The sequence below is a fragment of the Clarias gariepinus genome, chromosome 20 (genome assembly GCF_024256425.1).
Source record: "Clarias gariepinus isolate MV-2021 ecotype Netherlands chromosome 20, CGAR_prim_01v2, whole genome shotgun sequence".
Lineage (NCBI taxonomy): Eukaryota > Metazoa > Chordata > Actinopteri > Siluriformes > Clariidae > Clarias > Clarias gariepinus.
In genome coordinates, this window is record NC_071119.1 from 9,668,058 (window position 1) to 9,740,146 (window position 72,089).

The following is a 72,089-nucleotide window of genomic DNA, read 5'->3' on the forward strand; positions in this document are numbered from 1 at the left end:
CTCGCCGGCACGGTGTGCGCGTGGTGTGCGCGGCGAGTTTAGAGGAGTGTGTGTTAGCGGTTGGTGATGTGGTGGGACATGAAAACATCGTCTCTGCTTCCCGAATGAACACTGCTGTTGTTGTGTTTGTCAATAGCGTAGATAAAGCGATTAAAATTGTCCAAAATGGAATCAGTGTTAATAACGAGCACATACTGGTCTCTCCCCTGAGCTCCCCAGCTAAGAAAGTAGTTCTGTCTAATGTTCCCCCTTTTATATCTGACAGTGTGATAGCAGCAGAACTGTCCAGATACGGACGCCTGGTCTCCCCATAAAGAAAATCCCCCTTGGCTGTAAATCCCCTCTGATAAAACACCTGGTATCTTTCAGGAGAGTTGTTTTTATGATTTTTAAAGAGGGTGTTGAAGAGCTAAACGTCATTTTCAAATTCAGAGTTGAAAACTTTGATTATAACATATTCGCCTCCTCAGACACCGATATAAAATGTTTTAAATGTGGTGCAATGGGACATCTTGTCCGTGCCTGTCCTGAAAGACAGAATGATCCTGATGCTCCTGTGCGACCGGGTCAAGACTCCACCGTGCCGGCCGTGGCCGTTCCCCCCGCGACCACGGCTTGGCCGCCCACTGAGGGATCCGGAAATGCTGCCGAACCAGTGCCCAAAGTAAATGAATCCCAAGCCCAGCCTGCGATCCAAGAGTCAGCTGAAACAACATCGACACCAAAAGCAACATGCTCGACTAAACCGGACGGAGGGGAACCCAACGTGACCCAACCGGTACCGGCGAGGCCGAGCACGACTGATAAGTTCACAAAGGGCTCGGGTGCAGCGCTGGAGCTACCTGTCCTTTCGGTGATGGGTACAAGGGCAAAGAGCCGCCAACTGGAAGCAGCAGCCACTGCACTGTCACAGGGGGACGAGGCGGACATAGAGATGGAAGAGGAGCCCCTCTTCAAGACACCCAAAAGGAAAAAAGACCGCAAGGGAGAAGGGAAAAAACTCCCCAAAAAAGACACCGAAACAGAATCAGACAGTGACGGTTACATATCGGACTCTGTGCTGATCCTTACTCCTGAGGAAGAAAGAATGCCAGTGGTTTACAGCGAGGAGTCCATACACAGCTTCTTAGAAAAGACAAAAGGAGGCTCAAAAATCAAACTGGAAGATCACTTCCCAAACAAGAGACAGTTCATTCACGACGTCAAATACTACAAAAAACACAAAGCTTTTATTGACCGGGAAATATTCAGAATAAAGAAATGGATCACTAAAACAAACAAAGACCTCGCTGAGGAGGACTTCTTAGAGTGATTTTACCTCTCTGCTGGACACTGGTATGTTTTCTTTCTTATATATAAGACTGTTTTTTTTATCTACAGTGGTGTGAAAAACTATTTGCCCCCTTCCTGATTTCTTATTCTTTTGCATGTTTGTCACACAAAATGTTTCTGATCATCAAACACATTTAACTATTAGTCAAAGATAACAAAGGTAAACACAAAATGCAGTTTTTAAATGATGATTTTTATTATTTAGGGAAAAAAAAAATCCAAACCTACATGGCCCTGTGTGAAAAAGTAATTGCCCCCTGAACCTAATAACTGGTTGGGCCACCCTAAGCAGCAATAACTGCAATCAAGTGTTTGCGATAACTTGCAACGAGTCTTTTACAGCGCTCTGGAGGAATTTTGGCCCACTCATCTTTCCAGAATTGTTGTAATTCAGCTTTATTTGAGGGTTTTCTAGCATGAACCGCCTTTTTAAGGTCGTGCCACAACATCTCAATAGGATTCAGGTCAGGACTTTGACTAGGCCACTCCAAAGTCTTCATTTTGTTTTTCTTCAGCCATTCAGAGGTGGATTTGCTGGTGTGTTTTGGGTCATTGTCCTGCTGCAGCACCCAAGATCGCTTTAGCTTGAGTTGCAGAACAGATGGCCGGACATTCTCCTTCGGGATTTTTTGGTAGACAGTAGAATTCATGGTTCCATCTATCACAGCAAGCCTTCCAGGTCCTGAAGCAGCAAAACAACCCCAGACCATCACACTACCACCACCATATTTTACTGTTGGTATGATGTTCTTTTTCTGAAATGCTGTGTTACTTTTATGCCAGATGTAACGGGACACGCACCTTCCAAAAAGTTAAACTTTTGTCTCGTCGGTCCACAAGGTATTTTCCCAAAAGTCTTGGCAATCATTGAGATGTTTTTTAGCAAAATTGAGACGAGCCTTAATGTTCTTTTTGCTTAAAAGTGGTTTGCGCCTTGGAAATCTGCCATGCAGGCCGTTTTTGCCCAGTCTCTTTCTTATGGTGGAGTCGTGAACACTGACCTTAATTGAGGCAAGTGAGGCCTGCAGTTCTTTAGATGTTGTCCTGGGGTCTTTTGTGGCCTCTCGGATGAGTTGTCTCTGCGCTCTTGGGGTAATTTTGGTCGGCCGGCCACTCCTGGGAAGGTTCACCACTGTTCCATGTTTTTGCCATTTGTGGATAATGGCTCTCACTGTGGTTCGCTGGAGTCCCAAAGCTTTAGAAATGGCTTTATAACCTTTACCAGACTGATAGATCTCAATAACTTTTGTTCTCATTTGTTCCTGAATTTCTTTGGATCTTGGCATGATGTCTAGCTTTTGAGGTGCTTTTGGTCTACTTCTCTGTGTCAGTTAGCTCCTATTTAAGTGATTTCTTGATTGAAACAGGCGTGGCAGTAATCAGGCCTGGGGGTGACTACAGAAATTGAACTCAGGTGTGATAAACCACAGTTAAGTAATTTTTTAACAAGGGGGGCAATCACTTTTTCACACAGGGCCATGTAGACTTGGAGTTTTTTTTCTCCCTTAATAACGTAAACCTTCATTTAAAAACTGCATTTTGTGTTCAATCATGTTATCTTTGACTAATAGTTAACGGTTTTTGATGAGCAGAAACATTTAAGTGTGACAAACATGCAAAAGAATAAGAAATCAGGAAGGGGGCAAATAGTTTTTCACACCACTGTATACACCTTTTAATGAATGGAATAAACATTGCGAGCTTAAATATTAACGGGGCAAGAACATATGAAAAAAGAGCAAAACTTTACGAACTATTAAAACAGAAACACATCGATGTGGCTCTACTGCAAGAGACACACAGCGACTCCAAAAACTCTGCGGACTGGTCAAAAGAGTGGTACGGGCTCGCAATTCTGAGCCACAATACACCACTGTGTGCCGGAGTCGCACTGCTCTTTGCTCGCAATTTTATACCGAACTCTTATACAGTAGAAGAATTTTTAAATGGGAGGCTTTTAAAAGTGAGAACTTTTTATGAGAATGAAGTCCTTGTTTTTATTTGTGTGTACACTCCCATCAAGGCAGTAGAGAGGATGATGTTTTTAGACAAACTAAACAACGTCATTAATGACTGTAATTCTGCTGATATTTTAATTCTGGGTGGGGATTTTAACTGTACAACCGACAATCTGGACAGAAACCATAAAGAACCTCACATGGCCTCCCGTAAACGCATGTGGGAGATGATGGAGGCCCAGGACTTAAGTGATATATGGAGAAACTTAAACACAAAACAAAGACAGTACACCTGGGCCCATTCCGTAGATAACACACTTTCTCTGGCTAGACTCGATCGATTTTATTGTTTTAAACATCAACTGTCTTATTTTACGAAATGTTTTATTACCCCAGTGGGCATCTCTGACCATAGCATGGTGCAGTGCACAGTCAGTAGGAAAAACCTAAAACCTAAGAGTGCCTACTGGCATTTTAATACTGTACTTTTAGAAGACGCCAATTTTATTGAGTCTTTTACTTATTTATGGACCAGTCTGAAATCACAAAAAGCTGATTTTAGCTCTCTACAGCAATGGTGGGACTTAGCTAAAGCACAAACAAAAGTTTTCTGTCAACAGTACACCCTTAATGTCACAAAAGACATTGTTAGATCAATGAGAGCTCTAGAGACCGAAATAGTGGAACTCCAGAGTTTGGAGACCACAGGAGATCGAGGAAATATTGAAACCCTCAAAAACAAAAAAGCCGTAATGAACGACCTGCTGGGCACTGCAGCACAGGGGGCGCTGGTCCGCTCACGTTTTAAACATGCTACGGAAGTGGATGCTCCTTTCAAGTTCTTCTTTGGTCTGGAACAAAAAAATGGACAGAAAAGAATCATACATGCTGTGCGATCAGAATCAGGGGATCTCGTATCAGAGCCCACTGAAATTCGCAAGCAGACAAACAGCTTCTACTCGAAGCTGTATAGTACTGAGTGGTCAGAAGCACATGCAATGGAGGAGACCTTTTTAAAAAATCTGCCCAAATTGTCAGAACAAACGGCCACAGACATGGCAACAGAACTGACGCTGGCAGAGATTCAGGAGGCTCTCCAAGGTCTGAAGAACGGGCGGGCGCCAGGTATAGACGGTCTCCCTGTAGAGTTCTACAAAACTTTTTGGTCAGTAATAGGACAGGATGTAGTAGAGGTGTTGCAGGACAGCGTGAAAGGAGGAAAGCTCCCGGTGAGCTGCAGGAGGGCTGTCCTGACCTTACTGCCAAAAAAGGGAGACCTGACGCACCTGGGAAACTGGCGCCCGGTATCACTGCTGTGCACTGACTACAAACTACTCTCAAAAGCATTAGCCTCAAGACTGACAAAGGTACTGGAGCAGATCATTCATCACGACCAGACGTACTGCGTGCCTGGTAGGTCTATCTTTGATAACATACATTTAATTCGCGATATTTTGGATGTCTCTAGACTTTTGGATTTAAAGACTGGTCTTATTTTTCTGGACCAGGAAAAGGCTTTTGACCGGGTTGAACACGAATATTTGTGAAAGGTGCTGGAAAGCTTTGGGTTCAACCCAGGTTTCACAGCCATGATCAAAACATTGTATAGTGACATTGAGAGTGTACTGAAGGTTAATGGTGGTTTATGTGCTCCTTTTAAAGTACACAGAGGTATTAGACAGGGCTGCTCTCTATCAGGCATGCTATATTCCTTGGCAATCGAACCTCTTTTATGCAAACTGAGAGATCAGCTTTCTGGTTTTAATATACCTCATTTTAATATTTTAACCTGTCTTTCAGCTTATGCCGACGATCTAGCTGTAATGGTGAACACACAGACAGATGTGACTTTTTTTAACTGACGTTTTAAAAGATTTTAAGATTTTATCATCGGCTAAAATCAACTGGAACAAAAGCGAAGCCATTTTAGTAGGAGAATGGGGAGGCGAGCAGCCCACACTACCAGGGGGTTTAACATGGAAAAAGAGCGGTTTTAAATACTTGGGTGTCTACCTGGGTAGTTCTGAGTTTTTAAACAAAAACTGGGAGGGGATTGTTGAAGGCATGAAAGGCAGACTGAGCAGATGGAAGTGGTTGTCCCCAAAAATGTCCTACAGAGGACGAGTGCTGGTCATCAACAACCTAGCAGCATCGTCCCTGTGGCACAAACTGGCATGTTTGGACCCTCCACCAAACCTGCTAGCAAGCATACAGGCCCTACTGGTAGACTTCTTCTGGGACAAACTGCACTGGATTCCACAAAGCCTGCTTCACCTGCCTAAAGAGGAAGGAGGTCAGGGCCTGGTGCAGCTAGCCAGCAGAACTGCAGCCTTCCGTCTGCAGTTCATCCAGAGACTCCTTACTGGAGCCAGTGACGAAGGATGGAGAGCAGCAGCCTTCACACTCCTACGCACAGTGGGAGGATTTGGACTGGACAGATCTCTGTTTTTAATGGACCCCACAGCACTGGACACGACTGGATTACCAGTTTTTTATCAAAGACTTTTTAAAATTTGGAACTTTTTTAAAAAACAAGCAAAAGGAAACAGAACCTTACACTGGCTGCTGGAGGAGCCCCTAGTTTGTGGAGGACATCTAGACATCTCTAGCGAAACCACCCCAGCACTATCCAAGACGCTGGTCTCCGCAGGGATCGTGACACTCCGGCAGCTGGTAAACATCACTGGAACAGACCTGTCTCGAGCAGAGGACTTGGCAGCACACATGGGACTCCGGTCTCAACGAGTCGCCAACCAACTCCTACATCGATGGCGAACCACCCTAACGTCAGAGGAACGAGTTAAGCTGATGGAATATACAAGAAACGAGACCAGCTCTACAGAAGAGGAACCCTTTCCACAGCTGACCATAACTCCGGACCTAGAGGGATACGGCGGCCCCCTCCTGGAGCACAAGGGTGAGGACGAGATGAACTTTGAGACAGTGTCTGGTAAGGTTCTGTACAAAGCTTGTGTGAAGGTTTTAAACAAGAAAAAACTGAATGGGAGGGTGGACACCCCATGGCGCACTGAACTGGGTTTTAATAATGATATTAAACCAGAGTGGAGAGCACTGTATAAACCACCATTAACCAAAAAGTTTGCTGACCTCCAATGGAGGATTTTACACGGAATTGTCTCTGTGAACTCTTTTATCTCTATTTTAAATCCAGAAATAACACAAGAATGCCCCTTTTGTTCACAGAGAGAAACTGTTTTTCATGCTTTTATACATTGTTCCAGATTGTCGCCCTTGTTTAACCTTTTAAAATGCATTTTTTTATCACTGCATGTAGATTTTAATCACCAGTTTTTTATTCTTGGTTTTAAATATGTCCGGAGAAAGAGTTTTAAATGCCAGCTTATTAATTTTACCATTGGTCAAGCCAAAATGGCAATATACATAAGCAGAAAAAATAAGTTGGCACAAAGCACAGACTGTGACCCCCAAAAGATCTTCTCCAGACTTGTTAAATCGAGAATTTTAATTGATTTCAATTTCTACAAGAACATGAAGGACATAGACATGTTTAAAACAATATGGTGTTGTGGAGAGACCCTGTGTTCAGTAGAAGATGATGAACTAATCTTTACACCAAACTTAAACTGAAAAAAGAAACAACAACAAAAAACACAATAACTATGTATGTTTAAAAGAATAAGTACAATGTCTAAAAAATGTCTTATTTATTTATTTATTTATTTACTCATTTTTAATCAATCTATCCTCATTCTATTTTAATACAACAAAAATTGTAAAATAAAGGATCGTAAAAGTCAAAGTCTCTCTCTCTCTCTCTCTCTCTCTCTCTCTCTCTCTCTCTCACTCACATTCACACACACTCGCATGTGTAAATCAAATTAAACTGTCCTCACATAAACAGTGTAGTATAGATCCAAGGACACTTACAGTACTAAAGAAAGTAGACGGCCTGAGATGCCGGTCGGTTATAATCTGCTCCTGCGTCTGAGCCTTCCTCTTAGTTTAGTCCTTATAATCACACTTCTCTGTTTAGGGAAAATAAAAACATTTTCCTTTTTTTATTGTACTTTTAATCAGCTTATCTGGTTACTTGGCATTTATTATATTTTTATTTTTTGAAGATGAAGGTGATATATGATGTGAAAATGCTCCAAAAACACTAAAGCATGTAAAAATATTACTCTAAAAATAGCACTCTGGTGGAGCTCCTCTATTGCAGGTCTTCCAATTTGTGTACAAACAAAACAAGTGGAGAAAAGTTTTTTTTAACAGAAACAATATTTATTTTTTTCATATTTATTAGTTGTTAATTCATGTTAACAGCCTCAGTGTTCAGTTATAAAGAGTTAAAACACAACTAAGAGTAGAAGGTTGGGTTAGCCATTAGTCGCTAGCTGCTAACCTGCCCATCTTTAGCTTGTAAGAAACAGACGGACCAGAGAGCGTATTATTATATTATATATCAATAAACAGGTGTAATTGAGGATGATGTTACAAAGATAAAAAAATAATAAATCTGTAAATACGCTTTTATCCACATACAGTTAATCTATTTTTACTAGATTTATCCAGCTTCAGGATGCAATACAAGCTACAAATGTCTAAGAGGAGGGAAGGATTATTATTATTATTAGTAGTAGTAGTATTCTCTATATTATTACATATTTTAATTCACACATTACTGAGTAAGCATAACTTAATCATTTATTTCGAGCTCTTAGGTGTTACATAAGGCCCTTACACGACCTGTGTAGTGCATGTATAGGGGGTCCAGCTCTGAGTACACGCTAATATGAATGGAGTTAATTCGTACAGGTCCTTCTTAAAAAATTAGCATTTTGTGATAAAGTTCATTATTTTCTGTAATGTACTGATAAACATTAGACTTTTATATATTTTAGATTCATTACACACAACTAAAGTAGTTCAAGCCTTTTAATTATTTTAATATTGATGATTTTGGCATACAGCTCATAAAAACCCAAAATTCCAAAAAATTTGCATATCATGAAAAGGTTCTCTAAACGAGCTATTAACCTAATCATCTGAATCAACTAATTACCTCTAAACACCTGCAAAAGATTCCTGAGGCTTTTAAAAACTCCCAGCCTGGTTCATTACTCAAAACCGCAATCATGGGTAAGACTGCCGACCTGACTGCTGTCCAGAAGGCCATCATTGACACCCTCAAGCAAGAGGGTAAGACACAGAAAGAAATTTCTGAACGAATAGGCTGTTCCCAGAGTGCTGTATCAAGGCACCTCAGTGGGAAGTCTGTGGAAAGGAAAAAGTGTGGCAGAAAACGCTGCACAACGAGAAGAGGTGACCTGACCCTGAGGAAGATTGTGCAGAAGGACTGGTTCCAGACCTTGGGGGACCTGCGGAAGAAGTGGACTGAGTCTGGAGTAGAAACATCCAGAGCCACCGTGTACAGGCGTGTGCAGGAAATGGGCTACAGGTGCCGCATTCCCCAGGTCAAGCCATTTTTGAACCAGAAACAGCGGCAGAAGCGCCTGACCTGGGCTACAGAGAAGCAGCACTGGACTGTTGCTCAGTGGTCCAAAGTACTTTTTTCGGATGAAAGCAAATTTTGCATGTCGTTCGGAAATCAAGGTGCCAGAGTCTGGAGGAAGACTGGGGAGAGGGAAATGCCAAAATGCCTGAAGTCCAGTGTCAAGTACCCACAGTCAGTGATGGTCTGGGGTGCCATGTCAGCTGCTGGTGTTGGTCCACTGTGTTTGATCAAGGGCAGGGTCACTGCAGCTAGCTATCAGGAGATTTTGGAGCACTTCATGCTTCCATCTGCTGAAAAGCTTTATGGAGATGTAGATTTCATTTTTCAGCACAACCTGGCACCTGCTCACAGTGCCAAAACCACTGGTAAATGGTTTACTGACCATGGTATTACTGTGATCAATTGGCCTGCCAACTCTCCTGACCTGAACCCCATAGAGAATCTGTGGGATATTGTGAAGAGAAAGTTGAGAGACGCAAGACCCAACACTCTGGATGAGCTTAAGGCCGCTATCGAAGCATCCTGGGCCTCCATAACACCTCAGCAGTGCCACGGGCTGATCGCCTCCATACCACGCCGCATTGAAGCAGTCGTTTCTGCAAAAGGATTCCTGACCAAGTATTGAGTGCATAACTGAACATAATTATTTGAAGGTTGACTTTTTTTGTATTAAAAACACTTTTCTTTTATTGGTCGGATGAAATATGCTAATTTTCTGAGATAGGAATTTTGGGTTTTCATGAGCTGTATGCCAAAATCATCAACATTAAAACAATTAAAAGGCTTGAACTACTTCAGTTGTGTGTAATGAATCTGAAATATATGAAAGTCTAATGTTTATCAGTACATTACAGAAAATAATGAACTTTATCACAATATGCTAATTTTTTGAGAAGGACCTGTAGAGTCTGTGTGATGTGAAAGCTGTGTCGTGATCAGACAGAATCTCTTTTGGACTCCGACATGGGAGATGCCTCGGTGGAGTGAACCATATTATTACATGCTGAGATTTTGTGAAGAGGCATCTGGGTATATCATTGTGTAACTCACTAAGACTAGCACAAAGCTCTGCCCATGTGCAATTTATTCTAACAGACATTTGATTAAAATGACAATTCCTTTAAATGGAACCTCACTAAGCAGAAAAGGACACAATGGTGCTTTAGGGCTTGTTAAAGGATTCCCCAGTTGGCATTAGTGACAGGTTTTCATAAATAAAAATTTAATATAAGACTGGTGTTTTAACCACCCTAGTGCCCCCCAATTTGGCTATGAAGTAAAGTGGAGCCTTGGTTTACAAATGCTCCAGAGTACGACCAAATCGGTTTACGACCAAAAAATTTGCTTGTAGTTATGTGTGTTCACACACACACTCCTCTCGCCTTTACACACACACACTCCTCCATCTCTCGCCTTTACACACAGACACACACACACACACACACACACACACACACACACACACACACACACACACACACTTTCTCTTTCTCTCTCTAATGGAAACACTGCTCTGTCCCAATTCTTTTTAAAGGTAAAGTGCAGGTTCATTTGTTTTATATTTACTTTACATCAGTGATTTCTTCTGTCCTTTTACTTTAGCTTTACACACACACACACACACACACACACACAGCACCTGCACTGATAAACGGAAACACTTTCTGTCAGGATTTATTTTAAAAAAAATTTAAAGGTAAAGTGCAGTTTAATTTGTTTTATTTTTACTTTATATCTTGTATTGATTATTTTTATGTATTTTTTTGTGCTGTGGAACGAATAATTTGAGTTTCCATTATTTCTTATGGGAAATTTTGCTTTGATTTACGAGTGTTTTAAAATACGAGCCCACTTAAAATGGAAAGGAAGCAATGTTTGGGGCTTTTTATTTAAAAAAATAACCCCCGAAGTTTTAATCTTTAAAGAGGAAAATATTGTTTAGCACATTTGGTGACGCTGCGGTACATCATGCAAAAACCTTTAAAGGCCACATGTTTTTTAATGTAAGATTAAATCATGCATTTTCTGTTGTTATGACCCTCGACTTCTCCATTAGTTTGAGAATCAGTAATGATGTAGATGTCCTTGAGAATTAAAGGACAAAGAAAACATTTATTTGTGTGTCAGATGCTGGAGCACTGCAGATCATTTATTGATACTTTGTGTGTGTGTGTGTGTGCAGTGTGTGCAGTGTGCCTCTGTGCATGTGTGTGCGTGTATGTTTAGAGTGCTTACTCCTTTTATGAACACGACTCTGAAACTTCTGCTTTTCTGATATTTTGACGTAACTAGTCAGAAACTTCTCCTGTCACTTGTAATTGAACGTGTTCCACGCTAACACTACGGCTCTACATTCTGATAGGCTGCTGTGTCACGGTGCACACGTGAGTCACTTGTAGTTGGATCAACAGAAAATTCACATAAAATGAACAGATAGCCGAAACACTATTCAAGCAAAAGTAATGCACAACTGTGTTACTAGTTACTAAAAACTTTTACACTGTTAATAGGTTTAAAACATATATTAGTATAATAGAGACAGAAGTGCCTCAGACAGTATTAGTCATTGTCAGTGTTGGGGGACGTTATTTTTTACAGTAACTAATTACATCACAAAATTATCGTCATTAAAAAGTTATCAGTTACGTTACAGTGTTACTTTCTGACCATCTTTTCACCTACGCGGTTAAAGCAAGCTCATGTGTCAGTCTCATGTTGATAAGAATATTAAAACATGAAAAAAATAATATAAACAGGATATAAACAAACAAGGGAAACTGTAAATGCATATAACAGACATTAGCACACCAATGTGGTTCCATTATCTTAAAAGGATCCTATGAATCTACACACAACCTAATTTTAGTTGAGCAGAAGTATTGGAACAGTTTAAATATATTGTAGCATGAGCGGGGTTTCGAGTGGCAACCATCATGCTTTGTGGGAGGGGTTGTTATGTGTTCACCCTGTTGGGGAAAGGTGTTTGGGGTAGTGGCTTCGGCCAGGATGTGTGTGTGTGTGTTAGATGTCTGTTGTAATTACTGTGGATGTGTGTTTAGCGACATTGAATGTGCTGTTTATGGTTTTTGGTGCTGGTGCTGAATAAAGTACTCCCAGCCATTTGAATTGGGCAGCAAGGAAGCTCACTTGTCTCTCCAAGTTCCTTCTTAGCGGTGAAAAACGCTACAATATTGAAGTATGTACTTAGAGAATAAACATTAGAGGAACTGCAGCTCTGCTTCACAAACCTGAGGGTCTATCAAGATGCCTGCAAAGACACGTATTAATTCAATTCAATTCAATTTTATTTGTATAGCGCTTTTAGCAATTTTTATTGCCGCAAAGCAGCTTTACACAGTCAAAAGAATTATTTAAGTTTGTATGAAATGTGAATTTGTATGAATCAAAATGGTCAGTTTGTCCCTGGTGAGCAAGCCGAGGGCGACAGTGGCAAGGAAAAACTCCCTGAGATGGTAATAGGAAGAAACCTTGAGAGGAACCAGACTCAACAGGGAACCCATCCTCATTTGGGTGAAACAGAAAGCAGTAAATCATCTGCATTTATACAGTGTGTAGGGTGGCAGGCAGTTCAGCTATAATAGCTGATGTTAATTGATGTTAATATGGAGTCCAGGTAGTTATTGAAGACCCAGGTAGACTTGTAAGAAGATCCAGTCCTGAACTATCGAACTGTCAAGTCCCCAGAAAAACAGTTGCCAACACCAGTCAAGGCCAGAACCGTCTTCTAGGTAAACTTATTAAAATGGTAAATATTGTAGCGGTTAAAAGCTTTTTTAATATTTATTTGTGATCAACTGCATGATGTTTATGGTTAATCTGTAACTGCAAATCAATGACTCATTTTTAATCGTATGTTTTAAACGTTTCTTAAAGGGATCTCCAGTACTGTACAAAGGTCAAAGTCACACACAAGTAACTGATGTAGAGCTTCAAAATATCTTTCTTCTTCTCTCTAATTGTTATTTACAACTAATATAAAATTGTGTATGAATATTATAGAGCCAGACTGGTGTGATAATGTGTGTTATACTCATAAAATTTTTTCCCATTGTTTGTTTATATCCTGATTTGGCTGTCAAGACAGAAGACAGAAATGTTTTAAGGAAAGTTTTGAAGTTCAGATGTGGAAATCTCTCAGACTGGCCTAAAATTCAAAGAGTGTTTAATAGTGTTTATTCTTAGAGAATGTAACAGGAAATTAAACGCGTAACAGAAGTCACTAGACTGTGTGAGTACAGAGAGGATGAGTACAGAGGTACAGCTGTGCAGGAAAATTAAAGTGGACTTGCTGTTTGTTTTCTATGAGGCTTTCAAGTTTTATATTGTTTCCATTTCCTCCACTAGATGGAGCCACTGAGGGCTTATGCAGCTCATCCAATTAATGACACACCTGGTTCTCATCACCTGCCTTATTGTCTGGGTTTATGAGTCCGGTTGTCTCTCCAGTTTTAGGAACTTATACTGTGTATATCTTGTGAGTTTTTTTTTTTTTTTTTTTTTACTATATATATATATATATATATATATATATATATATATAATTATTTTATTTATTATTTATTTTTTTAATAAATAGACTTAATAAATAGAGGTTTTTGTGTATTTTCCTTCATATATTATTATTAATAATTAATATATTAGATAATATTAATTTATTAGATATTATCTAATATTTATATATTAGATAGAAAGCAAATGTAAAGTTCATTGTGAAATCCAAAAAAATTATTAGTTTATCTTGATTTATGAAAATCAAGATAAAATTCTCCAAAATAACGAGTATTCACTTACAACTAGTGAAGTCCTGAACGAGTCAGTGACATAACCCTGTGACATACCGTCATAGTATCTAATAGGGTATATAGGGTTTATAAAAATGGCGTATTTAAATAATTTATGTATTTGTAATGTCCGGCCTCCGAAACACTGAATAGCGAATCTGTTTGTTTTACTTGGAAACTTTAAGGAGGAAATGCAGAACAAACCAGGTTTAAAAAAAAGCTAAAAGTGAGGTACAATGTTTACCAAGATCCATTAAATGGATGTGATCAGCCCTGCTGTGGTTCTCTCACATGGCTCTCTACACTCAGTACGCTCAGTCCAGAGGCTCCGCACTCCTGCTTAACATTTATGTCTGTATTTTAAACACTGAGGACGCAGCAGTAGTTACTTGTGTGAAAAATGTAAATGCATCAGCTGTGTATCCAGTAACAGTAACACTGCAGAGAACAGAGAGGATTCAGGGCCACAGCTCTGAGCAGTACAGCTCCAGTCGTCTTTAAGCTTCTCACTGCATATCATACTGTGTGTGACTGTGTATGTGACTAATAAAATTAGAATTTGATTTGTTTTAGAGCCTTAGAGGCAGACCGAAGACAGCAGGAAGCTCGTATGAGTTTAATTAGCAAAGTTTATTTATGTCATACTGTCATCACACTGTTTCACACCGACTGTATCAGTAGATCCACATCATCATCATCTATAGTGAATTCAGGGCTACTGAAACCCGAGGTCAGACCACAAAGCGTCTATAGCGACTGTGCATATGACATGCAGAAGTAACACCTGTTGAATTATAGTCTGGAGAAAACTTTACTACAAAATAAACATAAAATGGAAATATTTAAGTGAAATATGTGATGTATGTTATGGTTCTTACCCGACCCAACAATACAGACGTGTTGAAGACAGCTGTTACAGCACCTTGTTCTTCAGTGACGCCTCAGCAGTGACACAGACTGATCACCGCTGTGCCATGACACACTGATGTAGGAATTTGTGCTAAAGGGGTCCTGAGAGTGTAAATTAAGATATTAATCTAATGTGTGTGTGTGTGTGTGTGTGTGTGTGTGTGTGTGTGTGTGCCCTGTGATTGATTGGCACCCCGTCCATGGTGTACCCGGCCTAGTGCCCCGAGTCCCCTGGTATGGGCTCCAGGCCTCCTGTGACCCTGGATAAGCACTAGAGATAATGATGGAGTGAGAGTGTTTATTGTTTTATAGATAAATTATTTTATGTTATTTCTTATTATTGTCTTTTTTTATAGCCTGTGTATAGTGTCTGGAGCTGTTTATATCGTTTTGACTCTACACCACTACAGCACAAAACTCATGTCTCTTGTACACAAATTGCTCATGAATATTTTAAGTTTTGTATCATTATTTTTTGTCGTCATCACAGTGCTATAAGAGCGTAAATGTCCTTTTTTTGTCTTCAGTGGTCTCCAAAAACCCTTTGAACACATTTAAACCACTCAGAGCCGCTGTGTCGCACAGGAAACATCTTCACTGATCACATGAAAGAAAGAAGTGATGCGATTGAATCATCACAACAGAAGAAAATTAGCTTTACTCAAAACGTGCAAGTTTATGATTCTAAAATAAAGTTATAATAGAAGTTTTAAATTAAATGGTTTGTTTGTCAGAGATGAATAATTTGGCAAAATTAATAAAAGTCTGAGAAATGTTGTTTATCGTGTTCTGCTGTTAAACTTTTCATGTCGTTCCATCAAGTGAGAAACAATCAGATTAAGTCTTTACACATCTAATATTTATTTATTGAATGGATTATCAGGGTTTACCCCCCACCCCCATTACAGTTAAAAACTCATTCTGATCGGCTGGATCGGGTCAGACTGTTCTGACTGAAGTGTTTAACATGATGTAGTTTTATTTGGATCAGGACATTATTATGATTATTAGTGGAATATTAATACAGTGGAACCTTGGATTACGAGCATAACGATTACGATTACGAGCATTACGATTCATTCCGGAAGTGGGCTCGTATTCTACTCGTATAAACACTCGTAAACCAAAACTATACTACTACTACTACTCCTATAGGAAATAATGGAAATTCAAATAATTTGTTTTACAGCCCCCAAAAATAAGTACATAAAAATAATTAACACAAAATATAAAGTAAAAATAAAACAAATTAACCTGCACTTTACCTTTAAAAAAAGTAAAAAACAAATCCCGACAGATAAGTGTTTTTGTTCATGCGCGCAGGCACTGTGTGTGTGTGTGTGTGTGTGTGTGTGTGTGTGTGTTTCTCACACACGTAATTTGACACCGGGCCATTTCACACTCTCTCTCTGGCCTTTAGTGTCTTTGTGTGTGTCTGTGTGGGTGTGTGTGTGTGTGTGTGTGTGTGTGTGTGTGTGTGTGTGTGTGTGTGTGTGTGAAGCAGAGAGGGGGTGCTTCACACACACACAGTAAAGGCGAGAGACAGAGAGTGTGTGTGTAAACCAAATTACGCGCACGCGCACACATAACGTACACACTCAGCAGCACAAGAGAGAGAAACACACACACACAAAATGCACACAAATAACGCACACACAATAAAGAAGAGAGAGAGAGTGTGTGACCTGACACGATGTCACATTACATGAGTGCACACACATAAGCTCACACAGGCTGAAACAGAGAGGCTGAGGGAGAAAATGGATTTTTAACCTCTAATGACATTTTCTTTCGCTTTACACCTGCGCACACACGTGTGTTGTACACACGTGCTTACAAATACAAAATAAAATAAGTTTTACACACACATGGGGTCACAGTGTTATAATAAACAGTACACGGGCACACAGTGGCTCAGTTGTGATTACGATATGCTCTGCGTCAAAATAAGAAACACATGCGTAATACATGATACTCAGTGCTCGTAAACCAAGACACCTCGTTTTTCAAGTCAAAATTTATTAAAAATCTTTGCTTGTCTTGCGGTACACTCGCAAACTGCATTACTCGTAATCCGAGGTTCCACTGTGTCCATGTGAACACATGACAGATAACTACTAATATGACCATGTACATGTGTTCAGGGTCAGTGAGTTTACTCTGGTTAAACATACAAAACAAAAAAAAAGAAAAGAAAACGTCTCTGTGATCACTGATCATTAGGAGGAGACACTGCATGGAGCAGGTGGTCCAGACTGACTGCAGTGTGTGAAATGCTGCTGTGTGTTCTCCTGCTGACTGCCATCACAGTGCTGTGGATCAATTACCACATCCTGAAGATAGAAAACCAGTCACTGACCAGTAAGTGCAACCTGACTAAAGAGAGAGACCAGTTACAGACCTGTATTTGTAACCTGACTATAGTGAGAGACCAGTTACAGACCTGTAACAACAACCTGAATAAAGCCAAAGACCAGTTACAGAGGGAGATAGCTGAACTCCAGAAGTTTTTAAATCTTGGTGAGTAAAACTTCACTGCACTGTTACACGATTATTAATGAACATAATTGTAAACATTCATAATTACATTTATTGAACATTTATTAATTTATTAATTGAACATCATTAAAAAAGTCTATTCCTGTTATCACTTCTCCATACTGTAGCAGCTAGTCTGTGCTTTTGTTGTTGTTTTGTTGCTCTCATGACACTAGGAAATCAGAAAACAGAAATTTATCTATGGAGTTAAAAATACTGACTTACAAATATACTGTAAATATAATAATATTGAGGCAAAAATAATGTTGTTTTTCTCCCTTTTAAAAAAATAAAATCCATGATTGAGTTCAGGATGGAAATATTCCAACTCCAGTTTTTACATCACCATTAATGAGCAGAAGACCTGGACTGAGAGCAGAAAGAACTGCACAGAGACAGGAGCAGACCTGGTGATCATAAACAGCAGAGAGGAACAGGTGTGTGTGTGCGTGTGTCTGTGTGCGTGTGTCTATGTGCGTGTGTCTGTGTGTGTCATTTATTCTTACATTTTTACTACAAACAGGAATTCGTCAATAAACTGCGAGCTGGTGGACAAGCTTGGATTGGTCTGAGTAACAGAGAGAACAAGTGGGTGGACGATACAACACTGATCACTGGGTAAGAAATCACTGAACTAATAATTTACTTCTGATACAGTTACTGACTCTTCATTAGTCTGAGAAACACAGCAGATCCTCTGATTCTCTCCTTCAGGTTCTGGGGAGATAAAGAACCAAACAGTGCTGCAGGAGATCGTTGTGTTATAATTGGTAAAACAAATGATGCTGTGAACAACTGGGGTGATGTTCTCTGTAATAAAGAGTATAATTGGATCTGTGAGAAGACCTTCTTTAACTGAACTGCTGTATGTGAATGAAAAGCAGTAAATTGAATGTACATGTGTATCTGTGTGTGTGAGTGTGTTGTGTCTGTAAAATCCTCATTACTGTTAATAACTCTGTAACCATCACGGTGTCATCTGTTTATCTTTCAGAGATTATTTTTCATTCAGGTTTGTTTATGAAACGCTACAGATTCTACAGTAGTGACGTGTACAAACACCAGAGCTGTGGGCTTTCATTTGGGATTTAACTGCATTTGGACGACTTTACAGTCATGTGTGTGTCAACATGGCCGCCAGATTAACTTAGTCTAATCTAATTTAGGTGTTGCACCATTAATAAATTAATATAAATAAAGATAACTAAAGCTTTCTGTTATACAGTCGACCTCGTGAAGTCGCGGTTCAGAGTTCACAGCCTCGGTAGTTCTCAGATTTTTCCGTTAGAATCGAACTAATAAATGTTCATGAAAACCCCCAGAAATATCATCCACCATCTTTTTTTTTTTTGACAATATATAATTTTTCATGCGCTTTAACTCTAAACTATTAAGAACCATATAATTTACAAATTTTGTAACATAAATATTAATGTCAATTCAGCTAAATTTTCATATAAAATATAATACTGTATAATTTTTTTGTAATAACATAAAGCAACTGTAGAGGAAAATGTGGCTTGGGATGGTGAATTATTACCGTATTTACCCTCCAGTAATTATACCAAAAAAAACATTGTATACAGAGAAAAACACACTTGCATGAATTACAGTACATATAAATGGGTAACATCTGTATTTTACATTCTAGCACTGCGGGAGACACAAAAGTACAGTACTGTACAGTATACAGGTTTACATTTTATTTTAATGGTAATGTAATAGGCTGAGTTTAAAATGTAATTAAAATGGTTAGGGGCTCAAAACTCTAGATATAGATATAGGCATTTACAGGCCTTTTTTATGTGTGTATGTGTGTATATAAATATATATTATTTTTTTTATTTGCAGGTGCTCTAAGAACGTAACTCCTGCGAATTTCAGGGGTCACCTGTATGTTTTTGCCTGTAGCACTGATTCTGCACATACACACAGCATTCAGGCCACAGACACCACATCTCCCTTAAGAGACAGCAAATAATATAATATTTCTTTACTAAAGTCCAAATGAATTTAAATATAATCAATAAATTGAATTTTCTGTTTATATTTCATGTCTCAAGTGTCCATTTTTCTGAGTGGAATTTTAAGCTTTTATTATAGACTGTGAATATGATTGTAAATAATATAATGATATGATGTGAAACTGATCCTACTTTTCCTGAGAAATGAACTAAAATCATTTCAGTGTAATCTCTCATACAGAGTCAGACTTTTAGATGTAAACAGTGAATAGGAGTGAATTATAGACAGATGAGAGTGATGCACTGGGAGATCAGTTATTAGAAGGTGAAACAGTGATGTGCTGCTTTATAAATGAATGCTGTGTATTAAACTCACTTCAGTAAAACGTTTTTAACAGCAGACGAGCAGCTTCACATGAAGCCCAGGTGAAGATTGAGATTTAGATCGTCCTCGAGTTGTGAACGGTGATTAAAAACTCTGAGATGACACGAGGAAGAAGTCTTGAGAAGGGACAGGCACAGAAGAGGAGATGATCTATGGGTTGTGTGTGACGCTGGTGATGGTGCGGTTATAAATCAGTACAGTATGCAGGAGTAGAAGAGTGAAGACTAACAGTACTCAGTGTGTTGACATGGTGTTCAGTTAGAGTGTGAATGAGCACAGGACAGGCTTTATGATCACAGCAGCAGGTCTTGTGTACAGATCTACAGTATCCAGGTGAGATTATCCTCAACTTCCTCATCATAAACCTGATTATTGTTTAGAAACTACAACACTTGTATGGAAGTATATTAGTGCCAAAACTCCTCAAAGCAAAATAGCAGGTTGAATTACATGAACTGAAAAAAACGTGTTGCAATAAATATGTTTGAATTTTTCTGCATTGCAATTTAATCTGAATTGAAAAAAATCCTTAGAGCATTTACAATGTTTGAAATTTTTGCCACTGCAATTTATTGTGTTTGTATATTTCAAGTGAAAATGTAATCCAAGCATTTAAAATTCAATGCAAAAATATTCAAGTTACTAAATTGCAGTTCAAAAATATTTTCAAGTGTTAAAAATACAATCTTCATTACTTTTCAATCTTACAAATTCAGGTAACAAAATTCAGGTTGTAAAAATTCAGGTCACAAAATTCAAGTCGCTAAAATGCAGGTCTTTACATCCGGGATATCACAGGCAGAGCAGTGGAGAGCCGATTGCTGCTGTCCGTGCCGCAGTGTACTTTAAAGTGTGCTTGCTGCTCCCTGTGCAGTCTACTTCTCAGAAACTACTTACCGATCGGAACGCAGCTCTCTTAACTAACAGGCCGGGTTGCCAGTTGCACAATAAAGGGTGTAATGTGTTAAAATTACTCCTCTGCCGTAAACGCTATATTCAAAGCAAAGCCAGCGCTGTTTCATTCACACGCGAGAGCGATGGGTTTCCCGCCCCTGAGCTCGGTAATGTTCAGTCTGTGGAAAAATTCAGTACAGCAGCAGAAACAAATTTAGGAAGCAGTCAAACAGCATGAGTTCAGCGGGTGACACCAGAGTAACTGCAGAAGTCTGACTCTGTGCAAATAAACTGATAGGGACAATTCAAGACAAAGAATAAGGACAGATATATAGGATATATAGATAGATAGATAGATAGATAGATACTTTATTGATCCCGATGGAAATCCCAGATATCCAACAGCAATAGAGACAGTAACAGTAAGACAGGTTATAGACTCCACACTGTATATCTTACAGTCAGTATACAGTCAGTACACACAGGGTAATGTGGGAACTGACCAGAGTTACTAGTGCAATGATGGACAAAAACTATATATAAAAGTATATAAAGATAATAAATTTAAATTACAATAAAAAATAGAAATGGGGTTAATTGCAGTGCAGCCAATGGTGTACAATGTTATATGTGACAAAGTCACAGTGCGACAGGTATTAATGAGGCGCCGTATAGGGCTTAAATCAAACTTCACTCATACACACATATGAAACAGTCACACATACATATACAGGCCCGTAGCCAGCCTAGTGCAAGAGGGGGTTCTTTTTTTTTTTAAAGTGGACCTTTTTTCTCAGTATTTTGTATTTGAGTATTTATTTATTATGTATTTCATTTTGAGGTTTAAATACTGCATTTTAGTGACATGTGCTGGATTAGCTTGTCTGCCGGTATCATAATGTGCATGCTTTTGAAAAATTTTACCAATAATTATCTAATAATAATAATATACAAATATTACGGGAAAAGACGATCAGTTAATGTACTTACAAGACTGTGGGATGAATAGAAATTATTTTTTGTGGGCTTATTTTATTTATTTAACAGTATTTCATGATATACCACGTATAGACACTGGACAGCATCGCCGATGGTTAATAGAATAATTTAATAAATTTACTAATTTAATATAATTATTTATTAATTCAAAATAAAATGTAAATAAATCCTATATGACTTTATACTTAATATTAAACTGAAACGTTGTAATTGCGTTGCATAAAATAATTTATATAATTTATTTATATTATATTTTAATCAGACTGACATTAAACCGTACTATCCACACTTTACGTTTTTCTTAATTACAAAGTTTTTGTGTTTACCTTTATTTATAAGCAATATGAATTTAACAAAGTGTAAACATCATGTACAGTATGTTGTTTCTGCTGCTGAGGAAATTAATCCCCTCTTGTTACTGAATGTGACTGTACTGTACATTACCGAGCTCAGGGGCGGGAAACCCACCGCTCTTGCGTGTGAATGAAACAGCGCTGGCTTTGCTTTGAATATAGCGTTTACGGCAGAGGAGTAATTTTAACACATATACACTTTATTGTGCAACTGGCAACCCGGCCTGTAAGTTAAGAGGGCTGCGTTCCGATCGGTAAGTAGTTTCTGAGAAGTAGACTGCACAGGGAGCAGGAAGCACACTTTAAAGTACACTGCGGCACGGACAGCAGCAATCGGCTCTCCACTGCTCTTCCTGTGATATCCCGGATGTAAAGACCTGCATTTTAGCGACTTGAATTTTGTTACCTGAATTTTTGCAACCTGAATTTTATTACCTGAATTTTGTTACCTGAATTTGTAAGATTGAAAAGTAATGAAGATTGTATTTTTAACACTTGAAAATATTTTTGAACTGCAATTTAGTAACTTGAATATTTTTGCATTGAATTTTAAATGCTTGGATTACATTTTCACTTGAAATATACAACCACAATAAATTGCAGTGGCAAAAATTTCAAACATTGTAAATGATCTAAAGATTTTTTTTAATTCAGATCAAATTGCAATGCAGAAAAATTCAAACATATTTATTGCAACACATTTTTTTCAGTTCATGTAATTCAACCTGCTATTTTGCTTTGAGGAATTTTGGCACTAATATACTTCCATACACTTGGATCTATATCTGAAGATTCGTTACAAAAGTTATTACTGTATTTTTATTCAAGATTTCGGGAATTAAGATATTGCAAAATATTAATCTATATGTGGTTAAAGGTTTATTAAATAAATAAATAATTAAATAAATAAATAAATAAATAATCTACTGAGCTCTAAGTTTCATTTGAAAGTAGTGAATGGCAGCTCTAAGCCCAAAGCTCATTGTGCTTCATGTTCTTCTCATTCCCAGTGTCTCCTACAGGGTGTGTGAGACAGGAGTGTCATTTATAACACTGTAATTCAGGCTCTTCTAAATACAGGATTCTGGGGAAAGGATCTGCTGCTTGTGCATACACACAGTCAGGAAATCCCTGCTTAGGCATGATCTCAGTCCAGACTGAGGGGGCTTCAGATGTACACTTTGTAGTGGACTCAGTATGGGTTGCCCCAGTGAATTAGAGAACATCATGACTGAATGTTTCCTGCTCAGATGCTAATAAGACTAGATTTTCATGCTCCATGCTGAATTAATGTCTTTATATTAATGGTTGGTGGTTTAATGTTATAGCTGACTGGTGTACATTAATAGTTGTATTATAATATAATGAGTTTTGATGATAAATGTGACCAAAATTGTCATTTCTACCTCTAGTGTCTTATGTTAACTACAGCATTCACTTACAAGAAACTGTAATTTGCTACTAATTACTATTTGCGCATGTAAGCAAAAAATTCCAAAGGCATACATGGCTTAATCTTCAATTTTTCCTGACTTTCTCATTTTCGCATTGAGGTTACAGATGTTACTAAAGATAAAATCCAGTCTATAATTGCTGGTTGCATATTAATCCTCACCAGAAATTGACCAGCTTACAGGATTTAGTTTATACTAAACTTCTGACTTTTTAAAATTTTGGTCTATGTTTCATGATTTGTTTACATTTCCTACACTACTATTCAACTCTTTACTTACAGTGCCACCAGTAAAGTAGATTAGTGTTTTTTTTTCTTACATAAAGAGGGCAATGAAGCGGCATTTTACTAGTTTTTAAATTTACTTTTCACTATTCTGATCATCTTGCTTAAACTCTTATGTGTACACTCTAAAGTTCCAAGTTTCAGTGTTTATACATATACAACATTCATCACCCTCTTTGTAATGTAAGAAATCATGAAACAAGACTTCAAAAAGTCAGATTTTTTGTTGAGTGGATTTTATCTTTATAACATCTCTTACCTCAGTGCTAGCTCTTACTACAGGTGGAAGAGTCAGGAAAGCCTAATGCTAAAGAGTGTATAACTTTGGAATGTCATTAGTAGAAAATTACAATTTCTGGTAGGTGAATGCTGTAGTTAACTTAAGAAACTAGAGGTATGACAATTTTGATCACATTTATGATCAAAACAACTATTAATGTTCACCAGTCAGCTATAACATTAAACCACCTGACTGACATTAAGTTGTGGTAAGAAAGTTGGATGAAATAAAAAGAAGACAAAGAAAATATTTTTATTTATTTTATACAGTTTATGACTCATGGTGTCCTTGTAAAAGTCTCAGTGGACAACAATCCCAGCAGATAGTAATCCAAGCTAAGACTCAATCCTGGCACTTTAAGGTTCTACAGCAGCAATGCTACCCACTGTACTACTGTACATGCTGACACAGCAGACCTCCTCTTTTTTTCTGTTTGAGTCCCGGACAGTTCCAGGGTACCTGGGTCAGTGTTTGGATGAGTCTCTTTGTGCAGCTTCTCTCAAGAATAGTGTGTTCTTTTCTCATAGAACATTCATATCTGATATGAACACGTCTTTGTTTTGATCAAGCAATGCTTAACAATGATATCCAGACTGCTTTGTATTTATTTAACCATGATCAGTGTTTTTAGTTTAGATGATGCAAACCTTACTGAGACTACAAATATATTAATCAACCCTTTATATAAACAAGACGAAAAACAAAAAAGTATTTCCTTTTGGCTCTGTACCGTGTAACAAAACACTTAGTGTCTGTCCGAGTGTTCTTCGTCTGCGTTAAACTTTCTACATCTTCATGTAATCCAATGCTTTAAAGTCTTGACATTTTTCTTGACATTTTTTTTTCTTGACAACAACATTACGGACTCAGAAACCTCAAAAAATAAAACATAAAGACAAAATAATGTTTTTTTGTGCTGTGCAGAAATTGCATCTATTACACTCACCTAAAGGATTATTGGGAACACCTGTTCAATTTGTCATTAATGCAATTATCTAATCAACCAATCACATGGCAGTTGCTTTAATGCATTTAGGGGTGTGGTCCTGGTCAAGACAATCTCCTGAACTCCAAACTGAATGTCAGAATGTCAGAATGGGAAAGAAAGGTGATTTAAGCAATTTTGAGTGAGGCATGGTTGTTGGTGCCAGACGGCCGGTCTGAGTATTTCACAATCTGCTCAGTTACTGGGATTTTCACGCACAACCATTTCTAGGATTTACAAAGAATGGTGTGAAAAGGGAAAAACATCCGGTATGCGGCAGGACTGTGGGTATGGTATGGTCAGGACTGGTCTGATGAGTCTCGATTTCTGTTAACACATTCAAATGGTAGAGTCAGAATTTGGCGTAAACAGAATGAGAACATGGATCCATCATGCCTTGTTACCACTGTGCAGGCTGATGGTGGTGGTGTAATGGTGTGGGGGATGTTTTCTTGGCACACTTTAGGCCCCTTAGTGCCAATTGGGCATCGTTTAAATGCCACGGGCTACCTGAGCATTGTTTCTGACTATGTCCGTCCCTTTATGATCACCATGTACCCATCCTCTGATCCCCGCAACCACGGGGGGGCGCAATCCAGTGTCTTCTTGTGCCAGTCCCAAGTCTGGATAAATGCAGAGGGTTGTGTCAGGAAGGGCATCCGACGTAAAACATTTGCCAAATCAATGATGCGAATCAAGAATTTAATTCTCATACCGGATCGGTCGTGGCCCGGGTTAACAACGACCGCCACTGGTGCTGTTGACCTACAGGGTGCTGGTGGAAATTGGGCTACTGTTGGTCGAAGAAGGAGAGGAGGAAGGCGTGTTCGTAAGCAGAGAGAGAAGAGGAAAGGCAAGAGTTTAGGAGTGATAGTGGGGACTTTGAATGTTGGGACCATGACAGGGAAGGGAAGAGAGTTAGTTGATATGATGCAGAGAGGAAAGGTGGATATACTGTGTGTACAGGAGACCAGGTGGAAAGGTAGCAAGGCTAGAAGCTTAGGATCAGGGTTCAAATTGTTTTACCATGGTGTGGATAGGAAAAGAAATGGAGTAGGAGTTATCCTAAAAGAGGAGTTTGTAAGGAATGTTCTAGAGGTGAAGAGAGTATCAGATAGGGTGATGAGTCTGAAGCTGGAAATTGAAGGGATAATGTTCAATGTTGTTAGTGGTTATGCCCCACAGGTAGGATGTGAGTTAAAAGAGAAGGAGAAATTCTGGAGTGAGTTAGATGAAGTGATGCAGAGCATACCCAGAGGGGAGAGAGTGGTGATTGGTGCAGACTTCAATGGACATGTTGGGGAAGGGAACAGAGGTGATGAAAATGTGATGGGCAGGTTTGGTTTTCAGGACAGGAATGTAGAAGGACAGATGGTGGTGGACTTTGCAAAGAGGATGGAAATGGCAGTGGTAAATACTTTCTTCCAGAAGAGGCAGGAACATAGGGTGACATATAAGAGTGGAGGCAGAAGCACTCAGGTCGACTACATCTTGTGTCGACGTTGTAACCTGAAAGAGATCAGTGACTGCAAAGTGTTGGTAGGGGAGAGTGTAGCCAGACAACACAGAATGGTTGTGTGTAAAATAACCCTGGTGGTGAGGAAGGCGAAGAGGACAAAGGCAGAGCAGAGGACAAAGTGGTGGAAGCTGAGAAAGGAAGAATGTTGTGTAGTCTTCAGGGAGGAGTTGAGACAGGCTATGGGTGGTCAGGAGGTGCTTTCAGTTGACTGGACAACTACAGCCAATGTTATCAGGGAGACAGGTAGGAGGGTACTTGGTGTATCATCAGGTAAGGGGAAAGTGGACAAGGAGACTTGGTGGTGGAATGAGGAAGTCCAGGAGTGTATACAGGGAAAGAGGCTAGCTAAGAAGAAGTGGGACACTGAGAGGACTGAAGAGACAGGAGTACAGGGAGATGCAGAGTAAGGTGAAGGTAGAGGTGGCAAAGGCCAAACAAAGAGCATATGAGGACTTGTATGCTAGGCTAGACAGTAAGGAGGGAGAGGGGGATCTGTACAGGTTGGCAAGGCAGAGAGATAGAGATGGGAAGGATGTGCAGCAGGTTAGAGTGATTAAAGATAGAGATGGAAATGTACTGACAGATGCCAGGAGGGTGATGGGAAGATGGAAGGAGTACTTTAAGGAGTTGATGAATGAGGAAAACGAAAGAGAACAAAGAGTAGAAGAGGTGACTGTTGTGGAACAGGAAGTAGCAAATATTGGTAGAAGTGAGGTGAGAAGGGCGTTGAAGAGGATGAAGAGTGGAAAGGCTGTTGGTCCTGATGACATACCTGTGGAGGTATGGAAGTGCTTAGGAGAGGTGGCAGTAGAGTTTTTGACAATTTTGTTTAACAAGATCTTGGAGAGTGAGAGGATTTCAGAGGAATGGAGGAGAAGTGTATTAGTGCCAATTTTTAAGAACAAGGGAGATGTGCAAAGCTGTGGCAATTATAGAGGTATAAAGCTAATGAGCCAGACAATGAAGCTGTGGGAAAGAGTAGTGGAAGCTAGGTTAAGGGCAGAGGTGAGCATTTGTGAGCAGCAATATGGTTTTATGCCTAGAAAGAGTACATCAGATGCAGTATTTGCTTTGAGGATGCTGGCGGAGAAGTACAGAGAAGGTAACAGGGAGTTGCATTGTGTCTTTTTAGATTTAGAGAAAGCGTATGACAGGGTGCCAAGAGAGGAGCTGTGGTATTGTATGAGGAAGTCTGGAGTGGCAGAGAAGTATGTTAGAGTGGTGCAGGACATGTATGAGAGCTGTAAGACAGTGGTAAGATGTGCTGTAGGTGTGACAGAAGAGTTTAAGGTGGAGGTGGGTCTGCATCAAGGATCAGCTCTAAGCCCCTTTTTGTTTGCTCTGGTGATGGACAGGATGACAGATGAGGTAAGACAGGAGTCCCCATGGACTATGATGTTTGCAGATGACATTGTGCTCTGTAGCGAGAGCAGGGAACAGGTGGAGGAAAATTTGGAGAGGTGGAGGTATGCTCTGGAAAGCAGAGGAATGAAGGTTAGCCGCAGCAAGACGGAATACATGTGTGTAAATGAGAGGGACTCAGGAGGATCGGTGAGGCTACAGGGAGCAGAGGTAAAGAAGGTGCAGGATTTTAAGTACTTGGGGTCAACTGTCCAGAGCAACGGAGAGTGTGGAAAGGAGGTGAAGAGGCGGGTACAGGCAGGTTGGAATGGGTGGAGAAAAGTGTCAGGTGTGTTGTGCGATAAAAGAGTATCAGCGAGAATGAAAGGAAAGGTGTATAGGACAGTGGTGAGACCAGCGATGCTCTACGGCTTAGAGACAGTGGCGCTGAAGAAAAGACAGGAGGCAGAGTTGGAGGTAGCAGAGCTGAAGATGTTGAGGTTCTCTTTGGGAGTGACAAGGATGGATAGGATTAAGAATGAGTTTATCAGAGGGACAACCCACGTTAGATGTTTTGGAGATAAAGTCAGAGAGGCCAGATTGAGGTGGTTTGGGCATGTTCAGAGGAGAGATTGTGAATATATCGGTAGAAGGATGCTGAGGTTGGAACTGCCAGGCAGGAGGTCTAGAGGAAGACCAAAGAGGAGATTTATGGATGCAGTGAGAGAGGACATGAAGTTAGTTGGTGTGAGAGAAGAGGATGCAGAGGATAGGGTAAGATGGAGGCAGATGATTCGCTGTGGCGACCCCTGAAAGGGAACAGCCGAAAGACAAAGAAGAAGATGTACCCATCCTCTGATGGCTACTTCCAGCAGGATAATGCACCATGTCACAAAGCTCGAATCATTTCAAATTGTTTTTTTGAACATGACAATGAGTTTACTATATCAAAATGGCCCCCACAGTCACCAGATCTCAACCCAATAGAGCATCTTTGGGATGTGGTGAAACGGGAGCTTTGTGCCCTGGATGTGCATCCCACAAATCTCCATCAACTGCAAGATTGGACCAGGGGTAGCTCAGTGGTTAAGGCATTGGACTACGGTTCGGAAGATCCCAGGTTCAAACCCCACAACCACCAAGTTGCCACTGTTGGGCCCTTGAGCAAGGCCCTCAACTGCTCAGATGTGTAATGAGATAAAAATTGTAAGTCGCTCTGGAAAAGAGCGTCTGCCAAATGCCTAAATTTAAGATTCTATCCTATAAATATGGGCCAACATTTCTAAAGAATGCTTTCAGCAACTTGTTGAATCAATGCCACGTAAAATTAAGGCAGTTCTGAAGGCGAAAGGGGGTCAAACACCATATTAGTATGGTGTTCCTAATAATCCTTTAGGTAAGTGTATTTCATGTTTAGTCATTTAAATAATGAAATTAAGCAATAACTAGTCATGTATAAAATAAAATTCAATTAAAAATGACTGATTACTCCTCTCAAAAATTCTTTATTTTATTATGCCCTTTTATTGTAATCATGTATTTTTTTTTTTCATTAAACAGACTAAGACTTTATCATGACCAGACAATTTGGAGGACCCAAATTTTTGTCTAGCTGAATTTGTCACAGCATCACACAGAGCTAGCTGAACAGAATTTAATAAAACTTTGCAGTTGTCTAAAGTGATTTATAACCTGGGTTATAAATAAAACTAAAATGTTACCCATCAACAAAGGGGACTTACTCTAGTAACTACTAAATGCAGATGCCACTTGAGGGCAGTGTTGTGTCATTCAACATGGTACTCAATGGTAGTGTGAGGCTCATTTCTCGTCTGCCATGTGGAAGGCCCGTGTTCGATTTCTACCCAATGCCCAAACCCTGCCAGAAGCAGGCAGTGTGTAAGGTATCACTGACAGTCATACCCATACTGACAGCCATACCCATACCAAAATTTGGGTCCTCCATGAATTAATGAATTAATTTACCGAAATCTGATCTTCTGGTTTTTCAGCATGGAGCATTAGGCTTATTAGATGCACCCGAGTGTGAAACTTTCAGTCATGATGTACTCTAATTCACTGGGGCAGCCCATACTGAGTCCACTACAAAGTGTACATCTGAACCCCCCTTAGCTGGTACTTAGGTTATGCTTAAGCATCCTGGAATTAGAAGACCCTGGATTTTTATCGTTATCCATTACACTTCTGACTCACACCCCCTTTAGGAGACACTGGGAGTGAGAAGAACATGAAATCAACAAAATTAGCTACGTGGTTATGAGCTGCCATATTTATTTAGTGAAGCTTAAACCATTAAACACGTAGGCGTGGTTTCCCGGACCAAGTTTAAATTAAGACAAGAGTAGGCCTTAATCTAAAAAAGTTAATCATGTTTTAAAAAATGGCTTTCTGAAACACAGATTAAATAGAGATTACTAACACCTGGACTATGGAGTCCTCAACTAAAATACACTCAATTAATTTAATAACACCTGTGCAAATCAGAATTAGCTGGATTGAGGTTGCCTATAAAACATGGAATGAGCCAAGAAAAGGTTAAAATTGTATGCAACTGAGAAGCAAATGGCAATGGAAGTTGAAAAGAGAGTACGATCAAAGAACTTTTCTGAACATGAGAAAAGTCCTGTAGTATAGCTCATAGTCTCAGTAGAGGCCTAGTTAATCAGTGACAATCCAGAGCCCAGGCCAGGGAGCAGACAGACAGGCTAAACCAACTAAATATTAAAATATTATAATATGTTAAATATTAGATCTCTCGCATCTAAAGCGGTTATAGTTAATGAAATTATCACAGATCAGGAGTTTGATATACTCTGTTTAACAGAAACCTGGATTAAACAGGACGAGTATGTAGCTCTAAATGAAGCTAGTCCTCCTGGATACAGCTACATACACCAGCCTCGGCTAACTGGTAGAAGAGGAGGCGTCGCAGTTATTCACAATGATAATTTGACTATTATACAAAAACACAGACACAAATTTAATTAATTTAAAGTTCTCTATAGTAACATATCAAGTGTAGCCACAAATATTAGGTCAGCTCAGTCGATTCCACTAATTGTCATTTACAGACCTCCAGGGCCGTACTCTGAATTTCTTAGTGAATTTGCAGATTTCCTCTCAAACCTAGTCGTTTCTGTAGACAAGGCATTAATTTCTGAAGATTTTAATATTCATTTTGAGAATCCAGAAGACCCTCTGAGAACAGCATTTATGTCCATATTTTTATTTTATTTTTTTTTCCTCTTGGCTCTCGACGAAGGCGGTCGCATCTGCTCTCCCTCCCTTATCTCTCCCCGCTTGCTTCTCTGTCTGTCTTGTGAATACTATTCAGAGACTCTCTTCGTCTTGCTCTTGAAAATAAAAAGGAATATGGATTTGATCAAGTGGTCTCTGAATGCAATTGACACGATCTTCTCGACGAGAAATGTGGGTTCTGGGGAACCTACTTGTCCTGCTGGGACGTTTGCTGCTGGATACACGATGGACGGTTGGGAGAAGTGTCTCTGGAGGATGTTGAAGATATCTACCTATTCGGAACTCTGATAACAGGGATTCTGCTGATTGGATTAGGTGGGATACTTGGATATTGTAAAATTTTAAAAGCAGTAAGTCTCAACCCCAAGAGACTGGCTGGCTGGGAAATAGTGGTGACGAGAGCTGTCAGTAATCAGACTGTGGTACTGGACCGCAAATTGGATAACATCTTGGTGAGACTAGCAGCTATGCAACGTGATTTGGACAGACCTGGAGACCAGTGATGGACATTAAATATCTGTGAAATTGGCAGATATTGATCGAAACCTGGAAAATATGTTTTTCTTTTTCGGCTGCCCCTTTTCTTTCCAGCTACTGCATTTCAAGGCCGTGGCTGGAAACATAACTAACTCCCCGAAGACATTGGACATTTCCTATCCCCCGTACCCTCATCGTTGCAATGTTTATGTCTTGTGTTTACATGTTTTTCTGTGCTTGTTGCTGAGGTATTTTTTGTACCCCTGATCACACACTGCCCTTTTCGAAGGACAGTCTGGGAGGGGATTTTTTTACCCTCGTTATCCTAATGTATCTTATTCCTTATTTTCTATGATGGCGCCGGTTAGGTGGCTGCCGTCGCGACTCTGTGGTCGCACAAAATCATTTCACTGCATATTGTACTCTGTATGATTGTGTATGTGACAAATAAAATTTGAATTTTGACTCAGTAGGAGTAAATCAGTGTGTAGTAGGACCCACTCATAAAGCAGGTCACACTTTAGATTTAATAATATTCTTCGGGTTAAGTATAAGAAATTTAATTACAAGTCCATTGTCTGAAGTTATATCAGATCACTATCTTGTCTCAATTTAAGTGTGTCATAGTAATAACGTACGCACAGTGCGTACCGTACTAAACAGACATTCACATCAACTACCAAACAAAGTTTTATCAGTTATCTCCCAGAGTTACAAACTTAGATTAGATCACCGCCTGACCCCACAGAACTCGATCAGGCGACTGAATATTTAGAGTCAACGTTCCGTTATACCTAAAATAATGTAGCTCCAGTTAAAAGAAAAATTATTAGAGATAAGAAAGTCGCTCCCTGGTATAACGATCACACGCGCACTTTAAAACAGACCGCTCGGAAATTAGAATGTAAATGTTGTCAAACTAAATTGTTAGTATTGGAAGGAGAGCATCCTGAACTATAGAAAAGCTCTTAGTGTAGCTAGATCAACATATCTCTCCACTCTTATAGAAAATACCAAAAATAATCCTAGATTCTTATTTAATGCTGTAGCCAAATTAACCAGAAATAAGACCACTGCAGAAATCTCCACAACAACATCATGCAATAGTGAGGACTTCATGAACTTTTTTAATAATAAAATTGTAAATATTAGGCATAAAATTGAGGTTTTGAAACCAAACAATGTAATTGATGCAGATGTTAATCTAGCCATGTCAGATCAGAACCTAGAATACTTTACTTCCCTTGAAGAGAATGAACTAATTTCACTCATCTCTTCTTCAAATTTATCAACCTGTATATTAGATCCTGTACACATTTTCTTAAACAGATAGTACCAGCAATAACAGAACCCCTGTTGAGAATAATTAATTCTTCACTCAGCATTGGATATGTTCCAAAATCTCTTAAATTAGCAGTTATCAAACCAATAATTAAGAAACCTGACCTCGACCCCTGTCAGCTGTCCAGTTACAGGCCAATATTAAACCTCCCCTTTATCTCTAAGATCCTGGAAAAGATAGTAGTGGAGCAGCTATGCTCATATATACATAGAAATGGCATACATGAACTGTATCAGTCAGGATTTAGGCCTCATCACAGTACAGAGACAGCGCTCGTTAAAGTAGTAAATGACATTCTATTGGCCTCTGATCAGGGTTGTGTAACTATGCTTGTATTACTCAGTGTTTAAGTCCAGGCTAAAAACCTATTTATTTAGCCAAGCATTTTTATAAATAGATTTGCCATAGGTAAAGGAGCAGATCTGGGGGACTCATGGGCGTAGAGTATTATGGTGAACTGGTATGTTTGGATGCTGTCTTCCTCACTCTCATTGATCACTCAGGTTTGCTGACGGTGAGGTGATTGTTTGCTTTACATGTCAGGAAGCCCTCATGTTTGTGTTTCCTTCTGGCTCTCCCTTTTAGTTATGCTGTCATAGTTAGTCCTGCCGGAGTCTCTGCTTGCACTCTACAGTTAATATACATTCACATTATACATTGTGTGACTGTGACCGTACCTAACTGCCATCTCTCCTCTTCTGCTCTCTCTCCTGTTTTTTTTTCTCTTTCCCTCTCTCTGTCGAGCTACACATGTCGTTCCTGAGCTGCCAGTAATCCAGACTCCCTCTGCCCTCCGGACCTGTCTGACCCATCCTGGTGCCCCGCTTCTGGTTGGAGATCTCGTCACATGGATGCCCCGTGTGTCTCTTTGGGATGCGTCTCGTGTCTGGTGATGGTTCTCTCTACCTAGAAGACGGTTCTGACCTCGACTGGTGTTGGCAGCTGTTTCTCTGAGGACTTGACTGTTTGATAGTAGGAGTTTTCAAAACTAACTAAACTTCATATTAACATCAATTAACATCAACTTTTATGCTGAACTGCCTGCCAACTAACACACAGTATGAATGCAGATCAATCCCTGCTATCTGTTTTTACCCAGATGAGGATGGGTTCCCTGTTAAGTCTGGTTCCTCTCAAGGTTTCTTCCTATTACCATCTCAGGGAGTTTTTCCTTGCCACTGTCGCCCTCGGCTTGAAATAGCTTAATTACCTAAATCTTCAATAAAAATACTGATAATTTTTGTAAATGATCTTTAGATATACGTAGATATCCAAGTGTTGTAATTTCTAAACAATAATCAGGTTTATGATGAGGATGACGAGGATGATCTCACCTGGATACTGTAGATCTGTTGCTGTGATCATAAAGCCTGTCCTGTGCTCATTCACACTCTAACTGAACACCATGTCAACACACTGAGTACTGTTAGTCTTCACTCTTCTACACCTGCATACTGTACTGATTTATAACCACACCATCACCAGCATCACACACAACCCATAGATCATCTCCTCTTCTGTGCCTGTCCTTTCTCAAGACTTCTTCCTCGTGTCATCTCAAAGTTTTTAATCACCGTTCAGCACTCGAGGACGATCTAAATCTCAATCTTCACCTGGGCTTCATGTGAAGCTGCTTGTCTGCTGTTAAAAAAGTTTTACTGAAGTGAGTTTAAAACACAGCATTCATTTATAAAGCAGCACATCACTGTTTCACCTTCTAATAACTGATCTACCAGTGCATCACTCTCATCTGTCTATAATTCACTCTTATACACTGTTTACATCTAGAAGTCTGACTCTGTATGACAGATTACACTGAAATGATTTTAGTTCATTTCTCAGGAAAAGTAGGATCAGTTTCACATCATATCATTATATTATTTACAATCATATTCACAGTCTATAATAAAAGTTAAAAATTCCACTCAGAAAATAGACACTTGAGACATGAAATATAAACAGAAAATTCAATTTATTGATTATATTTAAATTCATTTGGACTTTAGTAAAGAAATATTATATTATTTGCTGTCTCTTAAGGGAGATGTGGTGTCTGTGGCCTGAATGCTGTGTGTATGTGCAGAATCAGTGCTACAGGCAAAAACATACAGGTGACCCCTGAAATTCGCAGGAGTTACGTTCTTAGAGCACCTGCAAATAAAAAAAATAATATATATTTATATACACACATACACACATAAAAAAGGCCTGTAAATGCCTATATCTATATCTAGAGTTTTGAGCCCCTAACCATTTTAATTACATTTTAAACTCAGCCTATTACATTACCATTAAAATAAAATGTAAACCTGTATACTGTACAGTACTGTACTTTTGTGTCTCCCGCAGTGCTAGAATGTAAAATACAGATGTTACCCATTTATATGTACTGTAATTCATGCAAGTGTGTTTTTCTCTGTATACAATTTTTTTTTGGTATAATTACTGGAGGGTAAATACGGTAATAATTCACCGTCCCAAGCCACATTTTCCTCTACAGTTGCTTTATGTTATTATGAAAAAATTATACAGTATTATATTTTATATGAAAATTTAGCTGAATTGACATTAATATTTATGTTACAAAATTTGTAAATTATATGGTTCTTAATAGTTTAGAGTTAAAGCGCATGAAAAATTATATATTGTCAAAAAAAAAAAGATGGTGGATGATATTTCCGGGGGTTTTCATGAACATTTATTAGTTCGATTCTAACGGAAAAATCTGAGAACTACTGAGGCTGTGAACTCTGAACCGCAACTTCACGAGGTCGACTGTATAACAGAAAGCTTTAGTTATCTTTATTTATATTTATTTATTAATGGTGCAACACCTAAATTAGACTAGACTAAGTTAATCTGGTGGCCATGTTGACACACACATGACTGTAAAGTCGTCCAAATGCAGTTAAATCCCAAATGAAAGCCCACAGCTCTGGTGTTTGTACACGTCACTACTGTAGAATCTGTAGCGTTTCATAAACAAACCTGAATGAAAAATAATCTCTGAAAGATAAACAGGTGACACCGTGATGGTTACAGAGTTATTAACAGTAATGAGGATTTTACAGACACAACACACTCACACACACACAGATACACATGTACATTCAATTTACTGCTTTTCATTCACACACAGCAGTTCAGTTAAAGATTTTCTTCTCACAGATCCAATTATACGTTTTATTACAGAGAACATCACCCCAGTTCTTCACAGGATCAGATGTTTTACGAGTTATAACACAACGATCTTCTCTTGCAGCACTGTTTGGTTCTTTATCTCCCCAGAACCTGAAGGAGAGAATCAGAGGATCTGCTGTGTTTCTCAGACTAATGAAGAGTCAGTAACTGTATCAGAAGTAAATTATTAGTTCAGTGATTTCTTACCCAGTGATCAGTGTTGTATCGTCCACCCACTTCCACTCGCCCTCTCTGTTACTCAGACCAATCCAAGCTCTTCCTCCAGCCCGCAGTTTAGTGACGAATTCCTGTCAATGTTTGTAGTAAAAATGTAAGAATAAATGACTCTCAAACACACACACACACACACACACACTCTCACACACACACACACACTCTCACACACACACACACACTCTCACACACACTCTCACACACACTCTCACACACACACACATACACTCTCACACACACACACATACACTCTCACACACACTCTCAGACACACACTCTCAGACACACACTCTCAGACACACACTCTCAGACACACACTCTCAGACACACACTCTCAGACACACACTCTCAGACACACACTCACACACACTCACTCACACACACTCACTCACACACACTCACACACTCACACACTCACACACTCACACACTCACACACTCACACACTCACTCTCACACTCACACACTTACACACTTACACACTTACACACACACACACACCTGTTCCTCTCTGCTGGTTATGATCACCAGGTCTGCTCCTGTCTCTCTACAGTTCTTTCTGCTCTCAGTCCAGCTCTTCTGCTCATTAATGATGATGTAAACACTGGAGTTGGTATAATTCCATCCTGAACTCAATCATGGATTTTTTGTTTTAAAAAAAGGGAGAAAAACAACATTATTTTTGCCTCAACATTATTATTTTTACAGTATATTTGTAAGTCAGTAATTTTAACTTCATAGATACATTTTTGTTTTCTGATTTCCTAGTGTCATGAGAGCAACAAAACAACAACAACAACAACAACAGGAGCACAGACTATTACAGACTCGCTGTTACAGTATAGAGCACGTGATAACAGGAACAGACTTATTTTAATGATGTTCAATTAATAAATTAATAAATGTTCAATAAATGTAATTATGAATGTTTACAATTATGTTCATTAATAATCATGTAACAGTGCAGTAAAGTTTTACTCACCCAGATTTAAAAACTTCTGGAGTTCATCTCTCTCCCTCTGTAACTGGTCTCTCTCCCTCTGTAACTGGTCTCTCTCCCTCTGTAACTGGTCTATCGCTATAGTCAGGTTACAAATACAGGTCTGTAACTGGTCTCTCTCTTTAGTCAGGTTGTTGTTACAGGTCTGTGACTGGTCTCTCTCTTTAGTCAGGTTGCACTTACTGGTCTGTGACTCCTTCAGGTTGGGGTATTTGATCCACAGCACTATGATGGCAGTCAGCAGTAAACACAGCATCACCAGAAACACTGCAATCAGTCTGTACCACCTGCTCCATGCAGTGTCTCCTCCTAATGGGAAGTGGACACAGAGACATGATTATTTACATTTTTTGAAATGTGTTTAACCATAGTAAACTCACTGACAGACCGCGGCCCTGAACACATGTACATGGTTATATTTGCAGTTAACCACATGTTAGTGGAATATTAATGTAAACATGTAAACACACCTAGTCTACAGGATCTGTCATGTGTTCACATAGATATTAATATTCCACTAATAATCATAATAATGTTCTAATCTAAATAAAACTACATCATGTTAACCACTTCAGTCAGAACAGTCTGACCCGATCCAGCCGATCAGAATGAGATTTTAACAGTAACGAGTGGGGGGTGTAAACCCTGCTAATCCATTCAGTAAGTAAATATTATCTGTAGGGCTGCAACTAACAATTATTTTAATAATCGATTAATCTATAGATTATTTTTTTCTGATTAATCGATAAATCGAATAAAAAAAAGAGAAAAGCATTAATTTCCAACCCTTTATTCAAAAACAGAACTAAAATCTTTAAAAAGTGCACAACATGTTGCTCCTTGAGCTTTTATAATAATAATAATAATAATATAAATAATAATAATAAAAATAATAAAATAAAAATGGACTTACAAAAAACATAGACATGTTTGCTTTACATCTGCCAAATACAGTGTATACAGTGGAAAATTGGATTACAAGCATAATTCGTTCTGGAAGCGGGCTCGTATTCCAAAACATTCGTAAACCAAATAGAATTTTTAAAAACATACTAACGGAATTACTGCCGTAAAGTAAAAATAAAACAAATTAACCTGCACTTTACCTTTAAGAATCACGACAGAGCAGTGTTTCTGTGTAGAGGAGAGGGAAAGAGTGTGTGTGTGTGTGGGTGTGTGAGATAAAGATTTGTTCAAAAAGAACAAATCGTTCATGAACTACCCATCATTAACGTGTCTCAGAAGAACGAGTATCTTGGAGAGTGATCCGTTCATCGTCTGTAAAATGACCTGATCAAATCACCACAAAACCTTTGTAGGTTATGTACAGGAAACAGAATTGAGTGATTCTTCCTTAATGACTCTTCTACTCCGTGCCGTTCGTTCTTTTGTCACGTGACTTCAATAGACAAATGAACTAAATGACTCAAAAAAAAAAAGATTTGTTCATTTTGATGAATGAGATTTAAAGAACCAAGTCACTAAAATGATTTAAACTTCCCATCACTAGTCTGTAAAGTGACAGGAGGAGGGGTCTGTGTGGGGTGGGGGGGGGGGCACACGGACACACAAAGCATGCAAAGAGCAGTCTAAGCCTTGAGCAGAGATAGAAAATGGATTTTAACGTGTGTAATGAGACTTGCTTTTGCTTTACATGCGCGCTGTACACACCCGCATACAGACACAAAATAAAATATGTTTTATGCTCACACACATGGTCACGGTGTTATAATAAACAGTACACGCGTGCACGGATGTTGATTATACCAGTAACAGACAAGCACTCAGCAGGGGAGACGATTACCCGATTACGGATTTCTCTGCCTCTGCTCGTTCATTTTATCTTTGCTCCGCCCTGTCTATGAGGCTCCGAACTAGTGATGGGAAGTTCGAATTATTTTAGTGACTCGGTTCTTTGAATTACTTTCATCAAAATTAATGAATCTTAGGTTCATTTCGTTCTTTTGATCAGAAATAAAATAAAATGTTGCATTTTCAATAAAAATACCCCAATACGTCTACATACACAAATTTTGGCTATAGTTCCAGTTATGAAAATATTGCAATGCAGATAAGAACATTAATAATAAACAGAATGAGCAGCTCACCTCTTATATCTTCCAATCGGAGTCGTTCTTTTGAATCTATTGCACTGCATAGCGTCTATGGGAATCACGTGACAAACGAACGACTCAGAGTAGACGAGTCACTTAAAACGAATCGTTCAATTCTGTTTCCTGTACATAACCTACGGAGGTTTTGCGATGATTTGTGCATGCACGCCCAGTAGAAAATGAACAAATCGCTCTCCGAGAAGACTCGTTCTTCTGAGTCACGTTAAAGATTCGTTCAAAAAGAATTAATCGTTCATGAACGACCCATCACTACTCCGAACTCTGCTAGCATCAGTGCGCGAGACCGAGTGTGTTTACTCCACGCTCAACTAAAGTAATAATAATCAAATGTCTCCGCAACGCGCGACACAACGAATAAATTAAAATCGATTACTAAAAGAGTTGGCAATGAATTTCATAATCGATTCGTTTTATCATATAAATAATTCGAATAATCATTGATTATTTAAAAAAAAAAAACTTTAGTTGTTGCAGCCCTAATTTTGCTTCTCACTTAATGGAACGATATGAACAGTTTGACAGCAGAACAACATTTCTCAGACTTTTATTAATTTCGCCAAATGTTTATTCTCTGACAAACACTGTTTATGACAAAATATTTTATTTAAAAACTGCTATTATAACTTTATTTTAGAAGCATAAACTTCCACATTTTGAGCAAAGCAAATTTTCATGTGTCGTGACTATTCAATCACATTGTTTCAATCTTTCATGTGATTAGTGAAGAACGTATGCACAAGAAACTCAGTACACATTTAGAGCACTGTATGTCCTGGGCTCAACTCAACAGGAAGTCAGTTATTTTGGATAGTTTGCCAAAACGCACCCGATGGATTTTTATTTTCTCCTCCTTAGGGGATTTATACGATCGCCACCATATACAGGCTGTTGTCATTTAAAGACATTGAGGACGCAAAATTGTAGAGGGGTTTCTCTCAAACGGGTCAGCCGTGGCAAACCTTAAACATATGCTGAAAAGTGATGAATAACTTTCTGTGTGGCCTTATATTGAGGGACATTATATTCAGTGACACATTCAGTGACATCACACTGAGGAACATCATAGTCTGATGCTTATTTTCCAGCATCTGCGGCCTATTGTACACACGTACACATCACAAATGTTAACACTCACACACACAAATACATCTATCTCTCACTTAAAACACACACACAAACACACTATCACACATATACACACATCTCTCCCTCACGCACAGACGCACACAGTCATCAAAAATGTTAACACACACACTCACATCTCTCATTCTCAAACATGTACACACACAAGCTTTTTGGAGGTCTTGACATAAAATTTCTCCTATTCTTCACACATACACATCACAAATGTTAACACACACACACAGTTGATTTGTCAAATGTTTAAGGCCCAAGCTGACATCAGGCCTATTATGTCATATTGTGTAAAGTGTGTGAGTTGGGCGGTGCACCCGGGCAGACAACATTCAAATGCAAATAATGCACGCTTCCCCAGGTGTGAACATTTCTCAGCTACAGTATACAGGGGAAAAGGCAGGGAGAAAAACAGAAATACACCCCTCCCCACATTAAAATAACTCAAGTCAGCTCCTGGGACGAGGATTACTTTTAATAACCCTTCTTCTAGATTCTAAAATTTACAGTGTAACCGTTTTAATCCCTAGAATAAAAGATATGAAAATTTTCCTTACAATAACATAAAAATTATGGTAATAATAGTTGTAAAATAGCATATTTAGAAATCATGGGTTGTGTATAGAGTGATTAAAAAAACAATACAACGCAGGTTATGGTAAGGAAACATTCTGTCTCTTCCATTGCTGGGATTAAAAAAAATAATAAAAAAATAAAACCAGTAACAATGTATTTTAGAATCTGTAGGAGCTCAATAGTTTGCACACAACCTCTCGCTGGCCGCGCCTTTCTCTGAATACAGCGTTGATATGGGGGTGGGGCTAAGAAACACGCATCTTGGTTTATTTATCTGCACACTTAGTTTTAGTATTCAGAGCACACGGTGACACCACACACACACACACACACACACAGATCAAACTCAAATGGTAACTCACGAAAACCAGACCAAACGTTATCAGCACGTAACTCCTCCCCCAAAACAGCGCAGCAATTAACATTTACTTACATCTGAATAGAGTCGTTTAAATAAATCAATTATAAATAGTTTATGATGTATACATTTATAGACGCTATGAGTAAAAGCTGATCACAGACCTGAGAGATGTGCTGGACTGTATGGTCACAAGGTCACAAACGTACAGCAGTGCTAGATTATTTAAGGCTTTGTAGATTATTAACCTTGAACTTGACCCTGAACTGAACATGTAATCAGTGTTGTGTATCTCCTGTCCGCTGAAATTGTTTTGTTAAACCTGGAGAATGTAAATGTGTTTCCTATCCTCTGTCTGTCTCCGGGTCTCTGTGATTGACATGGTAATGACTGGTTCTTTTGATGTTGGGCTTGTACAGTGCCTTGCAGAAGTATTCACCCCCTTTGGCATTTTTATGTTTTGTTTCCTCACAACCTGGAAATAAAATGAATTGTTTGAAAGTTTGCATCATTTCATTTACAGAACATGCCTACAACTTTGAAGATGTGATTTTGTTTTTGTGAAGTAAACAACAAATAGAAGTAAATTCTTCTTAAATTTGTGTAAATTTTAAATCTGTAACAATATAGTAGCTAATACATTTTCCCTTATTGATGTAGAGCACAAACTGGGCTTTCAGAATGTGGCTGATGTAAATATGTCAGATTCATGTGCAACTTTTAAACTCATTTCAAATTGCACAAATACAATTTCAAACTTTAGCAGAAAAGCAGAGAAAATGGAGAATAAACAAACCTGGCAGATTGTTGTGAACACAGAACTGAGTTCATTAAAGTGTTGGGTGTGTGTCCATAGCAGAACAACTCAATTATAACACTCAAAGACCTTTTATTTGGGGTAAAGTGACTGATGTGACTAACTTTTTTCAGCAAAACCTCTGTTCCACTGAATAATCTATGACTTTTCATGAATATGGTTACATCAGGTTTCATCTGGTCTCCTATTGTCTCAGCTGTTCACACCTACACACTTCTTTTGAGATAAAAAAGCACAGTTTCTGAAACATTAATTAAAATACAAATCTTATGTATATAAATGTTAATAAATCTCTTCTAAATCTATATATCAGCACACACACGTTATCTGCCTTTTGATCAAAACTTTGCAAAGTTAAAGAGCACGCGGACATTTTATTAAAAAGGCTTATTCACAACCACATTTCAGCCATTCACAGACACCATGCATTGTGCCATGTTGTTGTTTGTGATCTAAGTATTTTATGAATGAAATAAAGCTGCTTATTTTGGTGCACACTTAACTTTGGACCTCCACTTTGATCAAAACGCTGCCGATATGAGCATCTGTGTTTTTAGTTATAATCATGGGCATCACTAGGCCATTTTGAGGGGGGCTTTAGCCCCCCCTAACATTTGTACTCAGCCCCCCTAAAAATTCTCCATAAACTTCACACACATTGGTGATCGCTTCGTCCCCTTTAAATTTGATATGAAAGCGGCGGCAGACTTCGGCTCCTTCGGTTCCTCCCCGTCTTTTAGCGCGGTCTTCAATTCACCATCACACAGGGAGGATTAAGGCAAGGTGTGTGTTTTTCGATAAATTGTTATATCTGCATCAGTGCAGTCCTTTCTTATAAATACAGTTTACAAAATGTCATGAGGGATTAATCAGGTAAATCTTCGCTGTGTTTACCGTCATCACATCAGCTGTTTCCTCTAGTGAAAATGAAGCCCTTAATACACACTCTATGAACCTATAGTCTACTTTATAAAACAATCATGCTGTTGCTGTTTTAATTGTAAAACCTAACTGTCTATATAAAACATTGCACAGTGCATATGACATTAACTACCATAGAGTTATACACATAAATGATTAAAAATAGTGACAGACACACATCAGTGTACTCGCTTTAACTGCATAGCAGTGTGATTTACAGAGATAGAAAAATCATGTTTTTGTAATAAATATTATTTTGTTATATTATATCGTATATAATGTCCCAAATCGTAAAATACGTTTATTATCCTTAGAGTAGGATTTTTGTCGCTTTGATTTAGCAAAAGTTACTTTTTTAATAAATAGGGGAAAAAAATTATATTAAAACGATGCTTTGTTTAATTACATTAAAACAATATTTATAATAATGAATATGAATAAATAGCCTAGTAGCTATGAAATTTTAAGGGGTTGAATAGAGAACCTACTGTCTTATTTATGAAGCTAAAACACTAAATTAAACTAGATAACATGATGATCAAAGTTTTAATATTTATATTTAACTGTAGATGGAAGGTTTTTCAAGGCACATGAAAAAAAAAAAGATGTTCTATTCTTACCTGCTGCTCATTTGAAGACCCACTTATTCCCATGTGACTTGAAAAACCTTCCATCTACAGTTCTCTGTTCAGTTCTAGAGTTCAGTTCTCTGAAAGCGCAGCCTCTCAGGCACATTAACACTGTGTTACCAACACTGATTGAAGTCATTGCATCAGAAACTATTTTTTCACATTTTTTATATCTGCCAGTTTCCAACAAAAAGTAGCAAAATTGTCAAAGAATTACCAGATAAATGTTTGACATTATTGGCACCCACACAGTTTATTCCATTGTCCAGCCTCATAGGTGTGTTGTTTATATTGCTAATCAATGTAAGTGTCAAGTTAGATTTTGTTTTCTGGTTACATTTCTCTGATTGTACCTGTGCGTAGAAAAAAGGTTTATAAGGTAAACAGCGTGTGTGATCAAGAAGACTCATTTGAGTACTGATTCTGAACAAGCCAAATAGTGTTTAACATCTATGAGGGCTGAGCCCCCCTTAACTGAAAATCCTAGAAACGCCCCGGTCATAATATATACAGATCACAAAGGGGACAACTTTTGCAAATAAGACAAAATGTAAAATGTAAAAATGTTTTCAGTACCCAGAAAAACAACAGAGCACAAATATATACTTACTATATAAACACTGCATTTTTAAAAGTGACAGCGAGCGATGTGAGCATCTTTATTTCAGTCATTCCAACCATTCGTGGTCAAATAATCATTTACCACTGGACATAAACAGCAAAAAATCATAATAATAATCAGAGTAATAATCATAATGCTTTTTTGTGTCCAGTGTTAAATCGTTATTTGAAACTGAAGCACTTTGTGTGGATTCATTAAGTCATTTTATCATGGAGAGATTCTTACTGTATGTGCATATAAGAATATTTACGTAAAAAATTCATTCAAACCCGTCCTGTTCTGTTGGACACTGGCATGCCTCAGCACATCATCTCTCCAAACACAGCAATTAGCATTTACTTTCATCTGATTAGAGCAGTTTACGTAAATCTCACATGTGAATGAAGCGCTAGGTGCGGGGGCGGGGCTCCAACGTGTGACGTGTCTTTTTAATTTTTTAACATTAACTTAATTACAAACATTTGTCAAACTTTTTGGAAAGGAAACCATACCATTTATGTACATACACACACTTGCAAAGAGAAAAGAAGTGATTGGCATCGTGACACTGCCGTCAACCCCTAAAGGTTAAACATTGAGGACGCAGCTTTAGTCACTTGAACTCATCAGCAGTCCATCCAGCAGCCGTAACACTGCAGAGAACAGAGAGGATTCAGGCCGTGCTATACAAAATGTGTCCACTAGATGTCAGTATAATCAGCCCTTAAATGAAGCTTCATGAAATCAACCTAAATGAGGCTTTATTTTGCCATCACTACACCACACACTTACACACACACACACTGTACAAGTTCCTAAAACTGGAGAGACGGTCGAACTCAAACCCAGACAATAAGGCAGGTGATGAGAACCAGGTGTGTCATTAATTGGATGAGCTGCATAAGCCCTCAGTGGCTCCATCTAGTGGAGAAAACAGGAACAATCTAAAACCTGAAAGCTTCATGGAAAACATAGCAACACTGGTTCCATTTTCCTGCCTGAAGCCTAGAATGGACTCACACACTCCTGCACATCTGTACCTCTGTACTCATCCTCTCTGTACTCACACAGTTTAGTGACTTTTGTTGATTTTTTTGAAGACACTCTAGCTCTATATCAGTTTCTTGCATGTGCTTAAGATTTTTGCACAGTACTGTAGATCCCTTTAACCCTTACACGTACACTTGGAACAGATTAACAATGAGTGATTAATTTTTAATTACAGTATAACTATGGACAGCATGCAATTAATGTCAGATAAATATTTAAACAGCTTTTGACATCTACGATATTTAATGTTTAAATGACTGACTTGGCAGACATCTCGATAGAACCTCAGGTTCATGAAGCAGAGCTGCAGTTTCTCTAATGTTTATTCTCTAATTGTTATTTACTTTAATATATTTTAACTGTTGCAGTACTTTTACTCATCTAACAATTGGGTACACACAGGATCCTTTAAAGATCACTGAACTACACATTAGTGTGTGCTAATGTCATGCATTATGCAAATGTATTTTTTTTATTATTACAACAATACAAAACAATACTGTCTGTGGCACTTCTGTTCTTTCTGTGCCAGTACGAGTTTTCAGCCGATTAACACACTAATAGAAATATATATATAAAAAAAAAAAATAAAAAAAAAATCCAATAATGCAAATGCATTCCTTTTGCTTGAATAGTGTTCAAGCATCAGTGCATTTTATGTGCTTTATGGTATTTATTTTTATTATCTCATATATATCCCCATTTTTTATTCTAACGTTACACATATTCTGCACAGAAATGTCTGCAAAAACTCAATCTTGAAACATTGCTTTAATAAAGCTTGAATTACTTCATCTGTGCAGATAGAAACTGTCACGATTCGGGTGTATCGGGCTGATGGTGTTGGGCAGGCATAAACGCAGAGGGTTCTTTTCAAAATAAAGAGTATTTTATTGACAAACAGACTAATCACATGAAAACTAAACAAACAAAAGCCCACTAGACAATATTATTGCTCGACCCAGTTTCCCAGAACTAACAGCTTTTTATAACGTCTCTAATGAGCCACGGCTCAGGTGAACTTCGTCATCACCTGACCGAGGTGCCTTCTGGGAAACTGGGTCTTCTAACAAAACTACAAACAAAAAACAAACATAGCCACAGTGCCCTCTAGGGGCAGTCCCTTACAGAAACCTCTTTGGCCTTATCCTGCGTCTTCACCTATTAGTAGTGTACTTTAAATAAAATATGCTTCTGTCAGTAACCAGTGACACCACACCAGTGACACCACACCAGTGGTCACAGAGCGACGACATTTGAGTTGCACTCGTACATCACATGCTCGTTAAAGTCCAGAAGTATATAAGTATATAAACATTCATTAAGATAAATGCATATGTTCACAGCACTGCTGATTTCTGTCACATGAAATAGTAGACGTGTTGCTGAAGTTTCTGATGCCTTATAAAATTAAGACCATGTAAAAAGCTAAAACTGGCTAAAAATGAGTAAAAACAAACGTCTCGGTAAAGCTTCTTCAAAAGGCAAAATACCCATCGATGAGACAGTTGATGAGGCTAACAAAAAGAAAGTTGCGTTTAAAAGAAAATGAGTTCTACCTAAATAACGGCCTCATCACAACTGGTAATTCACACACTCCAAGGCCGCTCTGTATAATAGATGCGACCTTATGCAAGTATGTCTGAGACGACTTTGACTTTCTGGATTAAAAACAATATCTTGAGATCACCACAAAACAACTGAATAAACTCTGCTTCCATTTCCAACAAGCTATCTTTGTTATTTTAATCTTTGTTTTATCTCCCATCACTCCTAGATAGGAATGTTTTATCACAGGGAACCAAGCTCAGGACTCACATTGATTTTGTTATCATATGCTGTATTTATTATGCACTTTATTATGCTTTATCAAAACTATTTTACATAAAACTGGTCTGTGGTGCTAAAAAGGTTGGAGGCTACTGTTCTATCAGATGCTTGAATCAGAGACTGTTGAGACGCTCATTGTTTCTGCAGATTCAGTATTTTAAAATATATTAGAAAGTACACTCACCTAAAGGATTATTAGGAACACCATACTAATACTGTGTTTGACCCCCTTTCGCCTTCACAACTGCCTTAATTCTACGTGGCATTAATTTAACAAGGTGCTGAAAGCATTCTTTAGAAATGTTGGCCCATATTGATAGGATAGCATCTTGCAGTTGATGGAGATTTGTGGGATGCACATCCAGGGCACGAAGCTCCCGTTCCACCACATCCCAAAGATGCTCTATTGGGTTGAGATTTGGTGACTGTGGGGCCCATTTTAGTACAGTGAACTCATTGTCATGTTCAAGAAACCAATTTGAAATGATTCGAGCTTTGTGACATGGTGCATTATCCTGCTGGAAGTAGCCATCAGAGGATGGGTACATGGTGGACATAAAGGGATGGACATGGTCATAAAAACAATGCTCAGGTAGCCCGTGGCATTTAAACGATGCCCAACACCATTACACCACCACCAGCAGCCTGCACAGTGGTAACAAGGCATGATGGATCCATGTTCTCATTCTGTTTACGCCAAATTCTGACTCTACCATTTTCAACAGAAGTTGAGACTCATCAGACCAGGCAACATTTTTCCAGTCTTTAACTGTCCAATTTTGGGGAGCTCGTCCAAATTGTAGCCTTTTTTTTCAATTTGTAGTGAGACCCGGTGGCGTCTTCTGCTGTTGTAGCCCATCCGCCTCAAGGTTGTGCGTGTTGTGGCTTCACAAATGCTTTGCTGCATACCTCGGTTGTAACGAGTGGTTATTTCAGTCAAAGTTGCTCTACTATCAGCTTGAATCAGTCGGCCCATTCTCCTCTGACCTCTAGCATCAACAAGGCATTTTCGCCCACAGGACTGCTGCATACTGGATGTTTTTCCCTTTTCACACCATTCTTTGTAAACCCTAGAAATGGTTGTGCGTTAAAATCCCAGTAACTGAGCAGATTGTGAAATACTCAGACCGGCCCGTCTGGCACCAACAACCATGCCACGCTCAAAATTGCTTAAATCACCTTTCTTTCCCATTCTGACATTCAGTTTGGAGTTCAGGAGGTTGACTTGACCAGGACCACACCCCTAAATGCATTGACGCAACTGCCATGTGATTGGTTGATTAGACAATTGCATTAATGAGAAATTAAACAGGTGTTCCTAATAATGCTTTTGGTGAGTGTAGATATTGGATGGAGTCATGCTGACTTATTCTGACCTGTTCTGGTTCTGCTGCTCCTCTTAAGTCTTCAGCTGGTTTTCAGGTACCAGAATTTTTTTAATTTTCTAATTCATAATTTCAGCTCTTTAAACATTTCTGTGTGTTTGAGAGTCATATAGTTTGTAAGCTGGTGTCCCCACTGGCTTGAGTTTACAAGAGGGGCCAGCGGTGGACATGCCCTGTGTGTGTGTGTGTGTGTGTGTGTGTGGACGCATGTGTGCTTCTCTTGTAGGTAGTGGAGTGTTTGATTGCAGAGCTGGTGTGTGTCTCTCTCCACTGCTTACTCTTTGTACTATTTGGTTTGAGAATTATTTTTTATTTGCATTTAATAACTTATGCCATACATATTTTACTCTTACTTTGTTGCTATTGATTAACTAATTCTGTACAATTTTGCTTAATTTCCTATTTAAAATAAATAATTAGCTTGGCTTGTATTTGGGCTTCCTGATTATATGATTATAGTAGAATTATCACAACCATGGTGTCGTGATCCATCCTGGTGTGGAGAGGATTCACTCTTACCGCTGTAAAGTGACAACACAACCCAAAGTTGTTTTCTGTGTACCATAACTGTGAACCATACCAACTCCTTTGCACAGAAATGTCTGCAGGAACTCCAAATCTGGGAACATCTAGTCTTCAACTAGTTCATGTTACGTTTAGAATTACACATCTATAAAATCTATAAAAATGATATAAATAAAAACCTGTTAGGCTTTTCACCTGCTGCTTTTAAGATAAACTCATATTTACAGCACTGTTGATTTCTGTCATATGAATTAGTCGACATGTTTCTGCTGTAGATCTGGAATTATTTATAGAAGCTTTTCTGCAGCTTTAATGTGAGGTTGAAACACAAAAGAGCCAGTGATCTAAGATTAGTGTTAACCCCTGCTCTCTTTCACACATCAGTATGTAATAAAATAGCTCACAGCAACGGCATACAAGGATGTACATCACACATGGGCATGCTGTCTCACACATGGGTATACTAAAGATATTCATTTAATATTTACTTTGTAACTGAGCATTTTACTGTTGCCTAGTTTTTTTCTGTTAACTTTGAAAGAACGATAAAAGAAAATAACTTGTAAATGGAGCAATAAAGGTTTAAAAAGATTGTGTCATTTTATGGGAAAAAAAATTGGTCAATTGATGTATGGACCTGCGTACGCACTTAATATACTGTCAGCAACTTAGGAAAGTCAGGTAGACCCTCTTTTTGTCTTCATTAAAAGGGAAGAAGGCGAGGACATATTCATCTTTCTCTCTCTAGTCATGCTGTTGTATCTGGTCTGATTATTTTCTGCACTCAATGCACTGAATTTGATCCACAGCACTGTGACGGCAGAACACACTGCTCTGGAAACCGACACAACAGCCTCATTAAAATCAAATCTCTTCAGCAGTGACCTGGAGAACATCTCAGTGACTCTATCCAGCCATCACTGTAAAACTCCTCCCTTTGCACTAATACATGCGGTGATGGGCGGAGCTTTGGGCTGGTATTTAACAAACTTACCTGCAGATCTGAATCATGTCACCTGTTCTTCCTCTGCACTATGATGACTGCATGAGCCAAACTCAGTAAAGTTTATGACCAGATTTATGAAAATACTTTCTTCTTAATCATCTGTATATGTCGATCACCTGGAACTAGTAAAGCTCATTCCTAACCGAGCTTATTTGCATTAAGTGACGGCCATAAGACTCCATAAAAGTTTAACTGCACAAACAGCTAAAAGCTCAAAATAAATGATAAAAACTATGTTTACTGGCCCCTGAGTTGTGCAGTGGTAAAGTGCTGTAGAGAGAGTGAAATTGGCTGAGCTCTCTCAGCGGGGTGGGATGGGAGGCACTCGATGCTCTCACATTAATTACGGCTTCAGGACCAATCAGGGGCGTCTGTGAACTCAGGCAAGCAGAAGGGGAGGATAGCACTGTCCTCTAAGTGTGTTATGCCTGCCCCTAACAGTGCATCAGTGAGCAGTTTAAAAATAAATGCGGTCCGTGACATCACGTGGTTTGAAGGAAACATGTGATAGAGTTCGGCCGTCCCGACTGAAGGGTTGTTATAGCCTTAATGTGGGAGCTCCTAGTGACGGGGAGGAATTGGACACGGCTAAATTAGGAAGAAAAAAAATGAGGAAAATAATTACAAATAAATTTTATATATATATATATATATATATATATATATATATATATATATATATATTAATATTTACTTTATAAAAACTGAACACTGAGGCTGTTAACATGAATTAACAACTCAAATTATCAGAAAATAAACTGTTGCTAATGAAAACCACCTTTTCTCCACTTGTTTTGTTTGTTAGTAATGACACTTGGAAGACCGCAAATAGAAGAGCTCCGTCAGAGTGTTATTTTTAGAGTAGTATTTTTACCTGCAATTTCCATATGTTATATAGAGGGGTTGGACAATGAGACTGAAACGTCTGGTTTTATACCACAATAATTCATTAGTATGGTGTAGGGCCTCCTTTTGCAGCCAATACAGCATCAATTGGTCTTGGGAATGACAGATACAAGTCCTGCACAGTGGCCAGAGGGATTTTAAGCCATTCTTCTTGCAGAATAGTGGCCAGGTCACTATGTGATGCTGGTGGAGGGAAACGTTTCCTGACTCGCTTCTCCAATCCCCATATTTCCATATAACAATATTTTTGTTGTTAAACATAAAGAATATTGAATTGGAATTAGTGATAATTGTAGTTCTTGAAACTAATCAGTATAATTACTCCATTACCAAATATTTTGATTAAAATGCAAAAAAAAAAAATATTAAGTGCCTGTTAAAAATATAATTCAGTTAGTAAAATTTTATTTGTGAAATAAACTTAAATTATAGTGTAAATTTAAGACTAAATCAATAGTTGTTTTTTTAGGCATTTATTTTGATTTGTCTAACTTAAACAATCATGTATGTGATTTTTAGAGATTTTATTAAGGTAACATAACCTTTTTATTACTGTGAAATTTACAAGGCCACAGAATCATTTTTTAGAGAGTAGACACAACTTAGAGATGCGTGCCTTGGCTGCATGATGTTATCCTAATCAGACTGCTTCAATCACAGCTGTTTAAAGCCTCTATAATAGAGCTGTGTAGGACTGTCATAATCTCATCAAAATAACTTCGAATAAAGAAACTGGAGAGAGGATGAGAGCGTTTGCATTTTGAATGTGTGTGCCACGGATGATGCCCACAACTCCATGAAACTTGTTTTAAGTTTCCATGCACACAGAGACGGGAATCGAACCTGGACCCTGGAAGTGCAAGGCGACAGAGCACACCCTGAATATACTGTGGACTTTTATTTTTTATATTACAAGATGATGATGCCAGGATTCATGGGCTTGTGAAAGAGTGGTTCAGGGTGCATGAGACATCATCTTAATACCTGGATTGGCCACAACAAAGTTCAGACCTTAACCCCGTTGAAAATCTTTAGAATGACAAGGGTTATGGAAATTATAGCACTGTTGTAATCAAAGCAAAAGACAGTCCAATGAAATATTAGAGTGCCCGAGCAGGCACATGTCTTTATATATCTTTATATCACGGCACATTATACCGGATAGTAATGATTTAACTCAAATATGTTCAGTTCAAAACTGGAGTAAAAATCCAACACCAGCTGCTTACAGTTAAAACCTGTTTCATAAACAGTCACTACTTGTCCATGTCTAGAAATTACGTGTGTGTGTGTGTGTGTGTGTGTGTGTGAAATGTCCAGGTCCACTACAGAGTGTAGAGACATGTGACTGGGAGCTCAGAGCCAAATACAATGAAATAATTAAGTAACAAGTAACATTTGTTTTCCTCTAACAGTGTCTACATTCTCACAGATATCCACCATCATCTCCATCACTGTAATAAAAGACTGAATTACTGCACCATTGCATTTTCTAACACTTTCACCCAAGCAAATTTAAACATTCTGTACCTGTGTGTTGAGCTTCTAGGCGCGTCTCAGCATCTTCCTCCTCTGTGTCAGGGTAATGACTTTCATTATTGTCTACAATCTTATAGATAACTTTCACCATCTCATCCTGCTCAGGAGAACACCAGAACATCTTTACTCTATAAAAGTCTCACTAAAACATTAAATGACTGTCTCTGTGTGGACGAGGCTGAGCCTCTGTACTCTGTAAAGGAAATAAATGTGCTGCTGCAGTTAGAGGAAGTTACATGTCAGTGGCTTATAGTCAGTGTGAAGACATTTGAGCTGCAAAACTCACGCATACCTCAGATGTGCAATTTTACAATTGTGTTATAATTATGTATGCTTTGCACCAAGGCATTACATTTTGGTTAATAGAATGTCATTCCACAAAGCTGTTAGACGTTTTTTTTTTTTTTGCCTGATACTTTTAAGTTCCACTGATCTAAGATCAGCATTAACCATGCTCTCTTTCACACGTCAGTACTGTATGTGAAAAAATAGCTCACAGCAACAACCACATGCACAACTGATGCACACACTCACACACGCAGGCATGCAAAGGGGGCAGGGCTTTTATTTTATACAAACTTTGTAACAGTGAATTTCGCCTTATCTGAGAGTCCTCAGGACTGATCTGTGTTGTGGGTTTGTAATAATGGAGTTTGTGTTTTGTGGTTTTTATGACCATTGCAAGCTGTGTGTTGGTTTTTCATTATTAACTTCATTAGAGTGAGATGCAGGAAGCTGCAGAGAAAATTACTGTTTTAAATGACTAAATGTCCAAAAATATGTGGACACCTGCCCATCATGCCCATATGTATTTTATTCTCTACGTAAACATTACTCTGTTACTCTGTGTTCTCCCCGTGCGTGTTTCCTTTGGGTTCTCCGATTTCCTTCCTCAGTAGTAAGACCTGCAGATCATGCTGATTGGCTTTCCCAAATTGCCTGTAGTGTGTGAATGTGTGTGTGCCCTGCGATGAATTGGCACCCCATCCAGGGTGTACCCCACCTCATGCCCTAAGTCTCCTGGAATGGGCTCCAGCTCCCCAGGATAAAGTGTTACAGATGATTAGTGTGTGAGTGAGTTTTAATTTAAGTGATCAATGATTTGGAAAACATGACAGAGTAGACCAGACCACTATGGCTGTCCTATGTGCACTCTCCTGGCCTCTCGTTTCTAATTGAATGTTCAATGACCAGTACTCAGCAAAAGGTAATACTGCTAGTTGTAGTTTGAAGCTTTTATTATGTATCACTATGGCACATGGGGAATAGTGGCAAGTTTTTCAAAGGTTTTGATGTATTTCAAACCAGATGTCCGCACCAGTACAGTATCCCTGAAGCTGGGTAGTGGTATCAACATAACATTCTCAAATCTAGACAGTGAGGTAAGCACCATATTATTGAAGTCAGGCAGTGAAAAAAGCACAATGTTCTCAAAGCTAGCCAATGGAGTAAGCAGAGGAGCATCTAACTGTGCTATTAGTCCGTGCTAAAGCTCTGCGTAGTTGCCACCTTGTTGGAGGACTTAGCTCCCATCTGAACACCCCGCTTCTATCTTACTCCTGCTGACTCACAACACATAACCTCAGGTAGAGCCCCCTCCCAAAATTTTCTTAAAAAGATTTAAAACCAAAACCCTGAAGGATCAAACTTTGCCGGGTTATAGCCACCTGGCTTGGCCATAAGTATCAGACGGTCCATCTGAAAAAAGGTGATGGAGCCAGCTGGCATGACTATCCCATCATTGTGCTCCCTCATTAAGGCTGTCTTAATGTACAGGCTTACCTCGGCTGAAGTCCCAGGGCCCACAAGGATCAGGGCCCACAGGGCCTCTCATTAGACAATAAAAATCAACTTATTTAACTTGTTAAATTTTCTGTCCATCACTTGGTACTCATGTTTGTGCTGCTGATTGATCCAGCTTACAAGAAACCAACATGGGCTCCATGACGCAGCAGCCTATCACCATGTAGAGGAGTAGCTTTTCCCTGTGACATATTCAAATGTGAGTGACAGCTAATGAAGATCATGGCCAGGACAGAATGTTGGACAAGAAGAAGTTTAATTGGGGTGAACGTTCATGATTCTTTAAAGGGGTAAATAAGAAACAAGGAGAGGCAAGCAGGACCCTTTCTTGAAATGTGTGTGTGTGTGTGTGTGTGTGTGTGTGTGTGTGTGTGTGTGTGTGTGTGTGTGTGTGTGTGTGTTTGTGACTCATAGGCCCAAACAAAGCTAAAGAAGAAGCTATTTCTTTGATTAGTGGTTTATATTCTGTAATTATTAGTGTTTCTGCAGACAGGTTTTCTTCTGATAATACAGAGTAAAGCAAACTTTCACACATCACAACTTGAAAAACAAACAAACATTTTTCTCACATTCCAGTGTGATGTATCTGAACATCTTCTGTCATCCCAGCCTGTCATGTTAGGAAACATCTTGATTCCTATGGGTCTCAATCACAAAATCAGCCAATGCTGTAAACAGATGACACAACAAATTATATACTCTAAAAATCAAATTTTATTTGAACACTTAAAAATATATACAAAAGAAACATAAAGACAAAAACAATTACCAATTATTGTCAAGGCGAGTCCGTGGCTGTTCAGGATCAAGTTTACAGGGGCTTCTCAGTCTTTGTTAGCGTTAGCCACTGTCTGTCTGTAATAACATCTGCATTAAATTAACCGAGAATTTACTTAATTCAATTCAATTCAATTCAATTTTATTTATATAGCGCTTTTAACAATGGTCATTGTCTCAAAGCAGCTTCACAAAGATGAAAGAAATTCAATTAAAAAAAAAAAATAATAATAATAATAATAATAAATAAAAAATAAATAAATAAAAATAAATAAATAAATAAAAATAAATAAATAAATAAATAAATAAATAAATAAATAATAATAAAATATTAAAATATTAATAATAATAATAAATTGTGTGTGTGTGAGAAAAATGTGTCTAGATGATAACTAGATGAATGAATGAAATTTCTCTGATGAGCAAGCCAAGGGTGACGGCGACAGTGGCAAGGAAAAACTCCCTGAGATGGTAATAGGAAGAAACCTTGAGAGGAACCAGACTCAACAGGGAACCCATCCTCATTTGGGTGATAACAGATAGAGATGATATAACACCATGTGTGTTATGCAGCTGAGAGTACAATATAACAGAAATTCTTTAAATTAACATGAAGTCCAGTTCAGCACAGGGAGTCAGTAGGTGCAGAGGGCAGATGGGGTCTGGCTCACTGGGAGCACAGGAGCAGGATGTGTAGCTCTAATCATAATAAGGCAGAATTCAGCTGGAGCTGGTCCTTCTCTGGATGCCTCAGGATCCTCACAGGGTTGGCCTTTATCTACTGAAGCTGGTACAATCTCCAGATGCCTCGGGATGGGTAGAAAAGTACCGAACAGATGGAGAGAATTAGCGTAGTTGCCATTCAGAATAGATGTACTGAAGTATGAAGTTATGGGATGAATTACGTGTATGCCAGATTAAAGAGATGCGTCTTGAGTCTACTTTTAAACTGGGAAACTGTGTCTGAGCCCCGAACACTGTCTGGAAGGCTATTCCAAAGTTTTGGAGCTAAATATGAAAAAGCCCTACCCCCTTTTGTAGATTTTGAAATTCTGGGAACTACTAGAAGTCCAGAGTTTTGTGATCTTAAGGAGCGTGGCGGATTATAGCGTTTTAGAAGACTGGTTAGGTATGTGGGAGCTAAACCATTTAAAGCCTTGTATGTAAGTAATACTATTTTGTAATTAATTCTAAACTGAACAGGTAGCCAGTGCAGGGATGATAATATTGGGGTTATACGATCATATTTTCTGGATCTGGTGAGAACCCTGGCGGCTGCATTTTGGACTAACTGAAGCTTGTTTATTGAGGATGCAGGACAATCACCTAGTAATGCATTACAATAGTCCAGTCTGGAGGTCATGAATGCATGAACTAGCTTTTCTGCATCAGATACGGATAAGATGCTCCTAAGTTTGGCGATATTTCTAAGATGGAAAAAGGCTGTTTTTGTGATATTGGAAATATGATTTTCAAAGGACAAGTTACTGTCTAATATTACGCCCAGGTCTTTTACTGTTGAGCTGGTAGTAACAGTACATCCTTCTAAACGCAGGCTGAATTGTGAAAGCTGTTGTGTGCTGGTTTTTGGGCCGATGAGTAATATCTCTGTCTTGTCTGAGTTTAGTAAAAGGAAGTTATTGGTCATCCAATCTTTTATGTCCTGGACACACTCTGTTAATTTAGACAATTTAGGTATTTCGTCTGGTTTCGTTGGGATATATAATAAGGTATCATCAGCATAACAATGGAAACTAATCCCATGTCTTCTAATGATGTTACCCAGGGGAAGCATGTATATTGAGAACAGCAGAGGTCCTAAAACTGACCCTTGTGGGACCCCATATTTCACTGACATTACACCAGACAGTTCTCCATTTAGGTCTACAAAATGGTATCGATCAGACAGGTATGATCTAAACCATTTTAATGCCTGTCCCTGAATACCTATGTGATTTTGTAAGCGATCTATGAGAATGTTATGATCTATAGTGTCGAATGCAGCACTAAGATCAAGCAAGACTAGAATTGAGGTGCAGCCTTGGTCCGAAGCCTAAAACAAGTCGTTTGCAATCTTAACTAGTGCAGTTTCTGTACTATGATGGGGCCTGAAACCTGATTGAAATTCTTCAAGGATGTTGTTTTCCTGCAAAAATGTGCATATTTGAGCTGATACTACTTTTTCTAATATTTTTTATATAAAGGGGAGGTTTGAAATCGGTTAATAATTTGTTATTTCATTTGCGTCCAAATTAGATTTTTTAAGAAGCGGCTTAATAATTGCCAACTTGAAAGGTTTAGGGACGTGACCTGGATATAATGAAGAATTAATAATGTTTAAAAGTGGCTCTCCAACCGTATGCATCACTTCTTTCAAAAATCTGGTTGGAATTGGGTCTAACAGGCACGTTGCTGAATTAGCTGAGGTGATAAGTTTATAAAGCTCTTCCTGTCCTACACCTGTAAAGCACTGAAAAACTAAATGGGAAACTTTAGGCTGAACTAGATCATGAAATGCCATTAGGGGTTGAACTTCCGCTATTTTCTTCCTTATGCTATCGATTTTTTCCTTAAAGAAGTCCATAAAATCTTCACTACTAAAATGTTGTGGAGTACTCTTTGCAGGCATCTTAGGTTTTGTTAGGCGGGCTACTGTACTAAATAAGAACTTGGGATTGTTTTGATTTCTTGCTACCAGTTGGCTAAGATGCTTGGTCCTAGCAGTTTTTAGAGCCTGTCTATAGCTGCACATACTGTCTTTAAACGCAATTCGAAAAACTTCTAATTTAGTTTTTCTCCATTTTCGCTCAAGGTTACGGGTTGCTCTCTTTAGGGCGCGAGTATGACTATTGTACCAAGGAGCAAGTGTTTTATCTCTAACTTTTTTTAATCTAATGGGAGCAACAGTGTCTAATGTTCTGGTAAAAATAGTACCCATGCTGCTAGTCATTTCATCCAGATCGTCCGCATTTAGGGTCTAATAAGAATTTGGGACAGATCCGGCAGATTACTTGTGAATCTGTCTTTAGTAGTCGGATTCATATTTCTAACAAATCGATAACGTGGGGAGACACAGCTAATCTGTTCTACGGGTAGAGTATATATCAGGAGGTGATGATCTGTTATATCATTACTTTGAGGTAAAATCTCTATATTAGAGAGATCTATACCATGAGATATAATTAAATCTAGCGTATGATTACAGCGGTGAGTTGATCCATTTATATTTTGTTTAACCCCAAAGGAATTTAGTAAGTCCATAAATGCGAGGGCTAAAGGGTCGTTAGCATCATCTACATGAATGTTAAAGTCTCCTACTATCAACACTTTGTCAGAGTTAACAATTAGGTCTGATAGCAGATGTCCAAATTCTTTAATAAAATCGGCATATGTCCCTGGGGGTCTGTACACGGTGGCCAGAGTAAAATATAGCGCGGGTTTATTATGTATTTCATTAAGTGCAACATTAATGACGAGCACTTCAAATGAGTTAAACCTGGGCCTTATTTTCTGAGTAACCGTGAGTACATCATTGTAGATAGTGGCGACACCACCACCGCGACCGGTTAGACGGGGCTCGTGCTTATAAAAATATCCTGACGGAGTAGACTCATTCAGACCAATACATTCATTTGGTTCAAGCCAGGTTTCGGTGAGGCAGAGTGCGTCAAGGCAATAATCCGATATCATTTCATTAACAATAAGTGCTTTAGGCGCAAGGGATCTAATGTTGAGAAGTCCAAACTTTAGCGGTAGATTTTGATTACTTATTTGGCCTCTTTCTGGTTTAATGGTTACCAGATTGTTTCGGCTGGATTTAACGAATTTATTCTTTTTTCTCACTATTCGGGGAACAGACACAGTTTCTATAGTACAAGCTATGTGTGTGCGTCTATTATTATGGTGGGTTGTATTGTGGCTGATATCTAAAGAATCTAAGGTATGACTTACCGCCAGTCAGATGGTTCGTAGTGTCCTGGAGATGTTGTCAGAGAGGACCGCTGCTCCAGCTCTGCTAGGGTGCAGGCCATCTGTGTGGTAGAGCCTAGGACGCTCCCAGAAAACATTCCAGTTATCAACAAAGGGTAATCTCTGTTGTTGACACCAAGATTGTAACCATTCGTTAAAGGCAAATAATCTACTGAACCTCTCGATTCCCTGCTGAAATGTCGGAAGTGGTCCAGATACGACGATCTTTGTCGTGGGTGATGTGCTGCGGACCTTCTCAACCAGGCTCCTGAAGTCCTTCTTCAAGATCTCCGTCTGCCTCAGCCTGATGTCGTTCGTGCCAGCATGAAGAACCACAGCTCGAATGTTCTTCCTCAGGGCTGCAGGCACCTGTGCAGCAACATCAAGAACACATGCACCAGGTAAACAGCGCGTGTACGCCTTACCTTTAGCTGTGGTAGCACGCACGTGCCGGACGATGGAGTCTCCGATGACCAGCGCGTCGTGTGCCGTCTCACAAGAGGAGCAAAGCGGTTTCGGGTTGAGATCTCGAAGACGGGTGGTGGCGGAGGAGGAGAGATCCTCGCCCGGGGCTTGGCGCGTGTCTTCCGCTGCTGCAGTAACCAGGCCTCGTGGTATCCCGGCGCCGGGGTGAAGGAAGCCTGGGCGGGCTGCGTCCTCGGTGCGTTGGACCTGGGCAGAGAAGCATGCGGGGTTGAGGTTGTCGGAGAATTCTCATGCCGAGAATTTACCTGGGACAGGTGAGCGTCAGTCCGCGACAATTCCAGCGTGGCTTTCCGCTGCTGTAGCCGGGCCAGCTTCACCTGTAGGTCGCGGATCAGCTTCTCCACGGCCTCCATCTCCAAGTCCACCGAGTGCAGCTCCAGTGTCTCCTCACCTGCACACAGGGGCAGAGACCCAACCGACATGGTGTCTAAAAATAGAAATAACCGGTGTGCAAGAGCCAAACAAACTTGTGATAGCCGGGCTAACGGGCTAGCGATGCTAATGGAAAGCCGGCAATTTAAACTTATACGATATAAACTTATACGAAAACGATATAACACGCGTTTCGAGTGAATATATTATAAGATAGTATGAAATACTTATCTGTTATATGTTACTCTTCGTAAGGGGACGAAAAAGTTGAAAAATTGGTCAGTCTGGCGGAGCTCGGAAAAAAGCAGCGTCGGCGTTTGTGTGATGTGATCTTGGACCTGATCTTCACTTAATGCACTTTTCATACAAATAAGTTAAGCGACATAACACTTGTATATGAGCATTAGTCTATCTCTGAAGCCAAACTATAACTTACCGAGTATTGAAGCCCCCAAACTCCTTAATTTATGAACAATTCAGGGTTTTCGTTAACTAAGTGCTCGCGCTACCGTGCAAAGTCACGGCCAAAGTGGGTAAAATAAAAACCTGATTATGAGTGTTTAGCTCGCTAGCTCCTGTACATCTAGCCTCAGCTTGTGTCCTTCATGAACTGCATCACATTATATTCCAGTCACAGAAATAACCTGCAGATCATTCAAGCAGGTCAGAGTCACATGGAGAAGTCAAATACACTGTTTAATCTATTAATTATTAATTTGATTATATTAGTCAAATTGACCTTTTGTGTGACACAACATGAAACATTTAACATTTCTGATACTAATTGAACATTTCTAATACTTTTACAATAACCTAACCTCATGTTATAGTTAATTAAGCAGTATGTTAAAGTTTTGTGACACTTGTAGATTTTTGTTTAAAAAAAAAAAAAAAAAAGTCATGCTCGGGATTCGAACCTGAGACCTTTGGAACCACAAACTTCAGACTCTGGGCAAACTCGTTTGTCAGTGGTCACATGACCCTCAGAGAACACTTTCCTCTAAGCGAGGCATCATGTGGACACGCCCCCTGTGCGCACGAGAAGCGATTAGAGACGGCGAGGGTCAGACACGGAGAATAAAAGATACTTTAGGACTGAGCAGCTTCTGCTTTTCCCGGATTAAATACTGTGTAAAGTGACTCGGAGGCTGAAAGAAGTTACAGGTTCAAGTTGTTCAGTGTAGTTTAGCGGAAACATGTCAGAGAGTCGTTTTGTCTGTCGGAAGTCTAAAGTTTGGTTTAAAATAAAGTTAAAAGTCTAAAGCTCGGTTTAAAATAAAGTTAAAAGTCTAAAGCTCGGTTTAAAATAAAGTTAAAAGTCTAAAGCTCGGTTTAAAATAAAGTTAAAAGTCTAAAGCTCGGTTAAGCCCCATGTTGTGTTTGTTTCCCGCTAGTCGAGTGTAGAGCGAGTCAGAGTCTGGATCTGTACGTCTCCATCACTCACAGCTCTGCACGTCAGTCTGGAATCTCTGTGGGTTTGAAGCTCCGCCCTTCTTTCTGCTTAACTACATCAAAAGTGACCGACACAGTGAGAGAGAATTTATTATATATTATTATCTGCACTAACGTATCGGATCCCAGTGATATTCATACTCAATAAAGTCATACATCTTGTTGAACTGAATTGTGGACTTGATTATCTTGTGTAAATTCCTAATGTCCAAACCCCAGTCACTGGAGACAGTGGGAGAGTTGCGTTGTGTCAGGAAGGACATTTGGCATAAAAACCTGAAACAAGACTGGTAAAGATTTTTGTTCCAATTAAAATGACTCATATAGTCTGGGGAAAAAACTGGGGAAGTCTAGCTCTTCCTTGACCCCCAGGAGAGAAGATCAGTGATAAAACTACACTCAGGGTGTCTGTCTGAAGTCTCAGTGTGTAAGTGACTGGATGTGTTGCTGTTGTACTGAAAGCTTGTTTCCTCTTTTATTAATTCTATACCTGCAACAAACCACAAGTGAGAAACTGACACACTGAAGCAACACTTAAACAGGAAGGCCTTAATGCACCTCTATACAGTCCTTACACAGTCATGTGACTACCAGACTCACACTGAGAAGTTTACTGAACATGTTATTAGTATGTGGATGATGATTTAAAAAGCATGAATTACTGAATCCTGAAGTGAAGCAGCTTCATCACACACCTGCCTGCTGATCATCAGATGTTACATCTGTTCATTATAGAGAAGGAAAACCAGACAGAGGTTAGTTAATATTATTGTGTTCACAGAAATGATAAACATTTGTAGTTACATTTTGTCAGAAATATTTAAACCAAATCATGCTCCTACAGCTACGGTGTATAAACACTACAGTCTCTGTTCAACAAGACAATGATGAATTACTGCAGTTTATTTCAGCTCTGTTTTATTACTGAACATTTTTTATTATAATAAATGTTCACTGAACATCCAGCACAACACATCCAGGATACTCTGACTGTAGTTCAAGCTGAAGGCATTTGTATAATAACGCACGCCTCATATTCCACTATGGTGTTGTGTTGCTTTACCCTCTCGACCACAGGAAGCTACTGCAGTTCAGTCTCTTCCTTTACTGGCAGACAGAAACTAATAGCCCTTTTGTCCATAGAAGCTAAGTATTATTAACCACAAATAACTCTAAAGTGAGACACAGGTCTGATCCACAGTAATCAGGAGCAATGAGCTACACCTGACCTCCTGTTAACTTAAATCTGGGAGACAGTGTGTGAGTTTTAATGATGGTGTGTAATGTGTTTAATCACACTGTACATTTTAATCAGTTTAGTAATCAATAGTTTGATATTTCTATTAATTTCACATTTCAGTGATCCAACCTATTAACCCTCCCCTCCATCTACCCACATGTGAAGAGTGAGATGAAGTAAAAACATTAAGAACTAAACACTTTTTAGTGTACAAGACTACCTCTGTTTGTCAGAGCCTGTAATCTTCCTGCTCTTTTTGTAAAGAAGATCCCATTAACTGTGTGAAACTGTGTTTCTCTACAGAGTGTGTGACTGTCAGTTCGCCCGTCTTATTCTTTTCATGGCAACATCCGCTGTGTTTCCTGCCTCTCAGTACACCACTCTCACGGTAGCAGAATAAACAGGTACAGGAGCCGTATTGTGAGGGAAAACTGTCTGTTATTAGTTAATCGACTGATGATGTCATCCTTCTCCTCTCATACACTCATATGTCAACACTCTCTCCTACTATAACCCCCCCCCCCCCCCTTGTTTTTCACAGCTATGTCATTCTCCTCTGCCTGCGCTGTCTCGTGGTTTGTGAGTGTCTGACTTGCAGCTCTTTATTGGGTGTTAAAAAAACAGAACAATGTTAAAGTAAGTAATAAAAGACCCAATGGCATGTTATTACAATCGTGTGCAAAATGACATTTTAGAGATTAATTTGTTGGTTAATAAATTTATTGATTAGTAGCTGTGTTGTTGCTCTTTTTATTTAACTGTTATTATTATTATTATTATTATTATTATTATTTATTTATTTATTTTTAAATTACAAACAGGTTAATTCTAGCAGTCATGTTTAAGGTATCTGTGTGATCTGTTTTTTGACCTTAGATCAGTAAATCAGCATCAGGCAAACAGTCTAACAGCTTTGATATTATATGAAACAATAATAATAATATATTACTGAAATGTGTATAACTTGTAAATAAATTATTTGATTAATGTCTTAGTTCAAGGTGTACTGTACACTGTAAACCCTAATGCTCAAAGTAATTAAACATATTGAGTATTGTTAACTTAAATAATTACAATTAGTTTAAATTAATAGACCTTGATGAGTATTTGGAACTTTTTGGTATTTATGAGTTTGTAGAAATGACACTTTTCAAATTTGATATTTTTAGTATCTGTAAGTACTTAAGTAACAGTAACCGGCAGTGGTGGCTCAGTGGTGGGTGTTTCGCCCACCATGCAAAAGGCCTGGGTTCGATTCCCAACAACTGGAAGAAGTGCCTGTCCCAAGCCCAGATAAAATGGTAGGGTTGTGTCAGGAAGGCCATCTGGCGTAAAACCTGTGCCAAGCTTGTGTGTGGACCGGATTGTCTGCTGTAGCGATCCATTGCAGGGAGCAGCCGAAAGACCAACAACAATTTATTTGATTTACAACAACAACCAAAAAAATTGTTAGGCTACTCAATAATGCAAGTAAAGAACAATTAATATGAATGAGTACACTCACTCACTCACCTTCTATACCGCTTAATCCTGTATTCAGGGTCGCGGGGACCTGGAGCTTATCCCAGGAGACTTAGGGCACAAGGCAGGATACACCCTGGACAGGGTGCCAATCCATCGCAGGGCACACACACTCACACACACTACGGGCAATTTGGGAACATCAATTAGCCTAACCTGCAGGTCTTTGGACAGTGTGAAAAAACCGGAGTACCCGGAGGAAACCCACCAAACACGGGGAGAACATGCAAACTCCATGCACACAGGGACGGGAATCGAAACCAGACCCTGGAGGTGCAAGGCGACAGTGCGAACCACTACACCACTGTGTCGCCCTGGAAGCTGAAAACTGGAAACTAAAAACATCATTATTTAAAAAAATTAATGTAAATGATTACAGGGTTTGGGGTTTGGGTTTACAGTGCACATTACTATAAAACAATTCTAGTATTATTTTGTATTAATATAACTGCTGCACTTTAACATGTACAGTTGGGGTATGCGTGAGTTTTGCAATTTAAATGTTTTCACACTTTAAACACAAGAAGTGACTGATGATGTTGCAGCTCTGATGTGTAACTTCCTCTAACTTCATTTGCTGGCAGCAGCACATTTACAGAGTACAGAGACTCAGCCTGTCAGTCATTTCATGTTTTAGTGGGACTTTTATACTGTACTCAGCTGTAAAAAAGTATTTTTTTTAATTTATTTTCATTTTACTGCATATTAGTCACATAGGGCCAGGTAGGTTTGTTAATTGATTTTCCCTTAATAAATGAAATTGCATTTTGTATTTATTTGGGATGATGATCTCAATCATTTAAGTGTGAGAAATATGCAAAAAAGAAAGAAAGTCGGAAATATTTTCTCACAGCATTGTAGATTAAAGATGTTTTGGTGTTGATCTGTGCAGGATAAGATGCCGAGAGGTTCCTACAATGCGGCAGACAGTGGTGAAGGTCATGGCACTGACTCTAAAACACGACGAGAAGCTCAACACTCAGGTACAGAATGATTAAGTTTGTTTGGGCAAAAGTGTTAGAAAGTGCAGAGGTTCAGTAATTCAGTGTTTTATTACAGTGATGGAGATGATGGTGGAAATCTGTGAGAATTTACACACTGTTAGAGGCAACACAGAGAGGGAACAGAAAACAGTACCTTCTTCACCTTGCTTTTCTTTTCTGATTCAGTGATGTCATGTTCATGTGAGATTGGTCTCTTCATGCTTCCTCTGGCACCTTCTAATCTATAGCGTTTTATTCTTAGCTCTCTTTATGACTACAGTCTCTCTCTCTCTCCCCCTCTCTCGCCCTCTCTCTTTCTCTCTCTCTCTCTCTCACTCACATTCACACACACTTGCATGTGTAAATCAAATTAAACTGTCCTCACATAAACAGTGTAGTATAGATCCAAGGACACTTACAAAAAAAAAGTAGACGGCCTGAGATGCCGGTCGGTTATAATCTGCTCCTGCGTCTGAGCCTTCCTCTTAGTTTAGTCCTTATAATCACACTTCTCTATTTAGGAAAAATAAAAACTTGGGGATCATTTAAAAAAAAAGCATGTAAAAATACTCCTCTATAAATAACTCTCTGGTGGAGCTCTTCTACTGCAGGTCTTCCAATTTGTGTTACTGACAAACAAAACAAGTGGAGAAAAGTTCTTTTTGAGCAGAAACAATTTATTTTGTGTATATTTATTAGTTGTAAATTCATGTTAACAGCCTCAGTGTTTAGTTATAAAGAGTTAAAACACAACTAAGAGCTGTAGAAGGTTGGGTTAGCCATTAGTCGCTAGCTGCTAACCTGCCCATCTTTAGCTTGTAAGGAACAGACGGACCAGAGAGTGTTTTATTAAATTATATATCAATAAACAGGTGTAATTGAGGATGATGTTACAAAGATATAAAAAAATAATCTATTTTTACTAGATTTATCCAGCTTCAGGATGCAATACAAGGAAGAATTTATATTTTCTTATTATTATTCTTACTACACTCTATATTATTAATTTTTTTAATTTACACATTACTAATTTACACATTAGTAAACATAATTTTTAATTATTTATTCTGAGCTCTTAGGTGTTGCACAAGGCCCTTACACGGCCTGTGTAGTGCATGTATAGGGGGTCCAGCTCTGAGTACACACTAATATGAATGGAGTTAATTCGTAGAGTTTGTGTGATGTGAAAGCTGTGTCGTGATCAGACAGAATCTCTTTTGGACTCAGACATGGGAGATGCCTCGGGGGAGTGAACCACATTATAACATGCTGAGATTTTGTGAAGAGGCTTCTGGGTATATCATTGTGTAACTCACTAAGACTTGCACAAAGCTCTGCCCATGTGCAGTTCATTCTAACAGACATTTAATGTCCATCCCAGTTCTTTTAAATGGAACCTCACTAAGCAGAAAAGGACACAATGGTGCTTTAGGGCTTGTTGAAGGATTCACCAGTTGGCATTTGTGACAGGTTTTGAGAGGGAGTAAAATCTTTCCGTGCCACGGGCATATGCCACTCCACATGTCACCGCTGTGCGCGCATGTCACTGGCAGCTGTTATTCCACATGTCACCGCTGTGCGCGCATGTCACTGGCAGCTGTTATTCCACATGTCACCGCTGTGCGCGCATGGCACTGGCAGCTCCCACTCCACATGTCACAGCTACTTGCGCATTGCACTGGCGGCTGTCACTCGCACGTTACCAGTACAGCAGCTGCCACTGATATGTCCGTCTGTCATCGGTCTCAACGCGACTATTCACGTCTGTATACGCCACTGGACTCCTCACGGTTAAATACGTTGGTCACATGACAGCTGTATAAGCCGGTTACGGGACTCATTGTGTGTAAAGTTTTTCTAAAGTTGCGTAGTAGAAGAAGCGAGTTGCTCGGTCCGTCCGCTGTGCTTTTGGTAAGCTTTTCTGGCGCCAGGAGAGACTCGGTCAAACACACACACACGTTGTCTGTCAGAAAGGTCTCTGTTTATTAACAGCAAAGATGGGGTTTTTATATGTTTACACTTTCAGGTACGTTCATAATCCTGTGAAAATTTATATTATTATTTTATTCTGTCGACGTTAATAATGTGTTTTAATGTCGGTAATAATTTCACGACTAACGCATATTTCTTAATATGATTCAGTGACGCTCCCTGTAACTGTTACCTCTGCTGAGTGATTCTTTTTTAAATGAAGCTCATCAAAACGTACTTGCGCTCGTCTATGGCACAAGAGAGCATGAGTGGTCTGGCAACTGTCAGCATCAACTCTGAATTAGAAAAGGCTTTATCATATGAAGAGCTCATTTACGACTTTGCCTTAAGAAAGAAGGCAAGAAGTGTGCCTTTGTAAATTTTGAACATTGGAAAGCTCCAGCAGATGACAGTGTTGATTTTACTTCAGTTTATTATTGTTTTTTATTTTTATTTTATTTATTATAAATGTTTTATTTAAAGTATAATTTTATTTTGTATTTTTTTTTTTTTTGCTGTAGAGCTACAATTGTAATTTTTAAATGATACAATTTATTTATGTATTTACTTTTATTTGAATAAAGTTCTATTTTGGCCCAAAGTTATATTTTATACTGTCTTAAGTCTTACCTTAGGTTAAACGTTTTTGAGAATTAGACCATCCAGCTAAGATAAATGTTATGTTGTTGATTGATAAAATCTGGATTAAGGATATTTTATTTTATTTTGTTTCATTTATTTAATTTTTAGTTTTTAGTTTCCCCCTGAGGGATTGCCACCTTATTGTGGTCAGGGGGTTTGCGTGCCTCAGTGACCTTAAGAGCTATACCAGTAGGAGCTTAGTCTTCAAGTGGGACACCCAAGTTGGACAGGTCTGAAGGTAGAGGCCTGACAAAGTGCAATCCACTTCTTCAGGCTTTGGACGCAGCTAACAACACAATTCAGCAAAGACAATACTGTTACTATAAGCACAGGGGGAAAAAAAGAGTGCTCGATCATGACGTGTACACATGATGCCCCCTTCACATTTCTGACTGCTCCCCCAAATGGTCTGGTCTAGAACCGGCCCTGGTATGCTGAGCAAAATTGAAATAAAACTTGAACGTGCAATCAATGATTCAAAAAGGCTGCATAAAGACGTAAAAGGCTGGCACTATAGAATAAATCCATACATCCATATACATGTTCATATGACAAGAAAAATACAACACAGTAGGCTAATTAATTAAGCCTTGTGAGGCTTGGGGAATTGGGTTTATGAACGGGGTACAAAGGTTTGCTACACACACACACACACACACATATACTGTATATATCTATATCTATATATATCTATATAATATATGTAAAGTTAATATATACAAATATTAACTTTTAAGAAATAATCCACCACTTTATCCTATGTTTTTCTCATGTTTGTAACTACAAACCGGATTCCAAAAAAGTTGGGACACTATACAAATCGTGAATAAAAACTGAATGCAATGATGTGGAGGTGCCAACTTCTAATATTTTATTCAGAATAGAACATAAATCACGGAACAAAAGTTTAAACTGAGAAAATGTATCATTTTAAGGGAAAAATATGTTGATTCAAAATTTCATGGTGTCAACAAATCCCAAAAAAGTTGGGACAAGGCCATTTTCACCACTGTGTGGCATCTCCCCTTCTTCTTACAACACTCAGACATCTGGGGACCGAGGAGACCAGTTTCTCAAGTTTAGAAATAGGAATGCTCTTCCATTCTTGTCTAATACAGGCCTCTAACTGTTCAATCGTCTTGGGCCTTCTTTGTCGCACCTTCCAATTTATGATGCGCCAAATGTTCTTTATAGGTGAAAGATCTGGACTGCAGACTGGCCATTTCAGTACCTGGATCCTTCTCCTATGCAGCCATGATGTTGTAATTGATGCAGAATGCGGTCTGGCATTATCTTGTTGAAAAATGCAGGGTCTTCCCTGAAAGAGATGACGTCTGGATGAGAGCATATGTTGTTCTAGAACCTGAATATATTTTTCTGCATTAATGGTGCCTTTCCAGACATGCAAGCTGCCCATGCCACACGCACTCATGCAACCCCATACCATCAGAGATGCAGGCTTCTGAACTGAGCATTGATAACAACTTGGGTTGCCCTTGTCCTCTTTGGTCCGGATGACATGGCGTCCCAGATTTCCAAAAAGAACTTCGAATCGTGACTCGTTTGACCACAGAACAGTCTTCCATTTTGCCACACTCCATTTTAAATAATCCCTGGCCCAGTAAAAACGCCTGAGCTTGTGGATCTTGCTTAGAAATTGCTTCTTCTTTGCACTGTAAAGTTTCAGCTGGCAACGGCGGATGGCACGGTGGATTGTGTTCACTGACAATGGTTTCTGGAAGTATTCCTGAGCCCATTCTGTGATTTCCTTTACAGTAGCATTCCTGTTTATGGTGCAGTGTCGTTTAAGGGCCCGGAGATCACGGGCATCCAGTATGGTTTTACGCCCTTGACCCTTAGGCACAGAGATTGTTCCAGATTCTCTAAATCTTCGGATGATGTTATGCACAGTTGATGATGATAACTGCAAAGTCTTTGCAATTTTTCGCTGGGTAACACCTTTCTGATATTGCTCCACTATTTTTCTGCGCAACATTGTGGGAATTGGTGATCCTCTACCCATCTTGGCTTCTGAGAGACACTGCTACTCTGAGAAGCTCTTTTTATACCCAATCATGTTGCCAATTGACCTAATTAGTGTTAATTGGTCTTCCAGCTCCTCGTTATGCTCAAATTTACGTTTTCCAGCTTCTTATTGCTACTTGTCCCAACTTTTTTGGGATTTGTTGACACCATGAAATTTTGAATCAACATATTTTTCCCTTAAAATGATACATTTTCTCAGTTTAAACTTTTGTTCCGTGATTTATGTTCTATTCTGAATAAAATATTAGAAGTTGGCACCTCCATATCATTGCATTCACTTTTTATTCACGATTTGTATAGTGTCCCAACTTTTTTGGAATCCGGTTTGTATATAACATTTCAGAACTTACACAAAGGCTTGGAAAATGGCACAATAAGATCCAACAGGATGTTTTTATTCAAAAATCCCACATTTTTTCCAAAGTTGAAAATGAAACTCAGTGAAAAGTTTTGTTTTTTTGACGAAGAACAGGTAGATTCATATTCATTTATATTATTTGCCTTGTCTACAAATGTATATACTTTGAATAAGTTTGTGTTTGTTTAATTTGCTGTATATAAATATATATATATATATATATATATATATATACTGTATACAGACAGACAGGATCATGAAAAGGATATACACGGTTACACAATTGCCTAGAGTTTCCCTGGGAAGCACGACCTACATTCTTGAAGTTTTGACCCCTGAGGTAGATATACAGAAACTTTGATACAGGACATGAGACAATATCAATAAATGCACTGTGCATACTGCTCATAACTGTCTCCTTCTTTTAAAGCTTACATTCATAATTCTGCACAAGACAGAAGGATTTCACAGATTCCAGGCAGAAATGGCTTTACAATCAAACACTGTTCTGGAGTAGAACATGTGTCCTGTTTCTTTTTTAAAGGGTAAAATGTTCAAACCCAAAATGGTTTTAATAGAAATTCATCACCAGAAATGTTGTCCTGTGTGATAATGGAGGCACACAACAACTTTACTCAGTGCTGTATACATTTCGGACCAAGGCAAGATTAGGAGGCCCACTGTTTAAAAACAAAAACAAAACTCTAGGCCCTGTCCCCAACTTCTTTTTAAATTCCTAGTGGTTGAAGTTAAATAATTTCACTGACATTTAAGAATGTATGTAAAAATTGTTAAGTATTTATTTATTTGCATGTTTATGCATAAATTAAGTAAATGTCATTTATTTTTGATCATAGAAATGTAAATAGGGAACATTGTAGAGGTCTTATTAAAGGAAGTGATTGGTGTGATTATATATATATATATTGTGTTTCTTTTCACTTTATTTCTGTCACTTTAGGTTGCTGTTACTATATATTAAAAGCAATATAGTATTACAGTTTAGATTAAACATATTGCTTAATTTAGCCTTGACGGTAGTCTTAATATTAATGACAATTTTAATTTTCTTGATCTCCTTTGGTTGTTTAATAGTAATTTGAGCGAATGCTGTGACATATAGAGAATACCAGATCAAGTGACTAGTGTACAAATGAACGGTGTAGGAAATGGGGTCGCTATAGGCCTCTGAATTTGTACAATTTGATCAAACACTGGTGCTTAAGGTATGAACAGACAAATGGGTGAGGGATAATTAAAAATAAAGGGGTATTCAGAAATAATTTAAACGTTATGCAGATTTGCAAATAGTTGGTGTAACTACATAAAACAATGTATTGAAATGTGACCAAAAACAAACAATACTCAAGGACATAAACAAATGTCAAAGATAACATGCGTGTGAATTCCCATCTCGACAAAAATACATAGAAAAACGGATGTTTTTATATAATCTCCGACAATATTGGGTAATTTACAAGTGCTCTGAAAGCGCATCCCTGCTAATTCTCTGCTAACCTCTGAAGTTACAAAAGATACCGTGCCCACCACCACGCAAACTGACCCACCACGCAGTCATTTTCGCCGCGCGCACCTCTGCGAGTATAAACCAGGCTTTAAGTAGTGACAGTCGCACGTTGCGGTGACAGGTCGAATGACAGCCAATATGTGAAGACACCATGTCGAATGACAGGTTCCTATGGCCGTGTCGGGTCGCGTGAAATGCGCGCATGCCCGTGCCGGGTTGGTTGCCATGCGCATATAACAGTGAAAGATCGAGTGCCATGCTCACGTAGCGGTAACATGTGGAGTGCCATGCGCACGTAGCGGTGACATGTGGAGTGCCATGCGCACGTAGCGGTGACATGTGGAGTGCCATGCGCACGTAGCGGTGACATGTGGAGTGCCATGCGCACGTAGCGGTGACATGTGGAGTGGCAGCTGCCAGTGGCACGGAAAGATTTTACTCTTACTGCAGGTTTTCATAAATTAATATTTAATTCTAATATAAGACTGATGTTTTAACCACCCTAGTGCCCCCCAATTTGGCTA

At 38.9% G+C, this 72,089-nt stretch overlaps 1 protein-coding gene across 1 annotated transcript; it reads right to left on the minus strand.

Annotated features, from left to right (window-relative positions):
- Positions 1 to 35,417: 35,417 nt before the first annotated feature.
- On the minus strand, positions 35,418 to 52,538 carry LOC128508258 (C-type lectin domain family 4 member E-like). Its single transcript, XM_053479487.1, has 5 exons — positions 52,409 to 52,538; positions 37,189 to 37,314; positions 36,507 to 36,631; positions 35,980 to 36,080; positions 35,418 to 35,883 (listed from the first exon to the last, which is right to left on the minus strand). The coding sequence occupies exons 1-5, from the start codon at positions 52,536 to 52,538 to the stop codon at positions 35,736 to 35,738; spliced, it is 630 nt and encodes a 209-aa protein (XP_053335462.1). The 3' UTR covers positions 35,418 to 35,735.
- Between the last annotated feature and the right edge of the window lie 19,551 nt (positions 52,539 to 72,089).

Excerpts from the sequence above, each read along its gene's own strand:
- LOC128508258 (XM_053479487.1), bottom strand. The coding sequence starts at position 52,538 with ATGTTCTGGTGTTCTCCTGAGCAGGATGAGATGGTGAAAGTTATCTAT. Across the intron at positions 36,632-37,188 it reads CCTGAAGGAGTCACAGACCA|GATGGAATTATACCAACTCC; the intron begins GTAAGTGCAACC and ends GATTGAGTTCAG. Across the intron at positions 35,884-35,979 it reads GATACAACACTGATCACTGG|GTTCTGGGGAGATAAAGAAC; the intron begins GTAAGAAATCAC and ends TCTCTCCTTCAG.